The following is a 58,359-nucleotide window of genomic DNA, read 5'->3' as shown; positions in this document are numbered from 1 at the left end:
TCAAAATACATAAAGAGTCGCAAGACCTATATATATAACAACTCCCAGTCATTTATTGGGTAAAACACCAAAGTTTCGGCATCACTGCCTTCTTCAGGGTAATGTCATGAATGCTTGAACCAGGTTATGAAGACAAACGGTGCAATTAGTGTAACCAATAACAATAGTGAGGGGTGTAAATGAATTGAGTGAAACTTAAATACAGTGCATTCGGAAAGTATTCAGATCCCTTCCCTTTTTCCACATTTTGTTACATTACAGCCTTATTATAACATGGATTCAATAAATAAAAATCCTCATCAATCTACACAAAATACCCCATAATGACAAAGTGAAAAAAGGTTTTTTAGAAATGTTTACAAATTTATTCGAAATTAAAAACATGACTTATTTACATAAGTATTCAGACCCTTTGCTATGAGACTCGAAATTGAGCTCAGTTGCATCCTGTTTCCATTGATCATCCTGGAGCTGTTTCTACAACTTGATTGGGGTCCACCTGTGGTTAATTCAATTGATTGGACATGATTTGGAAAGGCACACACCTGTCTATATAAGGTCCCACAGTTGACAGTGCATGTCAGAGCAAAAACCAAGCCATGAGGTCAAAGGAATTGTCCGTAAAGCACCAAGACAGAATTGTGTCGTGGCACAGATCTGGGGAAAGGTGCCAAAATAATTCTGCAGCATTGATGGTCCCAAGAAGAGGTTTGGAACCAGCAAGACTTCCCGGCCCGGCCAAACTGAGCAATTGTGGAAAAGGGCCTTGGTCAGGGAGGTGACCAAGAACCCAATGGTCACTCTGACAGAGTTCCTCTATGGAGATGGGAGAACCATCTCTGCAGCACTCCACCAATCAGGCCTTTATGGTAGAGTGGCCAGACGGAAGACACTCCTCAGTAAAAGACACATGACAGCCTGCTTGGAGTTTGCCAAAAGGCACCTAAAGGACTCAGAACATGAGAAACAAGATTATCTTGTCTGATGAATGCAAAGCGTCACATCTGGAGGAAACCTGGCACCATCCCTACGGTGAAGCATGGTGATGGCAGTATGATGCTGTGAGGATGTTTTTCAGTGACGGGGACTGGCAGACTCGTCGGATCGAGGGAACGATGAACGGCGCAAAGTACAGAGAGATCCTTGATGAAAATCTGCTCCAGAGCCCTCAGGATCTCAGACTGGGGCGAAGGTTCACCTTCCAACAGGACAACGACCCTAAGCACACAGCCAAGACAATGCAGGAGTGGCTTCGGGACAAGTCTCTGAATGTCATTGAGTGGCCCAGCCAGAGGCCAGACTTGAACCCAATCAATCATCTCTGGAGAGACAGTTATTTATCTTTAACACATTTGCAAAAATGTCTAAACTTTTTTTTGCTTTGTCATTGTGGGGTATTATGTGTAGATTGATGAGGGGAAAAAACTATTTAATACATTTTAGAATAAGGCTGTAACGTAACATGTGGAAAAAGTCAAGCGGGCTGAATACTTTCCGAATGCACTATATATATTGAATTGTTTCCAAATTCATTAAATTTTTGTTACATGTAATATTTTGGTTCAACCATAATATATATTAAGCTTCAAAAGGGGGAACATATTGGGTGTACGCTAATAAGTCGTAGAAATAATATATTCATTTATAAGACTTATTGTTCATAAGAAGGGCCTGAGATCCAAGTCAATTTTCAGACCACTATAGGGATCAATGTTTTTAGACAGGATATCCGGTAGGCCTCCCTCTGTTGTAGTAGGATCTCCAGTTTTACCTCCTTTCCTAGGTAGATGAACATGCTCAATGCCTGTGTATTTGATGGGAGAGGATGGTTAGCTTCAAAGTGAGCTGCTACTTGATAGTCAGTATTCTTACACCTGATTGAGCTGCGGTGTTCAGCAATGCGTTATTTTACTTGTCTTTTCGTTTGTCCTACGTAGGCTTTCTCACATGAACAGGTGATGGGATAGATTACTTGCTTATATTTTCTCTGAACACACAGACTGTTGAATTGATTTTCTTCTTCGGTTTAGTTTTTAGCAAACTGAGATATTGAGATGTTCACTATTGCAGCATCAAGGGTTTTGTCCTTGTAGCCTCTCATTTTGAATTTATCTGTCATTTTCTTAGCATTGTCAAAATCTGACTGGTGGCCACAGATTCATTTAACCCTGTGTAGCTAGCTGTATGGTAGACCATTCTTGAGGGGAAGGGGATGCATACTATCCGCACGCAGCAGGGTATTGCGGTCTGTGGGCTTTGTGTATAACTCTGTGTGTAATGCATCACTCTCTTTGATCCATAAATCCAGGTAGTTTTATTTTTCTCTCATCAGTCTGCATGGGGAATTTGAGGTATTCAGAGCTCTTGTTTAGCGGAGTTTGGAATTAATTTAGTTCCTGCTGACTTGCTTCCCAGAGCACAAAGACATCTTTGTATCTCTTCCATAGGAGTGTTTTACAAAGTAGGGTGTGTGTGTCTGTTTTGTAAATGAGTGCTTCCTCAATTTGTCCCACATACAGGTTTGCATAGTTGGGGGCAAAGTGGAAGCCCATGGCTACACCCAGAATTTGAAGGGAAAATTCTGACACCAAGACAGTCATTTTTGGATAATACCAATTCAGTGAGTTGCAAGGCAATCATTGGATGAAGCAAGTGAAGGGTCTCTCTGCTGAAGGAAGTGTTGCAGCGCCTGCAAGCCTCCAGTGTGTGGAATATTAGTGTACAAGCTCCACATCAAAAGTGGCCAGCAAGGTGCCCTCTGGTATCCTTAAGCCCTCTATCAATGAGATCATGTGACTAGTCTCTTGTATTTGAAGTAAGATGGTAGATTCTCAACCATCGGTTTAATGTGGTGTTCCAGACTTAGAAATATTGGACGTCACAGCGTTAAATGAAGCTACAATGGGTCTACCTGGGGGAGGAGATCATTTTTTGAGTAATTTAGCGACTGTATGAAAAGTTTATCTTGGGAAATTTCACACAAATTCACGTTATTTTTTGGTGATTTGTCCTGATTCCAAACAGCTTTCCACTGTGGATGTGATATTATGCTGGAATTCTAGGGTAGGGTCATAATTCAGTTTATGATATAAGTCACATTTAGATTGTTGTTGGTGACATTCATTCACATGGTCACATTTGTTTTGTTTTTAATGATAATCGAAGGATCTGATTGTAAAGTCCTTAAGAGCCATTCTTTCGTCTCTACTCAGGTTATCATAGGATTTGTGTTTCTGTTTGTCTTTCAATAGGTCACTTGCATCATTTTCAACAATCCTGCAGGTTTCCATGGATGCACATGCCTGTGGGGGGGGGGGGGGGGGGGGGGGTATGAATTAACTTTCTGCTCTAAATGTGGTTCTCAGAGCTTACAGTTTATTTGCCATTAGTCAGCACCTCAACACAAAATAATTGTCTCTGGGTGTGCGCCTAGGGACATTCATACTTCTTGCTTTGCGGCACAGTTCAGAGCTGTTGTAAAGGAAGTTGTCAATGAAGTGAGTGTGTTTATACAGGACCTACCGTCAATCAATCATGTCAATGCAGAGCTATATGGAGTCATCCGCATTATTAACACATTTGAGAGGAACACTGCCATGCGGTAATTAGCTCAATGTGGCGTCTGCATTCCCCCAGAGGTTCGCCAATTCCGTCGTACCATCCATATGGCGCCTCTGACCACATTTGTTTGATCAAGCATAAATTGGATTTGACCATGCTGAGGGGTCCAAAAAACTCTGCATTGGCATGATTGGCTGACAGTAGGTGAGGGTGGGCGGTCCTAAATAAACAAAAATGTACTTCCTTGACAACTTCCTTCACAACAGTTCTGCTCAACAGCTCTGTGCTGCTCCACAAAGATGTATGAATGCCCTGACTTCTGCAAAGGCCATATCGTCGAAAATGCTGCACGGCCAATGCAGGATTCAGATTGACCATGCCGCGCCTGTAAGAGTTGAATACCCCTGCTCGACATGCTTAAAATATATATTTGACCCAAAAACTACAACTCCCATGATTCTTTGAATGAAAAAAACGACTAGAGGCTAAGGAAGTTAACACATTTTACAGAAACAAAACTTGATATGCACATTATACACTATCTTAATACATTTTACTAGACACTGCCTACATAAATGCCTATAGAAGTTACATCTATATATTATTTGACCCGCGTTTAAAAGCTAAACAAACACAGTTGCGTATCATATTGGGTCCACGTGATTTGAGAGTTCATATGCTGCGTTCAAGTGCTAGTTGCAACTAGGAAAAGTCCGTCTTGTTAACTGGTTGAATGCGGCGCCTGTATAGCCAGACCAGTTTAAAGTCGAAAATGCACGAGTTTGCTAGTTTCGACTAGCAATTTAACGCTGCAATACCCCGCGCGCTTACTGCCCGCGTGCACACAGGGTAGTCTCCCCTAGCTGTGGGCAAGGAAAGTACATCTGGACGTGGGCTCTGTCATCAAAAAATACTAACTCCCCACTACACAAGATACATGTGAGTTTGGCTTTAATAGACTTCATCTAAGTTGTTTTATGAGAACTTGCAGTGTTGCGCGTGTGGTCACCGAGTCGAAGTTTTACCATCGTGATGCTAATTACAATTTGGAATCAACTGGGGAAGTTGGTTACAGTACCTAGGTAAAACTACAAGAACACGGCTCATTGCGAAAGAGGGTGATTTTTCGTATTTTTGCATGTGGCTGCAAATATTTCACTACGTCAATGAAATTAGCAATCGATAGTGTGGCGAAACTCAAAAGCTGTAGTTAGCTACAACTGTAGCCAGTTATCTAACTATGTAGTTTAACTTTGGTTGTGGAGCCATTCCACCCACGTTAAATTGTAGACAGTGGGCTCATTCTGCCATCACTGGTCAGCAAACTTTGTAACAAAAAGTTCCTTGTCCACCCTGTTTTTAGTACTGATTGCATCAATTGTGCTGATTTTTATTTTTAAGCGATGAGCTGCGGACAATAATTTTATACATTTTAGTAAATTATCTCTTCAAAAGTTCTCAAACCTCTGTAAATTCATAGCCCCATTGCCTCGTGAGTCACACGAGTGAGTGTTTCCAATCAAAGGGAGCTCGTCGACTAATTGGGAACCACTCGCGTCATGCTACACACATTATCTCTGTAAAAGCTCATATTTGATAGTTTGCTGATGTACATACTCCTCGGGAATTGTATCAGTGGCTAGAAGGGATCCAGCTTTTTGTGAAATTTAACGTAAAAATGTGTTATTTCATTTAAGCTAACCCTCTTCCTAACCTTAACACCTATTTATCATAACCTGCTAAGTTAATTATCCTAGCCTGCTGCTTAAGTTCTCCTAACCTGCCATGAAAAGTAAATTCTGACGTTAATTTGGCAACTGATCCTTTATTGAACGTTAAGATAGAAATAGGAAATGTAGATCAAACAGCCTCTCTGATATGTAGAATAAGAAAGCACATTGGCTCTATTCACACATTTCTATCTGCAGCGTTCATAACGTTTGGCAGCTGAACATTGCCCGGTAAGATGGGAGATGGGACTGGTTTAAACTCTGAGCCCCTGGTTTGTTTGTTTGTGGGGAGTATTGATTGGGGCAAAGGCATGCCCACCACTTCTTCAACCCAAATACTGGCCATCTACAACAGTGATAGCAAACTTAGATGCGGGTGGGGGGGCCACCAAAAACTCAATGATGGGCACAGTTGCTTGACGGTCTGCATACCCGTACCCACCCCAGCCGAGTTGCTCCCCTGTTGACGGCGGAGAGAAATGGTTGCAGATTTGTTTAAATATGAAATCTGAGTGAGACTGACCAACAAAATCAATGGGGGCCCACTGGCCGTTAATTCGACAGTTTTTAGCGGCCTTCTAATTCAGCAATCCCCCCCAAAAAATGTTGCTGACATGGTCTAATTGACTATCAGTGACTGATATAAGAAGAAAAAGCTGCTGATCCATAACCAAATGTGGGTATTGCACCTTGTCTATTCTAACTCGCAACCATAAGTTGAGACCCCGACATAGTTCCCCATTTTGGAAATTGGTCCGAGGCTCTTGGGCTGCCCATTTTTCCATTCCTGATTTATGTCTTTCTGTTCTGAGGCATATTAAACACAAAACAGTATTCAAGGGGTTGTACAAGTTAGTCCCCCCCCCCCCAACCTGTTTCTACTGTCATTAACACACTGATACATGATATGTTGCTTAAAATGTTGTTTTTTAATGCAAATTACACCGTTTTTAATGGGTCCCTACACAGAATGGGCTCTTGGACAATGACAACTAATTAGAGACAGATTTTTATGGGTGGCAGTGTCCCAACAAATGTGATGTATGAATCTGAGATTTAAATGCTAGGCCCCAGCAAAAGGTCACCAATCCTTCACAGCAGCCCGGTGATGTGGCCTTTTGGGTAAGGTCCTCATTTGCAGTTTCCCTGCACCATAGGTCAATTTTCACATGCAATTAAGTAGCTTCTTTTATGGATGATAAATTAAAGTAATTTGAGAAGCTGTTTTATTTACTGTTGCTGTTCGTGCCCAGTGACTAACCTGGGTTGAAATCAGAAGGGTGCAATGTTCTGAAGGTTGCAGATAGAAATATGTTGTATAGAGTTTCTTTATTCTACATGTCAGAGAAGCATGTCTGTCCTTCAGAATATATTTCTGTTTGAAAGTTCCATGATGTTGTCTTACTGAGCACCATCCTGGTTCGGTGATGTGATTTGATCATGTGTGATTGCTTTTTCCATCTACCTGTCATTTAGTTGCCATGGCAGTGCGGTTGCTAGTGATTGGAAGTGGTGGGCGGGAACACACCTTGGCATGGAAGCTGGCACAGTCACCACACATCCAGCAGGTCCTGGTGGCACCAGGGAACGCTGGCACCGCCAACTGTGGAAAGATCTCCAACTCTGGTGAGAAGGACACGCATAACTGTTAATATCATGATTTGTCTGAGGTCTTTTATGGTCATCTGACATTACCAGGAATCGTATAATCTTCAAAAACTCTTAGCCACTCCGTTCCATCTGAAATGTGTGTGTGCGTCTCTTCTCCCCCCTCTGCACAGAGGTATCTGTGAGTAATCACTCCATCCTGGCTCAGTTCTGTAAGGAGCATAGCGTGGGGCTGGTGGTGGTAGGGCCCGAGGTGCCTCTCGCAGCAGGTGAGTGGCACACATCCTTATCTTCCCCATTTCATATTCAGCCTTCTGAAACAGTACAGGTACAAAGGAAATGCCAAGTTGACCGTCATCATTCTTCTCTGCCCCCCCCCCCCCCCCCCCCCCCAGGCATGGTAGATGACTTGCAAGCGGCAGGGGTCCCGTGTTTCGGCCCCTCAGCGAAGGCTGCCCAGCTGGAGGCCAGTAAGAGTTTCTCCAAGGCCTTTATGGACCGTCACGGCATCCCCACAGCCAACTGGTGCTCCTTCACCGACCCCCAGGAGGCCTGCAGCTACATCCGCACGTCAGTACTGGGGTGGAGGGGTGAAGTTGTTGGAGAGATGGGGTCATGTTAATTGAAAACAGTGTTTCTAATTGGACAAGTCCAGGTAGTCTGTCATCTCAACAATGTGTCATATGTGAGATGAATTTCTACCCATCTCCTGAACTGAAATATAATTGACCCTGCCTCTGTGGCTCTCTAACCTTTAACCCCTAACCCCAGGGCCAGTTTTCCTGCTCTGGTGGTGAAGGCCAGCGGCCTGGCTGCAGGGAAGGGTGTCATTGTGGCCAAGGACCAGGAGGAGGCTTGCCAGGCTGTGCTGGACATTATGAAGGTATAGTTTCAAAGTGACCCAAAGTTTTGCATTTCCCACCCTAATAGTTAGAATACCACAGTCTATCCTCTCTTGATTGTCTGTGTGTGTGCCTCAGTACAGCAGTTTTCATAAGAATGTCGCTCGGCCTTGAATGTTGTTCTTTTGGGGGAGATGTGTCACTTATGCACACTCACTAGACTATATATATATACACACTCAATCTCACACACTACATACGCGCACACACATACCGACAACACTTTTACACTCATAATTTGCTGCTGATACTCTGTTCTGTATTTTACTCTTACCTATCCTGGTGCCTAGTCACTTTAACCTGCCTTCATGTACATATCTACCTGGAATACCTCGTACCTCTGCACATTGATCTGGTACTCCCTTTTTATATAGCTCTGTTCTTGTGTACTTTATTTTATTCCTCTTGTTACCATTTTATATTTTTAAACTCTGCATCGTTGGGAAGGTCTGGTAAGCAAGCAGTTGTACACCAGTTGTATTCGGCACGACTCGACAAATCCAGCTCCCATTTTAAAGAAGGTTTGTGTGTGTGTTGCAGGACAAAACGTTCGGCTCTGCCGGGGAGACTGTAGTGGTGGAGGAACTACTGGAGGGAGAAGAAGTGTCTGTGAGTGTCCGGTCCTCTTTCTTTTTCTTGTGAAATACCCACGTTTACATGCACAGTGGGCAACATTTTCGTCATGCAAAATAGCACAGATCCATGCAAAGAATACATTGGATAATGTGCTTTCCATGTCTATTTAAAATGTTATGGTTATTTTTGCTCACTGCCATTTTACACAACCAAATGTCGGCCTGTATATACCCTGACGACAATTCAATATGCGGTTCCATTATTGGCATTTACTAACTACTTGCTCTTTCTGTCTCCTTCCCTGTGTAGTGTCTGTGTTTCAGTGATGGCTGCAGTGTGTCCCCCATGCCCCCGGCCCAGGACCACAAACGCCTGCAGGACGGGGACCTGGGCCCCAACACGGGTGGCATGGGGGCCTACTGCCCCACCCCCCAGGTACACACACACACTTGACACCCACCGACCATTGTCTCACATTGCTCAGAATGTGTACGACTCTCTCTTTCTGTGCACAACATGCTATTGTCTGTCCATCTGTTTGTCTTCTGTCTGTCAATCAAACATCCATTTGTGTCCAGGTGTCTCAGGAGCTTTTGCAGCAGATCAGAGAGACTGTCCTCCAGAAGACTGTGGATGGCATGAAGGAGGAGGGAACCCCCTATGTGGGTGAGTAATGAACTGCAGGCAGCACACTGGTTATTGAGTGGAAATGAAAGGGGTGCAAAATAGTGTCCCTCTCTTTTATTTGTCTCACTCGTTTACATGTTGTCATCCTCTATCAGGTGTGCTGTATGCTGGGCTGATGTTGACCAAGCAGGGGCTGAAGGTCCTGGAGTTTAACTGTCGCTTCGGCGACCCAGAGTGTCAGGTTGGTAAACTGTGTGTGTGAGCATGTGTTATTGGTATATGTCACTGCTCTATGTTATCATCATGGAGCTGATAAGTCAAGTTTTGCACTTGTACTGCACTAATGGGTAAGGTTAAGAAAAATGCAGTATGAATTGGTCCTTAATCTGTGCCTATTAGGACAATTTCGATCTAGCCTGAATCATGTTCAGTTGGGCAAACCGTACCTAACCATTTTGTAGTGGGAAAATGGAAATTCCAGTATTACCTCCCGTTTCACTCTGAATTAAAATATTTTCTTCCTATTAAACGTGACCTTGTTCCAGGTGCTGATGCCCTTGCTGAAGAGTGACCTGTATGAGGTGCTCCAGAGCACCCTGGAGGGGAAGTTGGCATCCAGTCCACCTGAGTGGCACCAGGACAGGTCTGCAGTTACTGTGGTCATGGCCAGCCCTGGCTACCCCGGCTCCTATAAGAAAGGTGTCGCAATCACTGGTAGGTACGCTTCTGTCGATTGCTATTTGATTGGGGTGTATTCATTAATCACACTGTTGCAAAGTGTTTTGCACCGGAAATAAGTTTCCATTGGACAAATTCCTCCACGCTTCATTCCGTTTACCTCTTCTTTCGAATGGTTCCCGTTTGATCCTAGTGAATATTCCCGTTTGGAACAGATTTGCTGTCAGGTCGGTTGTTCAGCATCGGTTTCGACTATCAACTAATTACATAACATTAACCAGGTTTCCTTCCAACCTTTTAATGTGTGTGAAGTACATGTAGGATATTTTTTTTTTTACAGCAGGCCTGATGGAAACGGCACATTTGTGAACTTTCCAAATTTTGGCAAAACTAAATGCGCTACAAGTTGGGATATTATTCAACGGTGAAGAGGCGACTCCGGGATGCTGGCCTTCTAGGCAGAGTTGCAACGAAAAAGCCATATCTCAGACTGGCCAATAAAAAGAGAGAAAAAGAACAGACACTGGACAGAGGAATTCTGCCTAGAAGGCCAGCATCCCAGAGTCACCTCTTCACTGTTGATGTTCAGACTGGTGTTTTGCGGGTACTATTTAATGAAGGTGCCAGTTGAGGACTTGTGAGGCATCGTTTCTCAAATGGTACACTCTAATGTAATTGTCCTCTTGCTCAGTTGTGCACTGGGGCCTCCCACTCCTCTTTCTATTCTGGTTAGAGACAGTGCGCTGTTCTGTGAAGGGAGTAGTACACAGCGTTGTACGAGATCTTCAGTTTCTTGCCAATTTCTCGCATGGAATAGCCTTAATTTCTCAGAACCAGAATAGACTGACGAGTTTCAGAAGAAAGTTCTTTGTTTCTGGCCATTTTGAGCCGGTAATCGAACCCACAAATGCAGATGCCCCAGATAATAAAACTGTCCTCCTTTAGACTAGTTGAGTGTTTCTTTAATTAGCACAACTGTTTTCAGCTGTGCTAACATAATTCCAAAGGGTTTTCTAATGATCAATTAGCCTTTTTAAAATGATAAACTTGGATTAGCTAACACAACGTGACATTGGAACACAGGATCGATGGTTGCTGATAATGGGGCCTATGTAGATATTCCATAACAAATCTGCCGTTTCCAACTACAATAGTCATTTACATCATTAACAATGTCTACACTGTATTTCTGATAAATTTCATGTTATTTTAATGGACAAAAAAAATGCTTTTCTTTCAAAAACAAGGACATTTCTAAGTGACCACAAACTTTTGAACGGTTGTGTACCTATGGACGAGTGATGTCAGAGCTGAACTGACTAAGATACAGTAGAATAGTATAGAAAACAGTATATACATATGAGATGAGTAATGCCAGATATGTAAACAGTAAAGTGACTAGTGTTCCATTCCTTAAAGTGGACAGAGATTTCTAGTCTATTCCTATAGGCAGCAGCCTCTAATGTACTAGTGCTGGCTAACAGTCTGATGGCCTTGAGATAGAAGCTGTGTTTGTCTCTCGGTCCCAGCTTTGATGCACCTGTACTGACCTTGCCTTCTGGATGATAGAGGGCTGAACAGGCAATGGCTCGGGTCATTGATGTCCATGCTGATCTTTTTGGCCTTCCTGTGACATCGGGTGCTGTAGGTGTCCTGGTACTGTAACGTTATACGACTCCTTGCCGTTCTTCAAGACACAACCCGTTAGTTGCTTACTGGACCCAGGCAATCTGTGTGAAATGTTAACTAGCTAACAAACTACTATCTGTGAAATTATGTTTTCCTTTTACAGTATGTTGTTAATGAGAGAATTACCGTAGGTGGAAATGAGGCGTTGCTTGTTAAACAAGTATAGCTGGAGCCGAGCCTGGCTTACACCTGTTACTGCTAGACGTTACCTTTGAAGATCTTCTTCTGTTGGCACCGCAATATGTCCCAGAAACATCACAAATGGTAATTTTGTTCGATAACTTTCACCTTTATATCCACAAAATGTTCATTTTTTTTGTTGGTGCGTTTGATTCAGAAATAGACCGGTTCCAACTTGCCCAACATGACTACAAATTATCTAATAAGTTACGGGGCGTTTATTTAATTCTTCACTCGGTGGGCAAAAACAATGTTCACCATGTAGCCTTGTGCACTTGATCGATGTCTACTATACTGGGCACTATAATAGAGAAAACAGAATGCCTGTTTGTTTTGTTCTATTTAGTATGTATTGTTCCCAAGTGCAATATTTAGGTGTGTGTGGTCACAAGTGTTCTATTATAAAGGCTGTCATGGCTAACTTCAATATTAGTGTGTTTTACTCTCAAGACTTGAGTCATTGGCAGTGAAGTCGAGGGAACAAATAACATTGGATTGCTTTCTTTAAATTTTTCTAGCAGTGAGTTAGGGTCACATGAACCACTTTTTATTTTACACACAGGCAGATCATATTCTTTGTTGTTTGATTAGTTAAACTGCATTTCCCCCTAGCAGGGTTTTGTTTTGTATTTTTCAATGCAAAAAAACAAACTGTCACCTTTTTGGGCCCTCACCAGTTTGCATCCCTGATCATAGTGCTTGATGGGGTTTTTGCGACTGCACTTGAATAAACTTTCAAAGTTGTTAATTTTCCGGTTTGACTAAATTTCATGTCTTAAAGTAATGATGAATTGTAGTTTCTAATTGCTTATTTGAGCTGTTCTTGCCATTTAATATGCATTTGTTTGTATTTTTACCAAATAGCTATCTTCTGTATTCCACCCCTACCTTGTCACAACACAACTGATCGACTCAAATGCATTAAAAGGAAAGAGAACCCACCGTGCTTCTACACCTGCATTGCTTGCTGTTTGGGGTTTTAGGCTGGGTTTATGTACAGCACTTTGAGATATCAGCTGATGTACGAAGGGCTATATAAATACATTTGATTTGATTTGAACCCACAAATGAACTTTTAAGGCATACCTGTTCATTGAATTGCATTCCAGGTGACTCTTGAAGCTGGTTGAGAGAATACCAAGAGTGTGCAAAGCTATCATCATGGCAAATGGTGGCTACTATGAAGAATCTCAAATATAAAATATATTGATTTAACACTTTGTTTTTGGTTTCTACATGATTCTATATGTTATTTCATAGTTTTGATGTCTTCACTGTTATTCTGCAATAATAAATAAAAAGGTAACTGAATGAGTAGGTGTCAACTTTTGACTGGTACTGTATATAATTTAAAGAACTCAGTCCGGCTTTACATTGGCTCTTGAAAGTTGTAGTAGAATGCATAAGGTGGAAATTGGGTAGTGCATAATCAGTTCCTCTTGTCAGTCATATTGCATACCTTAGAGCGATTTATAACTTTTCAGAAATGTCCAGTGTTTTTTAGCCCAGATATCAATAATGCCAGAAGGGGGACCCCTGAGTGAAAAAGTTGGAATAAGTGATGAACTTCACAGGGTGGTGAAAGTGCACAGTGATAAGCTTGATGGGATAGTGTTATCATTAACATGATAATTGATTCTTGGCCGCTGTTTGACAAAAATAGTATTTTTTTTTTTGGTCCATAATAATCTCGTGTAGGTTATACCAGCACTGTATCTGTGAACCGTTCTATATAGAGCGTACGTGTCAAGACCAGTGTGCGCCCATTTGTGATATACACATTTATTGTGACACAACCATCAATTGAGTTGAAAATGCAATGGAAACCCATAACTTCTATATGGTACTTGGGAATTTGACCGCAGAAGTTACTTTTATGTGCACTATGTCATTATGCACAGCTTTTTATGGTAATGTATCTCTGGTGGAAAAAAGCATGTTTTTATTTCTGCAGATTTTAGAATATTTGCATAAAACTGATTTTAAAGTAGGGGTAGATTAGGGACTCTTATCTCCTGCGTCCCCGTCCCCCCTTCTCCACCTCTCATCCACACTCCCTCTGTCTTCCTCCATATCTTTCTCATTCTCTCCATCACTCTACTCTCGCTCAGGTCTGTCTCAGGTGGAGGAGACAGGGGTGCAGGTGTTCCACGCTGGCACGTCGCTGAAGGAAGGGGGTGTTGTCTCCAGCGGGGGGCGTGTCCTCACTGTCACCGCTGTTAGGTCGTCTCTGGAGATGGCCCTGCACGCAGCCAATCGGGGTGTGGCCGCTGTGGGGTTCCCGGGAGCCGTGTACCGACGTGACATCGGTCACCGAGGCATCGCCCACCTCGCCCAGCACAGGTGTGTGTGGGTGGACACGCACTGAACACACAAACACTCCTTATTCATTTCACTGTAATAGTTTGACCATCTTAATGTTAGAACCCAACATTTTTTTGAGTACATATTGACAGGAGGGAGTATTGGCTAACCCTAGACGAAGTCTACTTCTGTCTGTCTGATGTTTACAGTTGAAGTCGGAGGTTTACATACACTTAAGCTAGAGTCATTAAAACTCATTTTTCAACCACTCCACAAATTTCTTGTTAACAAACTGTAGTTTTGGCTAGTCGGTTAGGACATCTACTTCGTGCATGACACAAGTCATTTTTCCAACAATTGTTTACAAACAGATTATTTTACTTATAATTCAATATCACAATTCCAGTGGGTCAGAAGTTTACATACACTAAGTTGACTGTGCCTTTAAACAGCTTGGAAAAATCCAGAAAAATGTCATGACTAGAATCTTCTGATAGGCTAATTGACATTATTTGAGTCAATTGAGGTGTACCTGTGGATGTATTTCAAGACCTACATTCAAACTCAGTGCCTCTTTGCTTGACATCATGGGAAAATCAAAAGAAATCAGCCAAGACCTCAGGAAAAAAATTGTCGATCCTCCACAAGTCTGGTTCATCCTTGGGAGCAATTTCCAAACGCCTGAAGATACCACGTTCCTCTGTACAAACAATAGTACGCAAGTATAAACACCATGGGACCACGCAGCTGTCATACCGCTCAGGAAGGAGACGCCATCTGTCTCCTAGAGATTAATGTACTTTGGAGTGAAAACAACAACAGCAAAGGACCTTGTGAAGATGCTGGAGGAAATAGGTACAAACGTATCAATATCCACAGTTAAACGAGTCCTAAATTGACATAACCTGAAAGGCCGTTCAGAAAGGAAGAAGCCTCTGCTCAAAAACCGCAATAAAAAAGCCAGACTACGGTTTGCAGCTGCACATGGGGACAAAGATTGTACCTTTTGGAGAAATGTCCACTGGTCTGATTAAACAAAAATAGAACTGTTTGGCCAAAATGAACATCGTTATGTTTGGAAGAAAAAGGGGGAGACTTGCAAACCGAAGAACACCATCTCAACCGTGAAGCACGGGGGTAGCAGCATCATGTTGTGGAGGTGCTTTTCTGCAAGAGGGACTGGTGCAATTCACAAAATAGATGGTATCGTGAGGGTGGATGAATGCTGAAATAAATCACCCTCTACTATTATTCTGACATTTCACATTCTTAAAATAGTGGTGATCATAACGGACCTAAGACTGGATTAAATGTCAGGAATTGTGAAACTGCGTTTAAATGTATTTGACTAAGGTGTATGTAAACTTCCGAATTCAACTGTACATGTAGATTTGGCCTAAACTCACATTCCAATAGATAGTTTAGTCTCATTTCATTCTGTATACTGTTATCGTGTAGAATTCCAGTCTGACTTTTTGTTTTCGTATTTGAAGAACGTTCCTAGATATTTATGTTGGATTGGTGTACGCCTTGGCTGACGTTATCCTTGTAACCTGCATCAAATTGTAGGTTGGCCTAGCTAGCGCATGACTTTTGTACCCCTTGTTAAGAATGGGTCGATGGACTTCGGAAAGAGAAACATTTGTAGGTAGTCAACCCAAAGTCATTCTTATACATGACAGTATTTTTTTATTTATTTTTTACATTCGTATGAGTTATCTCTATCTGGTAATGTGAGGTAGAAGCTGAATTGAGGGACCACCTGATTTGACAGACCGACAATAGCCTGTTGCGTCACTCTGCCATTGGTAGAGGGCAAATAGCTCTAGCCTGATAGGGTATGGTGAGACGACCTCCCAATGACCCTTGCTGTGTGTCGCTCCCCCTGCAGAGGCCTAACTTATAAGGACAGCGGAGTGGACATCGCGGCGGGAAATCGACTGGTAGACATGATCAAGCCATTTGCCAAGGCCACCTCTCGCTCAGGTAATGACGTCAACCCCCTCTCATTGCTGTTAATCAGAACAGCTACAGCTGAGCCACTAGCTAGACAGCCTGAAGAGCCGCAGTGCTTTCCCAAACTCATACCTATCTACTTGTAATGATCGGTGTAAGATTGGATATATGATTCGTTTCCCAAATCTCGCTGAGTACACTGCCTGTTCCAATTCCACCTTTTTGAACTATTCAGGTCAACTAATCATCAAGCCTCTGATTAGTTAAATCAGGTGTGCTGGTACTGGAATTGAACAAATAAGTGGAATGGCTGGGCAACACTGGTAAAAGCATTATGGCAAAAACCTCTACCTAGCCTCTTTTTAGAGGGACAAGATGCTTGGGGTCGGTTTGGGATTGGGCATTTCATTACATGCTCTGCACTAAAGCAGTCTCAGTCAACCTATCATGGTTTCACCTCATCCAACTAATTACAAAGCTTCAAGAAGGTAAATTATTTTCCTTCCCTTGTGAAATGAACCTGAGTAAAGAAATTAGGTTATTTGTCTTGTCTACTTTTTCTGGGTGTTAGATAATTAAAGTGATTTATTGTAGTGCCCAGGGCTTTAACAAATACTGTACCTGTAGACAGTGTGCCATCGCTACAGTTTTACTAAAACAGAATTTGGAACAGTTTTCTCGATTTGAACTACAAACACATTGCTACAGGAAGCTTTAATTAGTTTTCTACAATATAAACTTAGCAAAAAAAGAAACATCAGTTTTTCAGGACCCTGTCTTTCAAAGATAATTCGTAAAATACATAACTTCACAGAGCTTAATTGTAAAGGGTTTAAACCCTGTTTCCCATGCTTGTTCAATGAACCATAAACAATTAATGAACATGCACCTGTGGAACAGTCGTTAAGACACTAACAGCTTACAGACGGTAGGCAATTAAGGTCACCGAGGATTAAGGAAGACATCCTCCTCCCTCATGTGGCTCATCCTGACATGACCCTCCAGCATGACAATGCCACCACGCACAAAACGAGCAGTATGACTGATTTCCTACAAGTCATGAATGTAAGTGTTCTGCCATGGCCAGCGAAGAGCCTGTATCTCAATCCCATTGAGCACGTCTAGGACCTGTTGGATCCCCCCCAGAAATGTCCGGGAACTTGCAGGTGCCTTGGTGAAAGAGTGGGGTAACATCTCACAGCAAGAACTAGCAAATCCGGTGCTGTCCATGAGATGCACTGCAGTACTTAATGCAGCTGGTGGCCACACCAGATACTCTTACTTTTGATTTTGTAAATCTTGACAGAGGACATTTCTTTCTTTTTTTTTTCTCCTGAGTTTACGTATAGGTGGACGGATTGATGGATTGATTATTTTAGTTAATTATTTAAGACATACAGGTAGCTGCCAAAATAAAGGAAACACAGTAAATGATGGATACAAAGTATATTGAAAGCAGGTGCTTCCATACAGGTGTTGTTCCTGAGTTTAATTAACAACCCATCATGCTTATAGTCATGTATAAAAATGCCTGGTTGCCCATTTAAATTTTCCTACCATGGGATCTGTGACTTTGATAGAGGGGTCTCAAAGGAACATAGGGGGTTTAAAGTGTGCGTGTCAGTCACCAGATCTCAACCCAATTGAACACCCACAAACACCGATGATGGAATTTATTGTGGAAGAATGGTGTTGAATCCCTCAAATAGAGTTTCAGACACTTGTAGAATCTATGCCCAGGCGCAATGAAGCTGTTCTGGCGTCTCGTGGTGGCCCAGCACCCTATTAAGACAATTTGTTGGTGTTTCCTTTATTTTGCCAGTTACCTTTTATATCAACCAGATGTTTATTTTTTATATATATTTTTTTTACATGTTTTTAATTGGTGTATAATTTTTTTTTCCCCCTGACGTGTTCTTCAGTTGTAAAAGACCAGGGAGTGTGTAATATAGACAGTTGCTTTTATTCCCCTCCTGTCCACCAGGGTGTAACGCTGAGTTGGGGGGCTTTGCCGGGCTCTTTGATCTCAAAGCTGCAGGCTTTATTGACCCCATCCTGGTGTCTGGGACAGACGGAGTAGGGACCAAGCTCACGGTATGCATAACTTCTCAAAACAGAAACTGTATATGAGACATTGCAGCCAGCCACACTGCATGTTTTGGTGCTGGAATAATGCTAGGGAGCATCATATTCCAGGTACAGGCTTTTCGTTCTTTTTTTTATGTATTTTTGGCCTTGCAAAGTTAGATGTAGGATTGTGTGCATATGTTTTAGCTGTTTCTCAATTACACTGTGATTCCTCACATCCCATCTTCTTGCAGCCGCCTCTGCTGTGTTGGCGGAGAAGGTCCAAGGTCCCTACCCTTAGACTTCCTTCGCTAATGTGTTTTAAGCAGGCGAGGAGAGTTTATGCCAGGAATCACAAAGACATTAAGATCCTACAACCTCTTCATGACTTCACCTCTGCCTTCTCTAGATTGCCCAGGCATGCCAGCAGCACAGCACCCTGGGACAGGACCTGGTGGCCATGTGTGTCAACGACGTGCTGGCCCAGGGGGCGGAGCCTCTCTTCTTCCTGGACTACTTCTCCTGTGGCCGTCTGGATGTGGGTGTGGCCTCCGCTGTGATCAGGGGCGTGGCCGAGGCCTGCTGTTTGGCGGGCTGCGCTCTGCTGGGTGAGGGGGGGGAGGGCAGTCTGACGTCATCGTTAAGATGCAAGGATGGGGGGGTGTGTGTGTGTGAGCGTGCGCACTATTTTGTGTGTTCAGGCGGTAAGAAAGTGGAGATGTTGGCTGTTTACTGGGGGTGTAGTGAAAATAACAAAGTAGGGTTTTAGTTGCTACACTGGAAACCATCTGTATTTTGAGCGTGAGCCAGCCGTCAATTTCTGGGTTCTACATTGTGTGTGCGCGCACATTTGCAACTGCATGTATGTGTTTGATCATATATTTGTGTTAACAACTGTGCGTTTTTCCATTCGTTCATCTAGGCGGGGAGACTGCGGAGATGCCTGGCGTGTACGGCCCCGGCGAGTACGACCTGGCAGGGTTCTGTGTTGGGGCGGTGGAGAGGGGCGCCCTGCTACCCAGGCTGGGGGACATCTGCGAGGGGGACCTACTCATCGGGGTGGCCTCCTCGGGGGTGCACAGCAATGGATTCAGCCTCGTTCGGAAGGTCCTGGAGAGGGCAGGAGTCACCTACAGCTCCCCTGCACCTTTCGGGAAACCTGGACAAACTGTGGGTAGGTTAATGAGATCATACAAGCTCTTACACATGTTTCTTTGAGGGAGAATTTTTCTGGGTGTGTCTGCCCAATCTTTCTTCTCTCGTACTTTCTCTTGAAAGGAGGTAAATGGACAGTTTTGTGGTCGTTTATGTTTTCCGTTAAATAGGGTTCATCTTCGTAAGATGTCTTACCTTGTACTATCTTCCTGCCTGTTAGTGGTCTTATTCCAGCTTCTATTGGTCTTTTGTACTGTACTGTTGAATTGTATTATTGTAGAGTTTATCTGGGTCCTAGAAAAGTGCTCTATGAATCCAATGTATCACAATTAAAGTAATTCCCCGTAGAGGTCCCCTTTCCCCGTCTAAAGTCTTCCCCCATGTTAATTGACAGGCGAGGTTCTCCTGACGCCTACTAAGATCTACAGCCGCCTGCTCCTGCCAATCTTGAGCAGCGGCGCCATCAAGGCCTATGCCCACATCACTGGGGGCGGCCTATTGGAGAACATCCCCCGAGTCCTGCCTCAGGAACTGTCCGTTGACCTGGGTGAGAGAGAGAAACACACTTTTCTTATTGCCCATGTTTGGTTTTTAAAGTGTAGTGGTAAACAATGTATATGAGGATGAACAGTTGTCCATATCGGATACCTGATGCTGTTTTGAATTGTACTAACTGGGCTGTCTCCGACAAAAAAAATCTTAGTTGACTGAATTGTTCTTTCGACCAATCGATTGGTTAAAATGTTTTAACATGTATTTTTCCGTATATAGACACAACATATTTGTTTTCATTAAATCAACTATATGCATTGAGATTGTTTGATGAAATAAGACAAATGCCTCGAGTGCCAGAGATCTAGATAACCAGAAGGGGAAAAAAACAACCTGAACCAACTATTCTCCTCCCACTCCTGCTGACTTTTGCAGATTCTGCCATTACTCTCCTGAAGTGCCAGTAATAGGCTACAAGAGGAGTCTGCAACCCTTCTCATGTGGAATGCCAATTTATCTTACCATTTTTACCTATCTGTGTGCCAGTTATGGTTTTCATATGCACATTTTTGCGAAACAGTTTCATTTATGTAATCGTCTTATCTCAGTCATTGTCATGTGGTTAATCAAAATTCTATGTAAATGATACAAAACTAAAAATGTATTTCTATTGCCAACTATGTACAAATATGTAACTATGTATAAAGCCAACAAATAAACATTGCAGCCTGCAGGTAGAAAATATCCAGATAAAAAAAATATATCCTATAAATCACATTGGTTACACATGGACCTGACTGCAACAAATTGAAACATTGTATCCTCTATTAACTTGGGCCTGGCCTGAAACTTGCTCTAGCAAACTTAAAACGCTGTATAAAATATTCTGTGGCCTCAGTTTCCAGCGCCAGTGAGCTCGGGCCAGACACAGCTGCAGGCTATTTGCGCAAGGGATAAGAAGCAGCGCTTGACTTGGGCAGGAGCTCACCGGAGCGGAGTACCGACACCTCAAATATTCTATTGCTTGAGCTCCAGTTCCTCTTATAGAATATTAGCTCAAAAGCATTGTGGAGCTCTTGCACCTAAATGTAAACAGTACCAGTGCCCAAAATGAGTATCATACCTATTTCAGTCCAAGTCGAGCACTAATAAGAAGTAATTAGGTAGGCCTATTTTATGACGTTTCCATTGGTTCAGTGCATGACATGGTTATCGAAAGAGAGCACAGGAAAGATTTTTCAAATGCATTGAGGAACTGTTGTAATTCTCAAAGGATGTAAAAACAGACTTTGTTTGCTTGCTGTTTTGAAGTGAAGAAAATATTACTTTGAGAAGCTCCGCAGATCATTAGTGGTGGTGCGTTTAAGCCGATCAGAAATACTAGCAGATCCCCAAATCGGCACATTTTATTTGCCTACATTTACGCACAGGTCAGGTAGCCTGTAAGCGCGTCCTTACTCAACATTGACAGGAGTGCTCCAAACAAAAGACAGTGACTAAAACTCATAAATGGAATGAAATAAACCTTAACTTGTTTCTCACAAGTGTAGCATAGGTTGTGCACTCTGCAAACAATGTGTCCCTCCGACAATGATAACAGGAAGACTGGAATATTAATATTGAACGCATTGAAATAAATGACTGTAAGATTGTAGATTAGGAATTAACGGTAAATGTACTAGTGATTTTATGTAATGGGGAATTGCTATAGGCAAATAAATTCACACAATGAAGTCATAAATGGACGGGGAGAGCGCATTCTGGAGGGAAAAGTGCATTGTTCATCTGGGCGCATGGTCAATCTAACATCTGCATTGGCCATGCAGCATTTACAGTGGGCATGCAGCATTTACAGTGATATGGCCTCAGCAGAAGTTGCTTCTTGCGCTTCGCATTGTGGCGTTGTGGTCAAGGAATTGAGCTTGTATTTATACAGGAAGTACCGCCCCCCCCCCCCCCCCCCACCTACCTTCAACCAATCATGTCAATGTGGAGCTATACAGAGCCCTCAGCATTGTTACAAAAATTTGTGAGGTGCATGGCGATGCAGTACAGAGCTCAAATTGGCCAATGCATGCCTCTGGAGGCTCCGTAATTGCAATTGAGCCTCCGACCACACTTTCAGCTCAAGCATAAATTGGCTTTTAGTCTAGGCCCCCGCAATCGATTAGTTCACTGAGATGGGTGTAAATATGTTTGTTTGTTACTGCTCGACTTAAATAATCTTGGTCGACCAACAGCCTAACGACCAAACAATCAACCAGTTGACTAATTGGGGTCAGCCCTAAACTGCGGTTGGTATTTACTTCATATTGAATGCGTGTGTGAGCTGCTCTGTGTGCTTTGTCCCACCCAGACGCCTCCCGTTGGATCATCCCTCCTGTGTTCTCATGGCTCCAGGAGGAGGGGGGCTTGTGCGAGGAGGAGATGGGGCGCACCTTCAACTGTGGCCTTGGGGCCGTGCTGGTGGTGGCCTTTCCGGATGCCCAGAGTGTTCTGAGGAAGCTCCAAGCCCACGAGGATGCGTGGATCGTGGGCTCGCTGGCCCACAAGCAGCCTGGTGAGAGACGAGCTAAAGTATGCGTAGTGAAACTCATAACAATGCTACAGGAATGATGGGTTCTGTACACTCCCAGGCCGATAGGGAAACAAACTGAAAGTTGTATAGAATCAATCTTGTTAATGAGGAAATGCTCTTCAGATGTTCACATTAAATGTAATTTTTGTGCGCGTGCACACAGTTAACGTGCGCGTGCACACAGTTAACGTGCGCGTGCACACAGTTAACTCACACAGCGCTTGGTGATATTCATCTTTGTCATTTTACTGAGTTTTGTTTGTGTGAAGGGGCCGAGCCGGTGGTGATCAGGAACCTGAAGCACAGCCTGCGTTTAGGCCCCTCTCCCTGTGTAGTAGACCTGGGGCCCATGCAGAACGGAGCATCTCAAGGGGACAGCAGTAGCACCGTCCCCCGCAAGAGGACCAGGGTGGGCGTCCTCATCTCAGGCACAGGTTAGTGTTGTGTATGGTGTGTGTCACTTTCTGAAATTGAAAACACTGCCATGTGTCAACAGATGTGTATAACATTAGTGTTTTTATTACAAGTAAACATGTTCAACTGATGCGCGTGCATGCTCTCATCAGATCTCAGTAGCAGAATTAGCTATATACTGATGGGTTGCTAGGTCAAGCAAACATTTCTAGCCCCAATGACCCCTCAACCCACTGACGAGGCCTGAAAACTAGCACCGCCCAATAGTTTATCGCAGCAAGAGAAGTTGCCACATTTATCCAATGAACCCTTTTCCATAACGTTATCGAGCAAATTATGAAGGAATATCGGCTTAATTTGTAACATAGGCTAAGAAACAAAATGTGTTTTCCCAAGGCTAAGAAACAAAATGTGTTTTTCCAAGGCTAAGAAACAAAATGTTTTTCCATCAAAATAATAATTGTGAGCTTAAGAATGTCACAATAGAAAAGATAATTCACCCTTAAACTCGCCAGATAATTTTCCATCAATGGATGTCGAGTTAACTTGTTTTGACTGCTATGATTAAGCAATAAGGAGGAAGGAGGTGTGGTATATGGTCAATATATTACAACTAATGGCTATTTTGTCATACCTGTTGTACACAGCCCTGAATGCTGATTGGCTGACAGCCATCGTATATCAGACCGTATACCACGGGTATGACACAACATGTATTTTAACTGCTCTGATTACGTTGGTAACCAGTATATAATAGCAATAAGGCACTTTGGGTTTGTGATATATGGCCAATATACCCCGACTCAGGCACGCCGCGCGTAAGAACAGCTCTTAGCCGTGCTATATTGGCCATATACCACATCCCCTTTTGCGCATGTGCATAACTAGAGAGAAATCCAACATGAGAGTTTGAGTGATTAAAGTTGGCCAGAGGATCTCTGTGCAAGAAACACTTTGAAAAACGTTTTAAAATGTTAAGTAATGTTAGGCTATTTTCTGTCAATTGTGCCATTTATTATACCGAACAAAAATATAAACGGAACATGTCTGGTGAGTATACAGGCCATGGAAAAACCTGGGACATTTTCTGCTTCCAGGAATTATGTACAGATCCTTGTGACATGGTGCTGTGTATTATCATGCTGAAACATGAGGTGGTGGAGGAATGGCACGACAATGGGCCTCAGGACTTTGTCACGGTATCTCTGCATTCAAATTGCTATCAATAAAATGCAATTGTGTTCGTTGTCCATAGCTTATACCTGCCCATACCATAACCTCACCACCACCATGGGGTATTCTGTTCACAATGTTGACATCAGAAAACCGCTTGCCCACACAACGCCATACATGTGGTCTGCAGTTGTGAGGCTGGTTAGATATATTGACAAATTCTCTAAAACAACGGACGCGGCTTATGGTAGAAAATAGAACATTAAATTGTCTGGCAAAATATCCGTTGGACATTCCTTCAGTCAGCATGCTAACTGCACGCTCCCACAACTTGAGACATCTGTGGCATTGTGTGACAACTGCACATTTTATAGTAGTGGACTTTAGTCCCTGGCACAAGGTGCACCTGTGTAATGATCGTGCTGTTTAATCATCATCAGGTGGATGGATTATCTTGGCAGAAGAGAAATGCACACTAACTGGGATGTAAACACATTTGTGCACAACATTTGAGAGAAATACGCTTTTTGTGCGTATAAAATATTTCTAGGATCTTTTTATTTCAGCTCATGAAAAATGAGACCAACACGTTACATATTGCGTTTTAATATTTTTGTTCAGTATGAATAGCCTACCTACAACTGGTAAAAAGTTATCATGACATGCGCTGCTCTACACACACGCACCACCGGCCTTCCCCATCACTCAGGAATAGCCTGCTCACTGCCTGATAACAGCAGTGAAATAGACACAGTACCAGTCAAAAGTTTGGACACACCTACTCATTCAAGGGTTTGTCTTTATTTTTACTATTTTCTACATTGTAGAATAATAGTGATGACATCAAAACTATGAAATAATACATATGGAATCATGTAGTAACCAAAAAACTAAGCGCAAACCAGATGGTGATGACGTATTGCTGCAGAATGCTGTGGTAGCCATGCTGGTTAAGTGTGCCTTGAATTCTAAACAAATCACTGACAGTGTCACCAGCAAAGCACCCCCACCACCGCCATGCTTCACGATGGGAACCACACATGCATGAGATCATCCGTTCACCTGCTCTGCATATCACAAAGACAGATTTGGGCCTCGGGATCTTGTAAAATAATGTTTAATAAACCACTCTAAAGGGGCCCTATAAAATCTGAGATTCCCCCCCAAATATTTGACTATTTTCCCAAATTATCTTCTCACTTTTTTTATTAGTCACTCTTAAAATTACAATTGTTCATGGAGAAACGACTAAATTCGATGTTTTGAGTCGATGCTTAAAAAAAAAAAAAAAAGTTTTTAATTGCTCATTTTTTTTCTATTGTGCATCTAGCAAGTGAGGAATGTGCCAGTTTAGCGACGGTTCTGTACTGCTGCTGCTCATCTCATGCCAGTTTTCAAATAATAGCTACAAATGATATATGATGATATACTTTTGTCAGGTAAGTCTACTTTGCAGTTAACATTTTAAATAAGAAAAGTATTTCTCTCAACCCACAAGACGGTGATCAGGCTACACATGGAGAGATAAACAAGCGCGTGCACCACACAGAACGACGAGCAATATTGCTGGTAAATAATTTGGAGATGCTGTGTTAGGTTTGGCTTTTTCTAAGCCAATAGTGGCTAACCAGGGGTGGGATAATGTCAGTGTTGCGTTCATTAGATAGTAGCTGTGGGCTTGCGGTGTCTGATACTTGTTTATGACCGTTTGCAGTGGAACACATGAAAATTGCATCTGTTTTAAGAATCGTTTGGCGAGCTACTCATAGGTGGGCAGCGAGCTACTGGTAGCTTGCGATCAACCTGTTGGAGACCCCTTCTGTAGTCCATTGTTAAAGGGATAGTTCACCCAAATTTCAGATGGTTCGTTAGTGTGAAAGTTGTATAAGTAGAGCCAACATATGCGTAGAATTGCAGTTAAGTGGATACTAGTGCCCCATAGCTAATTGCAGTTATACGTTTAATCTTTTATATCAGTGTGCACTGCCTTAAGTGTATTGTGTGTGTGTCAGGCACCAACCTGCAGGCACTGATGGAGCAGACCAAGAGAACGTCCAGCTCAGCAGAGATCGTGGTGGTGATCTCCAACCAGCCAGGGGTCTTGGGCCTCAAAAGGGCCTCTCTGGCTGGCATTCAGACACGGGTGGTTGACCATAAGCTGTACGGTAGCCGGGCAGAGTTTGACGGCACCATTGACCACGTGCTGGAGGAATTTGATGTGGAGGTGGTGTGTCTCGCCGGTTTCATGAGGATCCTCACAGGGTCCTTCGTCAGGAAGTGGAACGGTAGGACCACCCAGCTTTGTGTGTATCAATAGTAGGTTTGTGTGCATTTTCTGTGATGACAATGTATCGCACAGAAAAGGTCCATTAACTTAACTTGCTCTCCCTTGAAGTTACATGGGGAAAGGAATAAGTTACATGGGGAAAGGAATAAGTTACATGGGGAAAGGATGCTTTTTGAAATGTTCATCCCAGTCGAGCACCCGATTTTGATTAAAAACATTTTTTTTAAGTATTGACTTTTTTGATGGAGCTGGTCTGGAGCGTATTTGGGTACGCTTTCATTCTATTAATAATGCTTTGAAATGTTTGTGTGCACATGTGAGAATAATATATTTTGTGTGTTGTAGGAAAACTGCTGAACATCCATCCGTCCCTGCTGCCCTCATTCAAGGGGGTGAATGCCCAGAAGCAGGCTCTGCAGGCGGGGGCACGGGTCTCTGGCTGCACCGTCCACTTTGTGGCTGTAAGTACTCGGAATAGATCCTGCCTCAGCTCACCAATACTAACCATAACCAGATGTTGGTATAAAATCAGCTCGGATCTGATCTTAAAGCCAAACTTATCCTGTGTTTCCTGGTCTATTGCAGAACATTTGAAAAATTGATGCACATTTAGTTTTGTTATCCAAATCTTGATATCGAAAAGGCTTCCAGAAACCCCAAACAGATTTCTCTGATACATTAGGTGGAATTATAGCCATATTGCCTACACCTATCTAGTCCTTTCAGATACACACGTGCCTAGGGGTTGTCCTGGGACAGGACCCTAGACTTAGACGACTTATCTTTTTGTATCTTTCCCATCATGGTGTTTGAGGTCATCTACTACTGAAAGGGTGCATACCTGGGTATAAAGCCAATGTTAGCGATTTACTGCCACCTGCAGTTATGGAATGTTTTATCATAAGTATAATTCATTGGCTGATCCCTCATGATGGATGGAATTATGTGTTCCTTCCTTCCTTCACCCATAGGAAATCCCACCCAGTTGACTACTTCAAAATGGTGATTCCCTGCTAAAACAGGCTTTTGGGCACAGAGTTGTCTATGGAGAGGACCTAAATATTTTCCTGCTTTCGCAACTTCCTTTTGTCCACAGGAAGAGGTTGATGCCGGGGCCATCATTGCTCAGGAGGCAGTGCCGGTGTTGATGAATGATACTGAGGAGAGTCTATCAGATCGCATCCGGGAGGCAGAGCACCGGGCCTTCCCTGCCGCCCTGGAGCTGGTGGCCGGGGGCGGCGTGAGGCTGGGGGATGACGGACGCATCATCTGGAACCCCAACGCACAGGGCTAAACCTCAACACAATACCACCACACCTGCCCCAACACACCCTGGCCTCCATCCCCAAAATACCTTAACCCCCTACCTCAGAATACATTGGGGCCCCACCTAAAAGCAGTGGCTCTACTGACCTGCATAGTAAATGGATTGCCTTAGTGTAAGCAATGTCTCCCATGACCATACCTCCCTCATCTCGGGTAGCTACAAACTGGTTTCTTCCAGATACATTCCTTGTGCCATTGCTACAATGTCGAAATAACTAAGTAATTCCCCTTGTGCACATTCCATGGGTACTATTATGTAAGAATATTACAGTAGTACTTGCCCTATAATTGTAGGTATATCCTCAACATTGCATGACCAGTCATAGCAAGTCGTAGTATGATTATCGCGAAGTGGGTCACGGTTGTTCTCTGCATATACTTTAACACTTAGCGACAATGCCAAAACTGTTATTTCTGCCTGTCCTTGCATTAAACTTGCGCTGTTGAACAACTGTTTATTTTGTTGTTTATCGGCAAACCAGAAAGACATGTAATGAAAGGCTTTTGACAGTCTTCCCTGCAAATCAAAATCGGTTATGTGACAGGTGTACCAACATACCAAGCGTTCCAACATAAAATATTTCAAATTTACTGAATCATTTAATGTTCGTATTTAGGTTGCACACAACATTCCCTTGTTACAACTGAAAACAACAAATTACCTTTCTCTAGCTCTGTTGTACTTTACCTGCACTCTCCTCCTTGGTGTAGGCATTGTTTAGAAGGATTTTCCACCGACTTATACTAGTCATTTACTTTCAAATTTATAAAGGAGATAAGTGTACACTTCAGGAGAAAGGATGCAGACCTGGGCCACATTCAGCTAGTGCATCCCTTGACGTAATCACCGATTTAAAAATGACTGTAAAGATGAAAGCTGGTGAAACACTTACGTTAAGGCATGCCCTTGATTCCTCTCATCTCCTCCAAGCACAATGGATCCAAGCTCCGTCCAATGTGTTTTTAGGAGGCGAGGGCTGATGACAAACCGGGATAATTGAGAATGAACCCTGGAAATGTTGCTCAGTTGAGGTTTCATTATTCTTTTGAGGGGATTCGATTAATGCCCCGGGTGAACCTGGTTAGCGTTGATTGCCTCCCGGGCGAAGTCGGCTCAAAACAAAAGTGATGTACACACCCCTTCAAATAAGGTGATTCTGCTATTTCAGCCACACCTGTTGCTGAAGGCTGTATAAAATCAAGTATACAGCCATGCAATCTCCCTAGACAAACATTGGCCTTAATGATAAGCTCTGTGACTTTCAACACGGCACTGTCTTAGGATGCCACCTTTCCAACGAGTCAGTTCGTAACATTTCTGCCCGGCTAGAGTCAAATCAAATGTATTTATATAGCCCTTCGTACATCAGCTGATTTCTCAAAGTGCTGTACAGAAACCCAGCCTAAAACCCCAAACAGCAAGCAATGCAGGTGTAGAAGCACGGTGGCTAGGAAAAACTCCCTAGAAAGGCCAAAACCTAGGAAGAAACCTAGAGAGGAACCAGGTTATGTGGGGTGGCCAGTCCTCTTCTGGCTGGGCCGGGTAGAGATTATAACAGAACATGGCCAAGATGTTCAAATGTTCATAAATGACCAGCATGGTCCAATAATAATAAGGCAGAACAGTTGAAACTGGAGCAGTAGCACGGCCAGGTGGACTGGGGACAGCAAGGAGTCATGTCAGGTAGTCCTGAGGCATGGTCCTAGGGCTCAGGTCCTCCGAAAGAGAGAATTAGAGAGAGCACACTTAAATTCACACAGGACACCGAATAGGACAGGAGAAGTACTCCAGATATAACAAACTGACCTTAGCCCCCTGACACAAACTACTGCAGCATAAATACTGGAGGCTGAGACAGGAGGGATCAGGAGACACTGTGGCCCCATCCGAGGACGCCCCCGGACAGGGCCGATATAACCCCACCCACTTTGCCAAAGCACAGCCCCCACACCACTAGAGGGATATCTTCAACCACCAACTTATCATCCTGAGACAAGGCCGAGTATAGCCCACAAAGATCTCCGCCACGGCACAACCCAAGGGGTGGGGGGGGCGCCAACCCAGACAGGAAGATCACATCGGTGACTCAACCCACTCAAGTGACGCACCCCTCCCAGGGACGGTATGAAAGAGCCCCAGTAAAGCCAGTGACTCAGCCCCTGTAATAGGGTTAGAGGCAGAGAATCCCAGTGGAAAGAGGGGAACCGGCCAGGCAGAGACAGCAAGGGCGGTTCGTTGCTCCAGTCTTTCCGTTCACCTTCCCACTCCTGGGCCAGACTACACTCAATCATATGACCCACTGAAGAGATGAGTCTTCAGTAAAGACTTAAAGGTTGAGACCGAGTTTGCGTCTCTTACATGGGTAGGCAGACCATTCCATAAAAATTGAGCTCTATAGGAGAAAGCCCTGCCTCCAGCTGTTTGCTTAGAAATTCTAGGGACAATTAGGAGGCCTGCGTCTTGTGACCGTAGCGTACGTGTAGGCATGTACGGCAGGACCAAATCAGAGAGATAGGTAGGAGCAAGCCCATGTAATCCCTTGCCTTGACAGGAAGCCAGTGTAGGGAGGCTAGCACTGGAGTAATATGATCAAATTTTGGGGTTGTAGTCAGGATTCTAGCAGCCGTATTTAGCCCTAATTGAAGTTTATTTAGTGCTTTATCCGGGTAGAGCTGCCCCCTTCCACTGTACATGCAGTTGTGAAGTGGAAACATCAAGGAGCAACAATGGCTCAGCTGCGATGTGGTAGGCCACACAAGCTCACAGAACGGGACCGCTGTAGTGCATGCTCTGTCACAGCACCCACTACCGAGTTCCAAACTGCCTCGAAGCAGCGTTAGCACAAGAACTGTTCATTCAAATGCTAGCTATTAAAATCAGACTCAATAACAACATTAGAGGATTAGAAATCCAAGGCTTAAAAACAAAGATGTCCATGTGCCGATGACTCAAGTTTTATATAAAGTCCACAAGCTAGATCCTTGCAATGTCTCATTGAAGATATAGATAACATTTCTGTTCTCTCTGGATTAAAACCTAATTATGATGGGTACAATATTATGTATTGGATCTTTAAAAATATACAACTTTTACATTACCCTGCAGTTTACATATAAAATGGGCTGATGGTGAAGTAGACATTCTCAGTATTCATATCACAAAAAATATAAATAAGCTCTCCACAATGAATTTCAATAGAAAACTTGTAAAAATAGATGACATCCTACAACCATGAAGAGGTAAATACCTGTCTATTTATGGAAAAATTGCCCAGATTAACATCCTTAGTCATATCCCAGTTTACTCACTTATGGCGCTACCTACTCCTGATGGTTCGCTTTTCAAATCACATGCACCAAAAATGTTGCTTTATCTGGGATGCTAAACCAGAATCCATATAATGAATATGAATTGGGTGGGTTGAGAATATTTAAATATAAAAGCACTAAACCTCTAAAAGCTTCACTCATTCAAAGTTTTATTTGTACCCTAAATGGTTCAAGTAGATTACTAAGAAAATCTCATCCATTGTTTAAAAATGGCCTTATTGCCATGTCTCATTTTTTTTCAAACAAGCATTGCAGAGTTGACTTCAATTTCATCCCACTGAAAAGATGGAACAAATATTATGGCTGAACTCAAATGTGCTGGTTGATAAAATACCTGTATTTATGGGAAAGATGTTTGAAAAGGGTATTTTGTTCTTAAATGATCATGTAAATTGGAATGGTGGAGTTATCAGAATTGTATGGGAAGGTCTGCTCAATCCAAGAGTACAACCAATTGATTATAGCATTACCCCAAAAATGGAGGCAGGTGGCAGCGGGAGGTAGGGAACTGGTCTGTCTGCCCTATATAAAGGCTCAAAACTGGCAGAGGAATAAAAATAGCATAAATAGGAAAGTATATGTTTCATTTGAGGACCAGGATGCTGACAACTGCCAAATAGTTGGAAAGAGATTTCTGATGTACTGATTCCATGGTGCAGGGCATGAGTTGATATCTAAAACAACACAAGAGTCAAGACTTCGTGCTTTTCAGCAAAAATTATGATATAGAATTCTTGTGGCATAAAATCATCGACACACTGCAGATTTTGTTTTGAGGATACAGAATCAATAGACTATTTTGGTATTGCCCTCAGGTAGCCTGTTTCTGGTCTCCGGTCCAGGAATGGCTGAAAATGCATAGCATTGATCTAAAATTGACCCTAGAAATAGTACTGTTAGATCTGGAGAGACCGGGTCAGTCAATTACTAATACTCTTAGTAACAATATTTATCTTCAACTTGCAATCTGTGGATTCTATTCAATTAGATAGTTTGAAATTGTACATTAAACATCACAGAATAGTTGAAAGATGTGGGTGGCCAGCAGAGATCAATGGGATGGGTTGGAATGTGGAATTGGAGGCAAGTGGGAGTGGAGTTGCTGTATGGGAGATAATTTTTTTTATTTTATTTTAAGTCTAAACATAAAAAGTACATTTTACTGACACTGAGGGGCAGTGTTTTTACAGCTAATGCCGGTTTGCCTGAGGCTGAGGCCGTGCACTCATTCAAATAAACACACACAAGAACACACATGTAATAGTGCCAGACATGCACACAAACATATAGTTAGCATTGCTGTTATGATTTTAGTTGTCCTTGATGTCCTTTGTTTAAAATGTTTATGTTTGTTTTGCTGTTTTCTCCTGTCTTTTCCTTTTTCCTCTAGTCCATGATGGTTGATGCATTGGGGCTGGTTCTTGGGGGAATGGAATTCATTTTATTTTTCTTCTTGGGGGGGTCTTGAATGGTTCAGGGACAGCTATTGGGGAACTGTGGAGGGATCTTGGAGGGTTCGGGTTAAAGTTTTTTGGCCTGGTGGTAGATCTGTCAATGTGCCCTTGAGCAGGGCATTGACCCTGGATGCTTCTGTGTGTCGCTCTGAATGGGAATCTGTTGGATGACTGGTATGAAATGATTTGTCAAGATCGGTGTGGAAGAACTTGACTGGCTTGCACAGAGCCCTGACCTCAACGCCATCGAACACCTTAGGGATGAATTGGAACACCCGACTGCGGTTCAGGCCTAATTGCCCAACATCAGTGCCCGACCTCACTAATGCTTGTGGCTAAATGAGACTGCAGCAATGTTCCAACATCTAGTGGAAATCCTTCCCAGAAGAGTGGAGGCTGTTATAGCAGCAAAGGGGGGGACCATCTCCATATTAATGCCTATGATTTTGGAATGAGATGTTCAACGAGCACGTGGAGTAGGATTCTGCGTTTTGCTTTATACACCTTCCCAATGAAAACTAGTTTGAAAAATCATTACACGCAACCCGCAAGGTCCCCAGTTCAACTCCTGGTTGCGACCTTTTTGTTTTCCAACCTTCCAAACGAATTACATCTAATCACGTTCTAATTGACTGAGCAGCTTTAATAATGTGCAGCATTGACATTGCCATCCCCCCTGTTGGCACTGTGGACTATTCCCTATCCCAGTGCCTAGGCCACGTTTGAATGTTGTTGGTGCCCTTTATCAAAATAAAGGTAACCTTCAATGTTACTGTCAACTAAAGGCAATTACTCCAACGTTCGTAGAGATCACATTCACCATAAACCCTGCCAATTTCAACTCTGCTCAAACATGAAGTATGTTCATAACATTTGAACATCATGTTACACTATGAGTAATGCAGGGGATATTTAACTACATAAACAAATGTCATACCTTGATAAACAGTTGTTCACATCTATTTTAAACAACTTTTTACTTACAACTTTCATATCCACAAAACTGCAGTTGGAGTGGCCTAAGGTGGCGGAGCAGTCTTAACCAGAGACTGAAGAGGAAGCAAGACACCCCACTTTTTTTAAAAATTGAAGTGAAACTAAGCAGACCAGATCCAGATGCTACTGCATTGTCTATGGGAGTTAAGTGGACGGGAACACTTTTCTCCGAATGGTAAGCAGCCTGAGTGAACAATCTTTGGTCTAAACTGCTGCCTCCGTTGCAGCATGTGTTCGAATCCATTGCTATTTCAGCAGAACTCATTCACCCATCTCCCCTCCATCCAAAAAAGCAGAAAATACCAAATTATACCTTTAAAACTGCAGTTGGCATCCCAGGTAGGATTGTGGAAACCACAATGTTGCAATAAACTAAAGGCTCATTTCAATCCGTAGCGCTGAATATGAAATTTAAAGGCAATGTTCCCATGTACGCGGGACTGCATCCACTCACAGTAAACGCTGCATGTTGCCTCAATCGGAAATGATCTCTACATTTGAACTGCGGTATATCGCAGAGCTTAAGCATCATGGATTGAATCGAGCCCTAAAATGAAACGAGTCCAAAGACAATCTTTGGGTCAGTCACTTGCTGACCACACCGCTTGCGTTCCAAAATAAATGTACACGTTAATCAATAATTTCATCCAAACTGTTCACGAGTGTCTGCGCAGCTATGCGCTAAAATAACTATTATAACTATTTTTTGACACGTGACGCGCTGCAAGTCCCGCCTCTTCCATCTCCTCATTGGTTTTTAGGAGCATATACCCATGTGGGTGAGTGAAAGCTGAACTGAGGTCCACACTCCAGTCCAGTTGGTGGTGGTAATGCACCTTAAAGTTGGCAGCCAACCACCATATAAAGTCCACAGAAGACTGAAGGAGGAGAGATTACTTAACTAGGTTTCCCCTTTTATCTGGATTAATTGTGTAGAGAACACACAATTGTGTGTGACTCAATGGGTCAGAGTTCTGAGATCCAGGGAAAAAAAGGACCTTGTGCTTTTCAGGTAAAATAACAACCCAATGTTTAATTTCATCCCAGGACAAATCAGCTAGCAAAAGCAAGGTAGCTAAATGTCCATGAATGTTTCGACCTGTCCCCAAATTAATATAGTTGGTTCAGAGTTCGTTTAGATATTTTAACCTGCGTCTCCGTATGGGGTCTGGTGTGGATGAATAAAATCAACATGCGCGTGCCCGGTGTAGTCTGCATGTCAATTCTACCAGTACAACATGTCTTCAATACTGACACTGACTGGATCCTCTCCCAATACAAACCGGTTCAAGGAGACTTGAACACTCATTAGCATGGACAACCTGTTAGCCTTTGTATAGTGCATTGGGTTAAAGTCTTGAGACATGGTCACTTATTTGACCAATGCTCCCATGAACCCACGGTGGCTTTCACTCAATTTATGTTAAAGTTCAGGTGATCACTCATGGTTGTTGAGATGAAGCTGAAACCGCTGTGGTCGGAGCAGCAGGTTCATGGTCTCCTCTGTGGGTCAGGGAGGATCACGTTGTTCTGTGGAAGCGCAGAACAGACAGGCTCTCTGGACCAGTTCGTCGGGACAGACAAGGCGCTCCCTGCAGGCCAAACTTCCTCAGCAGAATGGTGATCTCCTCTGGTGGAAGAAAGAGGTTACAGTAGGGTAGTGTTCATTAGGTATCAAATGGAAGGAAACGAACTGAATCAGGGAGGAACTGTCTTTTTTGTTGTTGCAAAGACCATCCCACCTACATTCTTCAAGTCAGTGTCACTCAATCATTCTGCACAAATGACAAAACATTCCAAGGACTGGTATTCTAACCCTGGACCTAAACAAGCTATACAGGGTAGACGGCTCTTTTCACAAAGATAGTAAAAAATGTATCAGTGCCAAATAACATCAGGCCGTATGTAATTTATCAATGTAGACTGAGTAAATATAACCCAAGAAGTCAAAAGAGAATGGAAGTGGGAGGCTCACCTGGATTGTTCTCTGCCACAGTGACCAGGTAAAACAACCCCTGATTGGACAGTAGCTTTGGAAGCAGCGGGAAGAACCTGTCCATCACCTCTCGGCCCCACCTCCCACCAGCCCAGGCTGCCTCGATGCCCTGGCTACCCACCTGACAAAAACATACACGCACACTATAAAACACAATTCCTTCACTGTGGTATGGAGAACAACCAAACACTAGTTTAGTTTTCTACCTCTTCTGATGGCGTGACGACATAAGGAGGGTTGAATAAAATAACGTCCACTTTTCCACACAACCTTGGCAAGAGAGAGTCCACCTAAAATGGAGAAGGACAGATGTGAAGTTGGGGTGAACAAATGGAGAGGAGGTGTGTGGGTCTTTCTCATCAGACCTGTGTGTGCCTGGATCAAATGTTTAAGATGAGAGTGCATCGGTCTGCGGGACCCCAAACTGTTCCAAATGTAGCATGCATCGGTCAGAACGGTATGAATCGCCGGTTAACTTGTTTCTTTGCTCGTATTACTTTATTTTTACCTTCTGAAAACACCTCTCGTCCTCTCCTTCAGTGTGGAACAAAGCATGTAACTGTGTCGACAGTTATTGATCCTCAAGTCATTTTTGCATGGCGAACAACAGGCAATACGAGTAGCCTAGTCAATCTGCACATTGTGTGCTACTTCACGCGCTGTCCAACGAGAGGCAGGATGCGCATCACCTTCAGCATTCTAATGTTTGGAAAATAGCTTGCGCAATATCAGGCTTTATTAGTTGAGTGACAACAATAATAAAGTAAATTACATTGGTTATCAAATGCGCTGTTCAAAATTGTTTTACCGGAATACGGTAGCCTAAACAACCGCCCGAGACACGACTCATCTGGACATATAGCCTACCTGCTGATCGGGGCTTAGGCTACATGATATTTTATTTTTCATTGTTCAGGTCCACCATCAGCAATAGTTTATAGATAGTTTTGCTTTTAACAATCAGTGTACAGTCCAGACCACTTTCCCTTTTCCACATTTTGTTACATTACAACATTATTCTAAAATGGATTAAATAAAATGTTTTCGTCAATCTACACACAATACCCCATAATGACAAAGGGAGAAACAGGTTTAGACATTTTTGCTCATTTGTAACATACCTTAGTTTCATAACTATTCAGACCCTTTGCTATGAGACTCAACATCGTCAGCAGCAGTAGGCCCAGGGCCTAAAATATACATGTTGGTCCACCAGCAACTGTGACAGGTAGATTTAAAAATCTACCAGTCACTCTCAGATTTTTTTTTTACCAACCAAAATAAAATAAAAATTTGCAGACAAATTACACTGATGAGCCTGCTTTGTAATGTTTCTAAAAACAAATGTTTTACTAGTAAGAAGTAATGTGGTATATTGTTTAATTTCATTGCATTTTTTTGTGACCCGAGTCTTTAAACCAAAACATCACAGATTAGACTAATTTTCACCTGCCCCTTTAAGGGCTACGAGGTTACTGTGGTTACATGACTAGAGTCATGTCTGTGCCCGTGAAATTGAGTCTGACTAGTAGGAACATTGTCTTCCCTTCCCTAGCAGTTGAAACAAAAACAGAAAAAGCTAACCTTGCCCCCCCTTTGTCTGATAGTGGGGTGATAGATGTCCAGTTTCCCTTATGGCTCAGCTCAGGCACCGACATCGGAGATGAAGAGGTCCAACTCAGTGGAAAATCTGTCTCCCTCCAGCAGGTGGTGTTTTTTCGTTGTTTCACCCACCATGCACAGAGTTTTTGTATGGGGGTCAATGATTTGGTCAACCCAAAAATATATGGCTTATTTGATCGAATCGAAGTTTCGCAATGCTTAAGTTGTTACGAGTGTATTGATAATAAGTAGGTCGCGTGAAATCCTGGCAACTTTGAGAAAGAACACTTTTTAGAACACTTTATATCGGAGTTGTCTCAAGATGGCTATGCATATTCATGACATGAATTCATAGCATCTCTCTCTCCATTGAATACAGATGGTTGACTTCAACAACCCTCATAGAATATTCAAAAACTGATTACAATAAGGAGATGCATCCACCAATCCAAAGAAAGGATAGGCGGGAGCTAGACAGCCCGCCATGCCGCTTTGAGGACAATTGTTAGGGTGAATGGATTCAAACCAAATCGCTTCAAACCAAAGCGCATCATTCCTGTATCGTATCCCATGTATCTAGCAACGTATCGAATAATCTTGAAAGAGAAAGATGCACATCCCTCGTGTGTGTGTCTCACCAAGTCAGTGATGATAGGCTGCAGACTAACGGCGTTACAGCGAGACGTCTCCAGAGTGCATTGGGCTGCTGCGGGGTTCACGTCGGTACAGCTGGGGAGGACACACACAACAAGTCAAACACATCAGTTAAAACACACATACGAGTCACAAGCCCTCTAGGCAGTTATTTTTATAAAACGTCCTAAACACAGATATAGGCATGTTACTAAAGCACATCCTAACAAACACAGACAGTCAGTCTCTCTCTCACACACACCCTTACTCACAGGTATAGAGCTGTAGGTCCGATCACGGATGCCAGAAAGGCGGACACCACCCCAGAGCCACTGCCCACCTCTAGACACACAGAGGGGCTGGAGAAGAGGGTCAAAGGTCAGTAACTGTATTGTTGACCAGTAACAGGTATCAATCAGGGTGGTGTTCATTAGGGCTCGCAACAGAAAACCTTTAAAGAAGTTTGGCAACAGAAAGCAAAAATTCTTATTGGACCAGTCCAGGAAGCTCCTCTCTTTTCAGTCTGTTTTCTTCTGTTTGGTGCCTAATGAACACAACCAAGGGTCATTTTCACTAGATACCAAACGGATCAAAACGGGACTACCTGAACTACCTGTCCAATAAGAAACTCTCGTTTTTGTTGCAAAATGTTTTGCTATGTAAGCACTAATGAACACAACCCAGGTATTGTGACAAGCTGCTCACCTAATTTTCTTCAGTCTGTCAGCATCCTGCTCAAGGGCATCTATCAAGAGGAAGGAGTCCTCGGCTGGCTCGTACACGTCAGTGAAAGGCCCGCGGCCCGCATGGGAGTACAACGGGGTGGGAAAGGACATCTGGCCCACTGACTTACACACACAGGATGTCAGGCAGGGGACAGCGATGTGCTTGACTAGAAGCTGTACAGAGATGGACACAGAACTATTAGGTAAGTGTTTGTCATCCTAAGGTTGATACAAAGTGCTGGAACTCTGAGACAGGATAGACTTCAGACAATGGGTAGAGGTCAAGGGGTTATTGGACAGTCATAGGAATAAATAACAACTGCACTAAATGAACCCAAACAGTGCCTTGGGTGGCCATAATTCTGAGACCACTGGCCATTGGCATAAATGTGTTTTTAGGGAACACACCAATGACTGGGTTCAACAGAAGTTTGTAACATTTCATGAAGCTGTTAAAAATTCATGACAGTATTTTCACATATGTTCGACATTTTAACAAGCAGTGTTTTTAAGTGCACCAAACGCCTGCAGCCATGTGAAAGTGTGGAACAACAAAAGGATTAGGCTAAGAAAAGTACATTTTCTGGGTGCCATTTACGATGCCTGATGACCATTATACACTCATAAACAACGTTCACTTTCATAAACTGCAAAGCACGATGCTGTGGTTCATAGACCTATTTAAGTAGCTGTGGGGCATAACCTACACTGAACAAAAATATAAACAACACGCAACAATTTAATTACATTTTTCCCATAGGGCTGAAGAATCCAGAAGTAATTAGGACTACAAACTGGTGAGCTCTATACCACAAATAGAACAATGAGACATATTTCACCGCTTGGCGTTTCCACTCACTACCATCGATTAAACATTTGATCTCAATACAGTTTTCTGTCCCCAAAACTAAAATATGCTATGAACAGAGTGGACTAAGTTTTGTAAACGTTTTAAAATCGCGTTATTTAAAAGGAGCGCAAAGGCGAATTGTGTTATTGCACACATGCACTTCACATAGTAGGTGTTCTCTAACGGAAAAATGCGCCAATAGGAGCCTACTACAGTTCGGCCCACTGGCTCATTTCTTCCCATTGGAAACAATTTGGGGTATGTCTTGGTTAAATTATTTAAAAAATGTCTATACCGATGTTATTGGTGCGTTCAAGACAACTCTGAAAAATACGACATACAATTTTGACTCAGTGATCTTCAGTTCGGAAAGTCGGCCGTTCAAAAGGTTTTCCCCAGTTGTCTTTCGTTTTTTCCGATTTCCCAGTTGTCTTGAACGCTCGGAAGTCGGAGATTTAATAGTTGTTTTGAACGCAGCATTAGTCGATGTAGACTAATTTGATGGTGAGAGCTGAATTACCCGTTAGCTAGCTAGGTTGCGAGAATGAGTTTCAAAGATATTGTATTATCACTATGTAATGCATGTACCTGCCAAATTTACCGACACTAAGTGACAATGTTAGATTAAATGTTTATTGCAAATTACATTTACCTGAAGCTTTTGGTATGATACGTTTGTTTGAAGCCGATGAAGAGGCGCACGTGTAACTAACTAGATGTTTTTCCTGGTTCCGGTTGTTGTAGTGCATTGTGGGAATTGTAGTTCTGATTAGCACACCGTTGCAACAATAATGACGGGAGATTCAGAATGGTCGTGGCATTGGAGTTCGATGCGCCAAGAGTCTGTGTTATTCGTACATAAAAACATTGTGCTAATTTGTACATATAGTACATCATTAATGATAGACTGGGTTGATGGGAGATTTGAAAAAATAAGTGAAGTGTAAGATTAGAATGAGTCAACTAATAGTACTGATGGACATCAGCAGAAGCCTCAAGTCTGCGTGTATATATCAAGTTTGCGTGTTATATGGCCATTATGTTTTATGTGGGTTGGTTAACAACCAAAGAGACTGGTAATATTAATGCATCCAGAGTGTTGGGTTTACACGCCATAACCAGACATGAAGGCACCAGGCGAGTTGTGGGATCATCCTTGTTAACACTGTGTCCTGCTGCTGCATACCACATGACACCCTATTCTACTCATACAGTAGGCCCTGCTCAAAAGTAGTGCACTAAAGGGAATAGGGTGAGATTTGGGACAGAGTGAATCAGTGAACCAGAAAATTCTGAAAAGAGACTACTTCCAAGCATTCCCCTTTCTATATGAATGAAATAGGCCTATCCCAGTAAGCAAAATTACATTGAAAATATTTCTTTTAGACATCTTTTCCAGACATTGACGTCAGGTGGATTTTAGGTGCTGAATGAAAGGTAGAATATTTATTTTACAGCTGTTGACTGTCTATGTATTTTATATGTATTTTACGGATGTTGAAAATACGTATTTTCAGGACGTTGAAAACACTGTACGTATTTACCGGACGATGAAATCAAGTGCATTTTAGGTGCTGAACGAAAGCAGAAAATACGTATTTTCCAGAAGTTGAAAATATGTCATTTACAGACTTTGAAAATACATCTATAGACAAATTTTAACTGCACATATGTGCCGACATTAAGTCACAATAATAATTTTACAAGCCTCTTGTAGGAAAGAGGAAACTGAAGATTGAACACAGATATTTATTATTGCTCCCATCTGTCACATGTACCTATATTAACCTTTTCAAAAGCTTTGAAACAGGCCACAATGATGTTCAAAGTAAGCCAGCTAATAGATTAAAGCAACAGACCACTTCAACTACAATATAATTCTCAGTAATGGTTACATCTTTTTATTTTCTTGCTATGGCTGTGATATGTTGTTGTTGATCTACCTTAGTTTGAATGCACTGACTGTAAGTTACGTCTGCTGAATAACCAAAACGTAAATGTAAAAACTAAACACCTGCAAAGCATGGTGGTAATTATTCTGATAAGCTCCGCCCCACAAACAAGGACAAATTTGGTCGGTGGGGATCAGATCCAAATCTGAACTAATCATGGATGTCTAGTCTGTTTCATACGTTTTGACATCACATTATGGTACAGTAGAGTACAGTACAGGACAGTAGAGTTTAATACAGTAGACTACAGTACGGTTTAGTTCAGTAGAGTAGGGTACATTAGAGTAAAGTGGGTTACTTTTCTTTACTGTACTCTACTGTACTGTACTTTAATATACTCTACTTTTCTTTACTGTACTGTATACTGTAATGTACTGCACTCTGCTGTGCTCTACTGTACTGTGCTGTCCAAACTTGTGAAACATAGATGTCTATGACTGGTTCAGATTTGGTTCAGTCCGGACCAAATCTGAACCAATTATAGACGTCTATGTTTGGGCTAAATCAAGTCCGGCCGGACCAGACCATATCTGAACCAAAAATAGATGTCTATCAGCAAGTGTGGCTTGCTGATGCTGAGCCTTTTCAACGGTAACACCCTGGACCAGAGCTAGTTTATAGAGCTAGAACACTCAGCCATATTGCCTCAGAACATTAAATGTGCTGTTTAACTCGTTAACGATCTCCTTCGCTCTGAATTATAGACACAACGGGGACCAATAAAAACAGGGCCGTAAAAACATGTAATTTTTGCAAGTGGTGAGTGATAAATCAAACTTGTTTTTAATCTCAAAGAGAGCCATGGATTAATAGGGGCCCAAACACACCAAATGGAGGCTGCGTGTTGAAGGCATGGCATAGATGGGCCGAACACCAATAACAGACTGCAGGCCTATGCTCAGATGTGCTTCTCAGATGTGGCCACGAGGGCGCTAGTGTTAGGATTGGGTGGCTCTATAGGCCCTTTTCATACATTTCTGTGTACCATGAGCTGTTCAATGAAAAGTGATAATGTGCCTGGTTTGAGTTGAGCCCACCTGGTCGTGTCACTAATCTTGCTCAACCTATGCCCATGGCCCTCCCTATCTGTGACCTCTGACCTCCTGGAAACTGCCTGTAACTCTTAGCTGGATTTACGTAACCCTCCTGTTGCTGCCTCCCCATACCTTCAGGCAGGGTGTTACTCTCTACAAGGTGAATCCTAACTTTCACGAAAGCTACATTTTCACTTAGTCAAGGAATTATAACTTCCAATAAGAAGCATTTTTACTTAGTCATGTATTGATATCAATGGGGATGTTACTCTCTACATGGCGAAACCTAACTTTCACTTAAGATACATTTTCACTTAGTCATGTATTCAAATCAAATCCAATTTTATTTGTCACATACACGTGTTATTAAGCAGATGTTATTCCGGGTGTAGCGAAATGCTTGTGCTTCTAGTTCTGACAGTGCAACAATATCTAACAGGTAATATCTAACAATTTCACAACAAATACCTAATACACGCAAATCTAAGTAAAGGAATGGAATTCTGAATATATAAATATATGAACGAGCAATGTCAGAGCGGAATAGACAGAGATACAGTAGATTGTACAGAATACAGTACATACAAATGAGATGAGTAATGCAAGATATGTAAACAATATTAAAGTGATATTATTAAAGTGACTAGTGTTCCATTTATTAAAGTCACCAATGATTTCAAGTCTGTATGTAGGCTGCAGCCTCTCTCTGCTAGTGATGGCATTTAACAGTCTGATGGCCTTGAGATAGAAGCTGTTTTTCATTCTCTCAGTCTCAGCTTTGATGCACCTGTACTGACCTTGATTTCTGGATGATAGCGGGGTAAACAGGCAGTGGCTTGGGTGGTTGTTATCCTTGATGATCTTTTTGGCCTTTCTGTGACATCGAGTGCTGTAGGTGTCCTAGAGGGCAGGTCGTTTTCCCCCGGTGATGCGTTGTGCAGACCGCACCACCCACTGGAGAGCCCTGCGGTTGTGGGCGGTGCAGTTGCTGTATAAGGCAGTTGCTGTACAAGGCGGTGATACAGCCCGACAGGATGCTCTCAATTGTGCATATATAAAAGTTTGTGAGGGTTTTAGGTGACAAGCCTTCTTCACCACTCTGTCTGTGTGGGTTGACCATTTCAATTTGTCGGTGATGTGTACGCTGAAGAACTTTCCACCTTTTCCATTGGTGTCCCGTCGATGTGGATTGGGGGGTCCACGATCATCTCCTTTGTTTTGTTGATGTTGAGTGAGAGGTTATTTTCCTGACACCACACTCACCTCCTCCCTGTAGGCTGCCTCATCATTGTTGGTTATCAAGCCTACTACAGGGGTGTCGTCTGCAAACTTGACAATTGAGTTGGAGGCGTGCATGGCCACGTAGTCATGGGTGAACAGGAAGTACAGGAGGGGGCTGAGCATGCACCCTTGTGTGGCCCCAGTGTTGACGATCAGCGAAGTGGAGGTGTTGTTTCCTACCTTCACCACATGGGCACGACCCGTCAAGAAGTCCAGGACCCAATTGCACAAGGCAGGGTTCAGACTAGAGTTCGACCGATTAATCGGAATGGCCGATTAATTAGGGCCGATTTCAAGTTTTCATAACAATCGGAAATCTGTATTTTTGGACACCGATCTGACAGATTTTTTTATTTTATTATTATGTATTTTTTTACACCTTTATTTAATCTTTATTTAACTAGGCAAGTCAGTTAATTAAGAACACATTCTTACTTTCAATGATGGCCTAGGAACGCTGGGTTAACTGCCTTGTTCAGGGGCAGAACGACGGATTTTCACTGTGTCAGCTCAGGGGATCCAATCTTGCAACCTTACAGTTAGCTAGTCCAATGCTATAACCACCTGCCTTTCGTTGCACTCCACAAGGAGACTGCCTGTTACGCGAATGCAGTAAGCCAAGGTAAGTTGCTAGCTAGCATTAAACTTATCTTTCAAAAACAATCAATCAATCCTAATCACTAGTTAACTACACATGGTTGATGATATTACTAGTTTATTTAGCGTGTCCTGCATTGCATATAATCTGACTGAGCATACAAGCATACAAGTATCTGACTGAGCGGTGGTAGGCAGCAGCAGGCTTGTAAGCATTCATTCAAGCAGCACTTTCGTGCGTTTTGCCAGCAGCTCTTCTTGTGCGTCAAGCATTGCGCTGTTTATGACTTGAAGCCTATCAACTCCCGAGATGAGGCCTGTGTAACCGATGTGAAATGGCTAGCTAGTTAGCGGGGTGCGCGCTAATAGCGTTTCAAACGTCACTCGCTCTGAGACTTGGAGTGGTTGTTCCCCTTGCTCTGCATGGGTAACGCTGCTTTGAGGGTGGCTGTTGTTGTTGTGTTCCTGGTTCGAGCCCAGGGAGGAGCGAGGAGAGGGACGGAAGCTATACTGTTACACTGGCAACACTAAAGTGCCTATAAGAACAACCAATAGTCAAAGGTTAATGAAATACAAATTGTATAGAGAGAAATAGTCCTATAATTCCTATAATAACTACAACCTAAAACGTCTTACCTGGGAAAATTGAAGACTCATGTTAATTAAAAGGAACCACCAGCTTTCATATGTTCTCATGTTCTGAGCAAGGAACTTAAACGTTAGCTTTCTTACATGGCACATATTGCACTTTTACTTTCTTTTCCAACACTTTGTTTTTGCATTATTTAAACCAAATTGAACATGTTTCATTATTTATTTGAGGCTAAATTGATTTTATTGATGTATTATATTTAGTTAAAATAAGTGTTCATTCAGTATTGTTGTAATTATCAGGATTACAAATACATTTTAAAAATCGACCGATTAATCGCTATCGGCTTTTTTTGGTCCTCCAATAATCGGTATCGGCGTTGAAAAAATCATAATCGGTCGACCTCTAATTCAGACTTTGGCCTCGAGCTTAATGATGAGCTTGGAGGGTACTATGGTGTTGAATGCTTAGCTATCGTCAATGAACAGCATTCTTACATAGGTATTCCTTTTGTCCAGATGGGATAGGGCAGTGTGATAGCGATTGAATCGTCTGTGGACCTATTGGGGAGGTAAGCAAATTGGAGTGGATCTAGGGTGACAGGTAAGGTGGAGGTGATAGGATTCTTGACTAGTTTCTCAAAGCACTTCATGATGACAGAAGTGAGTGCTACGGGTCAATCTTCATTTAGTTCTGTTACCTTTGCATTCTTGGGAACAGGGACAATGGTGGCCATCTTGAAGCATGTGGGGACAGCAGACTGGGATAAGGAGAGATTGAATATGTCCATAAACACACCAGCCAGCTGGTCTGCGCTTGCTCTGAGGATGCGTTTAAGGGATGCCGTTTGGGCCGGCAGCCTTAAGAGGGTTAACACGTTTAAATGTCTCGGAGCATGCGCAGACCTGGGAGACTTAATGGGTCAAAATGCAAAGTTAGGAAGTAAGCATTTTCCACAATATGAAGACTCTATATACACAATATTTGAATCTGCCATGCCTTTATGGGCAACTAAATATGTAGTGAATGTCTGAGGATGGTGTTTCTTGAACTTCCTCAAAAAGTGTTATTTTAGCATCCATTGCCACTGGAGGGCAGCATGGATCTTTACAACAAATGAACACAGACCGACCCAGAAATGGATTGTCTGTGTGTGTGTGTGTGTGAACAAGGAAAAACAAGATTGTGTTTACTTTCTTTCGCTCTCCTCTGTTTTGCAAGGATTGGAAGAGGACAAGTAGTGCTTACCCAATAAGCATTTGCCATCATTTTTTTCCATATTTTGTTTTTGTTTTTGGTATGGTCCGGACTGGCCTTGATTTCAAAATCCACTGACATAGATTTTTGTTCCAGTCCAAACCAAATCTGAACCAATCATAGACATCCACTGACGTCCGGTCCGAACTGTACAGTTGAAGTTGGAAGTTTACAAAAGCCTTAGCCAAAATTTTTATCAGAGTAAAAATTCCCTGTATCAGGTCAATTAGGAACACCACTTTATTTTAAGAATGTGAAATGTCAGAATAATAGTAGCAAGGATGATTTAATTCAGCTTTCCCAGTGGGTCAGAAGTTAACATACACTCAATTAGTATTTGGTAGCATTGCCTTTAAATTGTTTAACTTGGGTCAAACGTTTCAGGTAGCCTTCCACAAGCTTCCCACAATAAGTTGGGTGAATTGTGGCCCATTCCTCCTGACAGAGCTGGTGTAACTGAGTCAGGTTTGTAAGCCTCCTTGCTCGCACACGTTTTTTCAGTTCTGCCCACAAATTTTCTATGGGATTGAGGTCAGGGCTTTGTGGTGGCCACTCCAATACCTTGACTTTGTTGTCCTTAAGCCATCTTGCCACAACTTTGGAAGTATGCTTGGGGTTATTGTCCATTTAGAAGACCCATTTGCGACCAAGCTTTAACTTCCTGACTGATGTTTTGAGATTTTGCTTCAATATAGCCACATAAATTTCCATCCTCATGATGCCATCTATTTTGTGAAGTGCACCAGTCCCTCTTGCAGCAAAGCAGCCCCACAACATGATGCTGCCATCCCTGTGTTTCACAGTTGGGATGGTGTTCTTCGGCTTGTAAGCGTCCCCCTTTTTCCTCCAAACATAACGATGGTTATTATGGACAAACAGTTCTAATTTTGTGTCATCAGACCAGAGGACATTTCTCCCAAAAGTACAGTCTTTGTCCCCATTGCAGTTGCAAACTGTAGTCTGGCTTTTTTATGGCGGTTTTGTAGCAGTGGCTTCTTCCTTGCTGAGCGGCCTTTCAGGTTATGTTGATGTAGGACAGTAAAAAGGTTATTCCATCAAACCTCAAATTATTAGAATAGTACACAACACAGAACAATCAGGAGGTCAGTGGACCAATCCCGCGAAGAGGAATATTCCAAGGTCAGACAGAAGTGGGTCGTCAGATCGCTATGATTGCCAGGAACTTTACTTTTAGTGTCTATTTTTAATTGCTGCGCTACTGGTGCTACCTGTTGATGTTAGGTAAGCAGCTACAGTAGCTGAATGATGTTAACCTCTTCAGGTTTTGTTTAATTAAATGTATTTTATTTCATCTGGGTGCTTGCGTCACCTACTAACACCCTGGTACTACCCGTAGCACCCATTCTCCTCAGTCCGAGAAAACACTGAGAGAAAGGTATGTGTTGCAGATTACTCCTTTTTGTAGAAGTCCATAATGTGAAATAAATAAAACATCCCAAGATTAATGCTGTAGATATGTGAGACTATTGAAACATGTAACTTTGAGAGTTGTATTGTTGTTATTAATATAGTTTACAGAGTGCTAAAAAGTGTTGCTGTTGCTAGCTAGCATGCCTTTCTGTGAAGCAGACGGTAAGCTAAGCTGCCGACTGGTGTTGGCGTTGCATTATGGGAGATGTAGTTTGGGCCCTCTAAAGTCTGAATGGGATAGAGGTGATTTCACGTTGTAACCTGTTTGTGTTGCAGTGATTTTGTACAAGAGTTGTTGTATTTTGGTACTGTCAACACTAAAAGCACCTAGCAATGTATTGGGGATGTGAGACTGGATATGAGTTTTACCTTTCTTCATGCTCCTGTATAGAACAACTTGTCAGATGGTGCATTGGAGACTGATGTGTTTCTGTCCTGTCTTTTCACAATACTATTGCAGGTATGGTTCTATTGTCTAAGAATTAAGATGATACATTCTTTGTATTAAGGACTGGTTATTATTTTATACTATACATTATGGCTTTATGTATGAATGTGATTGTGTGAGTCCGAGAAAACCCTGAGAGAGAACGAACAACTTGTCAGATGGTGCATTGGAGACTGATGTGTTCCTGTCCTGTCCTTTCACAATACATTTGCAGATCGACATAAAAGACAAAAAGAGCTGTGGTGTCGCTCTTCATTTCTTGGTTCTCCTGTGGTAAAGACCGCTACATCGATATAGGACTCGTTTTACTGTGGATATAGATACGTTTGTACCCGTTTCCTCCAGCATCTCACAAGGTCATTTGCTGTTGTTCTGGGATTGATTTGCACTTTTTCGGACCAAAGTACGTTCATCTTTAGGAGACAGAACGCATCTCCTTCCTGAGCTGTATGACGGCTGCGTGGTCCCATGGTGTTTATACTTGCATACTATTGTTTGTACAGATGAACGTGGTACCTTCAGATGTTTGGAAATTGCTCCCAAGGATGAACCAGACTTGTGGAGGTCTACAATTTTTTGTTCAGAGGTCTTGGCTGATTTCTTTAGATTTTCCCATGAAGAGGCACTGAGTTTGAAGGTAGGTCTTGAAATACATCCACAGGTACACCTCCAATGGACTCAAATGATGTCAATTAGCCTTTCAGAAACTACTAAAGACATAACATCATTTTCTGGAATTTCCCAAGCTGTTTAAAGGCACAGTCATCTTAATGTATGTAAACTTCTGACCCACTGGAATTGTGATACAGTGAATTACAAAATAAAATCGTGAAATAATCTGTCAGTAAACAATTGTTGTAAAAATTACTTTTGTCATGCATAAAGTAGATGTCCTAACCGACTTGTCAAAACTATAGTTTGTTAACAAGAAATGTGTGGAGTTGAAAAACGAGTTTTAATGACTCCAACCTATGTGTCTGTAAACTTCCGACTTCAACTGTATTTGGCCCAAACATACTGCAAATGTTCAGATTTGGTCCGAACCGACCTTGATTTAGCTTAAACATAGACGTCTATAATTGGTTCAGAACCAATCATAAACGTCCATGGCTGTGTCTGCACTTGACACTTACATTCAACCTCTTCTATTACAGTACAAAGATTGCATTGAAAAGACAGGTCTAGATGCACAAAAGTCGCAATGTGGTCGGATTTTGTTCAGATCTGGCTGGCCACTTCAGGAGGTGGTCAGTGACACATTGTGTGCTGATTTCTCCACCGAAATCACATACAGTGGGCGGCATCATCAGCACTCTGCCCACAAGTCTCCAGAAAACGTGTGTTTTGGGAGCGAAAGGCATCTTTTTTCCCTTAAACATTGGAGGAAATACTTTCCTAGTGTTTGAGGAATGTGTTTGCTGGCTTCATAAATGCTAGCTGGCTAGCTTATTAGGAAAAATAATGTTTGGCTAGAGTTATGCTAACCTGTTTGCAATCCCTTTCACTTTGCTAGCTAGCTTGCGGGCTAGTTAGAGGTTAACCGGCTATTTAGCTACGGTAGCTACTGCCATCAAGTTGTTGTTGTGATATTATCAGATTTAGCCTGTTCCGCCGTTTTAAGAATTCATACTGGTATTTGAATATATCGCAGGGAAACGGAATCTGGACACAGTAGACACATTCAAATGTAGGGGTAGATGCATGATGTGTTCGGAATTCCATATTCAGACCACCATGATCAGATTACAAAAACTGCATGAACTGTAATGTCGAGACAAGGCCTATGTTTCACAAATTTGGACTTCACAGTACAGCACAGAAGATCACAGCAGGGTACAGTACATTACAGTACACAGTACAGAAAAGAAAAGTAGAGTATAGTACAATACAATACAGCACACTAGAGTACAGTAAAGTAAAGAAACGTAAAGTATAGCGTACTTAACTAAACTGTACGGTACTCTACTCTACTGAATGAAACTATACTGTACTCTATTGTACTGTAATCTAATGTACTCTACTGAATAAAACCCTACTGTCCTGTACGTACCATATTGTACTGTACCATACTCTTCTGTGTTCTACTGTGCTTTACTGTACTAAACTGTGCCCCGCTGTACTGTGATGTTCAAAATTGTGAAACATACAGTGCATTTGGAAAGTATTCAGACCCCTTCCATTTTCCATATTTTCTTACGTTACAGCCTTATTCTAAAATTGATTAAATATTTTTTTCCCTCATCAATCTTCACACAATGTCCCATAATGACAAAGCAAAAAAAGGTTTTTAGACATTTTTGAAAATGTATTAAAAAGTAAAAGTATTCAGACCATTTGCTATGAGACTCGAAATTGAGCTCAGGCGCATCCTGTTTCTATTGATCATCCTTGAGATGTTTCTACAACTTGATTGGAGTCCACCTGTGTTAAATTTAATTGATTGGACATGATTTGGAAAGGCACACACCTGTCTATATAAGGTCCCGCAGATGTCAGAGCGAAAACCAAGCCATGAGGTCGAAGGAATTGTCCTCAGAGACAGGATTGTGTCGAGGCACACATCTGGGGAAGGGTATCAAAAAATGTCTGCAGCATTGAAGGTCCCCATTAACACAGTGGCCTCCATCATTCTTAAATGGATGAAGTTTGGAACCACCAAGACTCTTACCGCCTGGTCAAACAGAGCAATCGGGGGAGAAGGGCCTTGGTCAGGGAAGTTACAAAGAACCCGATAGTCACTCTGAGAGAGCTCCAGAGTTCCCCTGTAGAGATGGGAGAACATTCCAGACAAAAAAACATCTCTGCAACACTCCACCAATCAGGCCTTTATGGTAGAGTGGCAAAACGGAAGCCACTCTTCAGTAAAAGGCACATGACAGCCTGCTTGGAGTTTCCAAAAAGTCACCTAAAGGACTCTCATACCATGAAAAATAAGATTCTCTGGTCTGAGGAAACCAAGATTGAACTATTTGGCCGGAATGCCAAGCGTCACATTTGGACGAAACCTGGCACCATCCCAAATACTTATGTAAATTTAATATTTCTGTTTTTCATTTTTAAAACATTTGCAAGAAATTCTTAAAACCTGTTTTTGCTTTGTCATTATCAGGTATTGTGTGTAGATTAATGAGGGGGGGGGAAAACAATTACATTTTTAGAATAAGGCTGTAACTTAACAAAATGTGGAAAAAGGTCAAGGGTTCTGAATACTTTCCGACTGCAGTGTTGCCTAGACGTCTTTCATTCTTTCAGATTTGGACCTGTTCCGGACCGACCACATTTCTATTTGTTTGGGGGCATAGCTTATTAGAATAATACCCAGCATGTTTTGCAAGTGTTTGTTTTTAATGTCATTAACCTTACTGGTTATTATCCGTTGCCGAATCCAGTGTTAGAAAGGTGGGCCTCTTCAATAACAACGTTGAAACTAGCTTCTTGATAGGAACCATAGCTATGTAGGATTCATCCCACTTTATCTCAGGATAACACCAAAATCTGACCTCATGGCTTTCTGCCAACCCTCCTGCTCCATCACAAGGTGAACGTGTGTGTGTGGGCAGACTTAGAAAACTCCCTACAACTCGGAGCACCGATTAGTGTTTGCTCATCATTCCTGAAGATCTAATTCTCTCTGGGTATTAATACTGGCTTCTTTGGGTGTATTTTAATAATCACTGAATTCCCCAGTACAAACTCAGTACAAGTGCATACCAAGTATAAATCAAGAGGTGAGTGTCAAGGGAGCTTACACAGTATAGCACAAATCAGAACCAATTGGTCTTTAACTTTTACTCCATACATTTCCTGTTAGACTATATCTAAGTATAGCCTGGTATGGATGAGTCATTAGGGGGGAATTTGGCATCAGTACAAAAATCTAATGTTTTTAAACTGACATAGCATAGGAGATACCTTATCAGTGACCATAGAAGGCATGTCTGAAAAGGGGAGACGAGGACTGACATATACCATACTGACCCTTTATGCATGTTTGCATTCAGTGTCTATGACAGCACATCACAAACTCCCTCTCTATAGTGGATGGGTCAGCTGTGAGGATCTCAGTTAGTTAGAAGATGTACAAGTAATACATGCTTATTATTGCATCAAATATCACCCATCATCACATGCATTGGCTATGTTGAAAATAATATGTTGTGTTATTTCTCTGTCATTTCTGTGTCACGATTTGGCCAAACTGCTGTAATCCTTGCTTCGTCATGCCAGCAAAGCTAGGGAAATTTAATTGACTTTAAAGCCAACAGAACTGGAGCCGCCTAAGCAGTGCTCTCTCTAGCACTAAAGCTAATGGGTACAAAACCAACTCTGTATGCTCAGATCTTTGAGACTTTGATTCCCCTCCAGCTCTCTCTCAGAAGTCTGACTGACAACTTTATGAGCGAGGATTAGCCCAGCTTAGGCAACTGGCACTATTGTTCTCCTTCATCTCAGCCAAAGCGTCAAGAGGCTATCGCTAGCTTTGTTGTTGGCTAATACAGTGCAGCATGTTCTGACTGACTGCATACTGTTCAGTTACTCACTTTTCAGTTACCCAGTTACCACCTCTTCTCACGTGACTCAAGTTTTATTTCATGGGGCGACTATTGTTAACCAACCAGTATTAAAATATTTCAAAGGATTTATTTTCTTCAGTGAAACACCACAGTGTAACTGAGGATGTAGTGTAACATTTGGTACAGAGGAGTAAAATGCTAGTTTTATATTGAAGATTTATTGGATCAATCGATGGTATTTATAAGGGGTGTCAGGCACCCCAAAAATCTGAGGGGGCACAAAGTAAATGAGGATAGCTTGGGGTGGTTGGAGAATTTTGTATTTTTCAAAAAACCTAAAACAGCTTTTTCCTGCAATCTAGAGCAGTACAGTATGCTTCATTCCATATAAAAACATGCCTATTTTTCTGCATATCTATGGATACCTCTTCAGCTGTCTGTATCCTTCGGACTGGTGATTCTTATTTTTTTTACCTTTTCCCACCTGAGTTTCAAATATCTCTAACGGTTGCCCCAGTACGAGTTTTTTTTTAATGCGTGTTATGTCAGAACGCACTCAGTGTTCCAAAATGTGATTGTTACGCAACAAGACAGTTAACCCACGCTGCCCTCAAACCAAGGCACGCTGCCTGCTAGTTATCTAAAGGCTATGTTTCAAATGGTCAATTTCAAATGATTTTCTAACAACAGTTTGAATTGAGGTGTGTTCCCCCTCCTCAACCTGTTAGGGATCGGACCATTAAAAATATATGTTTTGCCTAAAATGACACCCAAGTCTAACTGCCTGTAGCTCAGGACCATGTGCTCTAAACGAGGAACTAGGCATAAAACCTTTTCTATAAAATGTGTTTTGCTGTTTCCCATTTTCCCTATATATACTGAAGAAAAATATAAACACAACATGCAGCAATTTCATTGATTTTACAGTACAACTGAGTTACAGTCTGTTCACAACGTTGACATCAGCAAACCGCTCGCTTAATGGTGCAGGTGAGGCCGTTTGGACCTATTGCCAAATTCTCTAAAACTAAGTAGAGAAATGAACATTCAATTATCTGGAAACAGCTCTGGTGGACATTCCTGCAGTCAGTATGCCAACTGCACGCTCCGTCAAAACTTGACGAGGCATTGTGTTGTGTGACAAAACTGCAAATTATAGTCTTCTATTGTCCCCAGCACAAGGTGTGCCTGTGTAATGAGCATGCTTTTTAATCAGCTACTTGATATGCCACACCTGTCAGGGGGATGGATTATCTTGGATAAATGCTCACTAAAAGGGATGTTGTCACTGGTGTAGAGAGGAGTAGGCAGGAGGCAGTCGCAGGTTTCGAACTACTACATTTATTTAAGCTCAATAGAACAAAGCGGGACGAAACCCAACTCCTGTTGTGCTCAAAATATATATTCGTTGCCAGACCACTGGCTCCAGGTCATCTATAAGTCTATGCTAGGTAAATCTCCGCCTTATCTCAGCTCACTGGTCAATAAAGCAACACCCACCCGTAGCACGCTCTCCAGCAGGTATATCTCACTGGTCATCCCCAAAGCCAACACCTCCTTTGGCCACCTTTCCTCACAGTTCTCTGCTGCCAATGACTGGAACGAATTGCAAAAATTGCTGATGCTGGAGACTTATATTTCCCTCACTAACTTTAAACATCAGCTATCTGAGCAGCTAACCGATCGCTGCATCTGTAAATAGCCCACCCAATATACCTACCTCATTCCCATACTCATTTTATGTACTTTTCTGCTCTTTTGCACACCCGAATTTCTACTTGCACATCACCATCTGCTCAAATTGTAATTACTTCACTTCACGGCCTATTTATTTCCTTACCTCCTCACGCCATTTGCACACACTGTATATAGACTTTATTTTTGTTTTCTTTGGTGTTATTGACTGTATGCTTGTTTATTTCATGTGTAACTCTGTGTTGTTGTTTGTGTCGCACTGCTTTTTTTTCTTGGCCAGGCCAAAGTTGTAAATGAGAACTTGTTCTCAACTAGCTTACCTGGTTATATAAAGGAAACAAATATATATATTCATAAACAAAAAGGCACAGGACAAACCCAAAGCGCAAAACATAAAATACTCAAGAAATAGTAGGAGACAAAGACAAATGGCAGAGGGAGTATATATACAGTGATAGATTGGGGATTGGAACCAGGTGTGTGTAATGATGACGAGACAAGTCCGGGGTTGAGGATGAGTAAAGGGCATTTTCCAGCAGTAGGTTTGGCAGCAGCTAGAAGGCCTGACCCTGAGCTGGACAAGAGGGGGAGCCAAAGCGAAGGCTGGTGTGACGGTGACAGTACCCCCACCCCCCCCCCCCCCCCCCCCCCTTAGGGACAACCCCAGAGACACGGTGCAGGCCAGTCGGTCGGCCGTGACGCCGCCTGTGGGTGTCCCGAATGAGAGAACGATCCAGGACGTCCTGCGCCGGAACCCAGCACCGCTTTTCGGGCTCAGCTTCCGGCAGGGCAGGTAGAGGGACAGGTCCTTCTTAGAAAGCCAAACCCTGTCACTGGAGTGAAATACCGGGGCCACACTGAGGTGACGATTGGCCTGCGCCTTCTGCCGGAGGACAACGCGCTGCAGACGGGTATGCGCTGTGTTCCATACCTCCTCGGTACACCGGAACCAATCATCCACCATTGGAGCCTCGATCTGACTCTGGTGCCAGGATGCCAGGGCTGGCTGATAGCGTAGAACACACTGAAAGGGTGTGAGGTTAGTGGAGGAGTGATGGAGGGAGTTTTGTGCATATTCTGCCTAAGGCAGAAACGCAACCCACTCCCCCAGGCCGGTCCTTACAGTAACTACAAAGGTACCTGATTTAAAAAGTTCCTGATTTACCTTTTCCACCTGCCCATTTGATTGGGGCCGGTACCCGGAGGTGAGGCTGACCGTGACCCCCGGTTGTTCCATGAAGGCCTTCCAGACATGGGAGGTGAACTGAGGACCACAGTCAGACACGATGTCTTCCAGGATCCCGAAGTGCCGGAAGATGTAAGAGAAGAGAGCGCTGCACCGCCTTGATGTTGGATGGAACAGGCCACAACCGTACTGCACTGACCCTCTGCTCTTCCATCTCCACTCCCACGATGGATAACCGATAGCCCAGGAAGGAGACCGCCTGCTGATAGAAAAGGCACTTCTCCACCTTGGCGTACAAGTGATGCCCTATCAGCCTCTCCAAGGTGGACCTGACATGAGAGACATGTTGCTCGCGTATAGTGGAGTACACCAAGATGTTGTCTATGTACATCACTACACAATGACCCAACATGTCTCTAAACACCTCGTTAATGAATGATTGAAACACAGAGGGTGCATTTGTCAGGCCGCAGGGCATTACCCTGTATTCATAGTGCTCGATGCTGGTGCTGAAGGCGGTCTTCCATTCATCCCCCTCTCTGATTCACACCAGATTGTAGGCACTGCGTAAATCCAATTTAGTAAAGTACTTAGCACTGTGCATCTGTTCAATCACAGTGGGTATGAGAAGCTGAACTGAATTTAACAGTAGCCTTATTCAGTGTCCGGTAATCGATACAGGGGCGGAGACCACCCTCCTCTTCTTCATGAAAAAGAAGCTGGAGGCGGCCGGGCGGGTGGACGGACGGCTGAATCCCTGGGCCAGCACCCCCCCTGGACGTAGGCCTCCATGGCTTAGATCTCTGCATGCGAGAGAAGGTAGATGTGCCCCCGCGGGAGGATAGAACCGATGAGGGGGCGATGAGGGGGCAAGCATGTGGCACGAGTCTTCGGAAAGGCCACCTGTAGGTGTCGGTACTCTTCCGGGGCCACCTGGGTGGCCTGCTCCGGACTTTCCACGGAGGTGGCACAGATCGACAAAGAGACACCTCCCCTGACACTCCTGCGACCAACCCAACAACCTCCTCTCTGTCCACGATATACTGGGGTTATGCACCTGTAGCCAGAGGAAACCTAAAACTATGTGGTGTGCAGGAGAGTCTAAGATGAGGAAAGTGATGTGTTCATGGTGGTTGTGAGTAACTGTGAGGGAAATGAGAATTGTGGTCTGGCGCACCAGTCCTGTTCCTAGGGGACGGTTGGCTAGGGCAAGGACTGGGATAGGGAGTTGTAAAGGGACTAGAGGAATGCATAATGATAAGGCCACTGACCGGTCTAGGAAATTGCCTGCAGCATCTGAGTCCACTGGGGCAGGACTCAGTGGAGGGCCAGGATAGTCAGGGATAGTCAGGGAAGGTGACAGGGAGGAGGATGGACTGGGTGGACAGAGAGGAGCAAGGAACCTCCACGCTGGGAAGGTGCAGGAGCGCTCCACGGCCTGTTGCTTCCTGGTTCTCCTTCTGGGACAGGTGTTCCTGGGATTGTCCGACTCCCCGCAGTAGGAGCAGAGACCCTGTTGATGGCGGCGTTGACATTCCTCTGGGTGAGGTGCGTCGTGCCCACCTCCATGGGCTCAGTCTCCCTGGAGTTTCCTGGAGAGTGAACAGCTGCAGCTAGTTAAAGTCAGTCTGGCATTATACTGTAGAAAGGAGAGAGGAGGAGAAGAAGAGGAGGAGAAAGAGAGAGAGAGATGTGGGTGGAGGGGGCTATCATGAATCACAAAAAATGTGGCCTACATTCACCAGATGACCAATAAAAACAGTGACTGAGTTGTTTAGCTCCTAATCGCCCCCAAGTGGTTCTCAGGCTATCACTATCAAAGGTGGGAGAATGAGTAAGATGACACTGTGTGTCTTTGGGGAGTTATGGGAGTTAGTAGCCAACCAGTGGGAGTGTGTAGAACAAACAGCAGATTTTTCTTGCATTATCACCTCACACCTCCACTCCTCCTTTAGGGTCCAATCACAACTCTCTGCAGTGACACACACACACACACACACACACACACATACACACACACACACACACACACACACACACACACACACACGTGTGTGTGACACTGCAGAGAGTTGTGATCGGACCCTAAAGGAGGTGTGAGGTGATAATGCAGGAAAAATCTGCTGTTGGTAATAGAACAGTGACTGTGTGTGTATGTTTTCAAAGATGCATGAGATGCAGAGAGAACTGGCACTCAACACATCCACAATGAGGTGATTACTAATAATACAGTACATCACAAATGTCCAGTAATAGCAACATCCTTTTCATTTCATCTGTCACTGATGAACTCTCCCTATTTATACAGATGGACTAGAGATGCCTTTTCCACGGCAGCCTCAGTCGTTTGATGGGGAGACCATGATTGGGTAGGTTTAATCTGACCTGTTCAAAATTCAACATAGTACCTGTTTGTGTGTCAGATAATACCTATCCTAACTGCCATTGGTAATAGAAAAGGTTTACTAGGAACAACTTTTACTTGTATTGTCTTTTTTTAAATTATTGAATTGAATGGTATCAGTCAATATGGGAAGATAGAAACCAGTATTCTGCACCAGGATCAGGGAACTCCTGTTGTATATGGGACACCTCACAGGAAGGTTTGACCACTAGGACATTTTTGCAAGACACAACTTTTACTTGTATTGCCGTTTTTATTATTGAATTGAACGGTATCAGTAAATATGGGAAGGGAGACGCCTTGGGGTATAGGAACTCCTGCTGATTACGGGACACCACACAGGAAGGTATGACCACTCTGACATGTTTGCCAAGGCAGCCCCATTACCAACAGACAAAATGCAGATGGGCACAGTATCTGTATCGGCTGGGAATGAAAGATGAAAGGTGTACATTGTTATATTATCAGAACACTGCTTCTATGGTATTATGTGAAGGGTTGTTTATTCTATATTGTTTACAAGATAAACAATGTGCTTAATATTAGGAAAGTTGAGAAATAAATATAGTTGGCCTAGCCTATAGAAAGCTGATGGGATCCTCTGCTTTTAGTAGAGGCCATCACTCTGTTTTCTTGCGCAATTGCATAGACTATAGAAATGTTGCGCAACACGAGCTCATGGGCTCTCATTAAGTGTTTGATTAGATTTTTTGAAAGCATTTGCATTGATGTCCTTGTAATTAGAGGGACAATAGAGTGCTGAGTGCCAGGCAGTTAGCAAGTTTGGTAGGCTATGACTAAACAGTCACGTGGAATTTGACTGACTTTGTGACTCATGACCGCCGGTGTGGCGGTAATACAGTCTAAGCAACAGCCCTAATTAGGACCTGTGCCGTATCCCTGTGTAAGGTAAGGTCGTACTCTACGGATGTTGTAGAGCATGAACCTGAAGGAGCGGGTCACTACTTTGATGTTTACAGAGAACAACAGGGTGTTGTCCAGGGTCACGCCAAACTTCTTTTCACTCTGGGAGGGTGACACCGTGGAGTTGTCAACCGCAATGGAGAGGTCTTTGAGCG

At 42.9% G+C, this 58,359-nt stretch overlaps 2 protein-coding genes across 5 annotated transcripts; one reads left to right on the top strand and one right to left on the bottom strand.

Annotated features, from left to right (window-relative positions):
• The first annotated feature begins 4,343 nt into the window (after positions 1–4,343).
• Positions 4,344–27,754, top strand: gart (phosphoribosylglycinamide formyltransferase). The gene is made up of 21 exons (XM_021608972.2): positions 4,344–4,500; positions 6,768–6,917; positions 7,073–7,168; positions 7,295–7,469; positions 7,671–7,782; positions 8,342–8,410; positions 8,687–8,812; positions 8,956–9,043; positions 9,160–9,245; positions 9,550–9,718; positions 13,663–13,894; positions 15,747–15,841; positions 17,796–17,905; positions 18,288–18,486; positions 18,801–19,052; positions 19,428–19,580; positions 21,882–22,085; positions 22,373–22,537; positions 25,703–25,975; positions 26,323–26,438; positions 27,074–27,754. Exons 2-21 carry the CDS (start codon positions 6,773–6,775, stop codon positions 27,269–27,271), a joined length of 3,063 nt encoding a protein of 1,020 aa, XP_021464647.2. The 5' UTR covers positions 4,344–4,500; positions 6,768–6,772; the 3' UTR covers positions 27,272–27,754.
• A 3,984-nt stretch (positions 27,755–31,738) lies between these two features.
• On the bottom strand, positions 31,739–39,640 carry n6amt1 (N-6 adenine-specific DNA methyltransferase 1). 4 transcript variants are annotated; one of them, XR_002474143.2, is made up of 8 exons: positions 39,542–39,640; positions 38,020–38,213; positions 37,587–37,673; positions 37,320–37,410; positions 35,286–35,369; positions 35,059–35,200; positions 33,442–34,713; positions 31,739–32,666 (listed from the first exon to the last, which is right to left on the bottom strand). XR_002474143.2 is itself a non-coding variant. In XM_021608970.2 (7 exons), the coding sequence occupies exons 2-7, from the start codon at positions 38,148–38,150 to the stop codon at positions 34,604–34,606; spliced, it is 645 nt and encodes a 214-aa protein (XP_021464645.1). In that variant the 5' UTR covers positions 38,151–38,213; positions 39,542–39,640; the 3' UTR covers positions 31,739–34,603. The 4 variants fall into 4 exon arrangements, 3 of the variants coding, with proteins under 3 accessions (XP_021464645.1, XP_036838989.1, XP_021464646.1); XM_021608970.2 differs by having other exon boundaries at positions 31,739–34,713; XM_036983094.1 differs by lacking the exon at positions 39,542–39,640 and adding an exon at positions 39,231–39,351 and having other exon boundaries at positions 31,739–34,713.
• Between the last annotated feature and the right edge of the window lie 18,719 nt (positions 39,641–58,359).

This window comes from Oncorhynchus mykiss, chromosome 7, assembly GCF_013265735.2.
Source record: "Oncorhynchus mykiss isolate Arlee chromosome 7, USDA_OmykA_1.1, whole genome shotgun sequence".
Classification (NCBI taxonomy): Eukaryota; Metazoa; Chordata; class Actinopteri; order Salmoniformes; family Salmonidae; genus Oncorhynchus; species Oncorhynchus mykiss.
The sequence above is the reverse complement of the archived record's forward strand: the minus strand, read 5'-3'. Positions and strand labels throughout refer to the sequence as shown.

Excerpts from the sequence above, each read along its gene's own strand:
- gart (XM_021608972.2), top strand. The coding sequence starts at position 6,773 with ATGGCAGTGCGGTTGCTAGTGATTGGAAGTGGTGGGCGGGAACACACC. Across the intron at positions 8,813-8,955 it reads CCTACTGCCCCACCCCCCAG|GTGTCTCAGGAGCTTTTGCA; the intron begins GTACACACACAC and ends ATTTGTGTCCAG. Across the intron at positions 9,044-9,159 it reads GGAGGGAACCCCCTATGTGG|GTGTGCTGTATGCTGGGCTG; the intron begins GTGAGTAATGAA and ends ATCCTCTATCAG.
- n6amt1 (XM_021608970.2), bottom strand. The coding sequence starts at position 38,150 with ATGTCCTTTCCCACCCCGTTGTACTCCCATGCGGGCCGCGGGCCTTTC. Across the intron at positions 37,674-38,019 it reads GACAGACTGAAGAAAATTAG|CCCCTCTGTGTGTCTAGAGG; the intron begins GTGAGCAGCTTG and ends CCTCTTCTCCAG. Across the intron at positions 35,201-35,285 it reads TCGTCACGCCATCAGAAGAG|GTGGGTAGCCAGGGCATCGA; the intron begins GTAGAAAACTAA and ends TGTTTTTGTCAG.